This window comes from Gracilinanus agilis, chromosome 2 (genome assembly GCF_016433145.1).
Source record: "Gracilinanus agilis isolate LMUSP501 chromosome 2, AgileGrace, whole genome shotgun sequence".
In the NCBI taxonomy this organism is placed as follows: domain Eukaryota; kingdom Metazoa; phylum Chordata; class Mammalia; order Didelphimorphia; family Didelphidae; genus Gracilinanus; species Gracilinanus agilis.
Window position 1 is genome coordinate 345,723,636 of NC_058131.1, and position 72,089 is coordinate 345,795,724.

At 39.5% G+C, this 72,089-nt stretch overlaps 2 protein-coding genes across 3 annotated transcripts in view; both read right to left on the reverse strand.

Moving 5' to 3' along the window:
• Window positions 1-2,515, reverse strand: part of IFT52 (intraflagellar transport 52) — a 45,931-nt gene extending 43,416 nt beyond the window's left edge. For both annotated transcript variants that reach the window (XM_044664332.1, XM_044664331.1), the window contains exon 1: window positions 2,168-2,515. In XM_044664332.1, coding sequence (XP_044520267.1) covers window positions 2,168-2,188 — 21 coding nt within the window. In that variant the 5' untranslated portion in view covers window positions 2,189-2,515. The remainder of the gene's footprint in view (window positions 1-2,167) is intronic.
• Window positions 2,516-9,499: 6,984 nt separating this feature from the next.
• On the reverse strand, window positions 9,500-59,109 carry SGK2 (serum/glucocorticoid regulated kinase 2). Its single transcript, XM_044664333.1, has 13 exons — window positions 58,933-59,109; window positions 57,904-57,957; window positions 53,594-53,643; window positions 49,678-49,735; window positions 38,672-38,755; window positions 38,100-38,231; window positions 36,631-36,743; window positions 23,259-23,295; window positions 21,706-21,792; window positions 14,970-15,065; window positions 13,049-13,204; window positions 10,799-10,888; window positions 9,500-10,142 (listed from the first exon to the last, which is right to left on the reverse strand). The coding sequence occupies exons 2-13, from the start codon at window positions 57,931-57,933 to the stop codon at window positions 9,987-9,989; spliced, it is 1,089 nt and encodes a 362-aa protein (XP_044520268.1). The 5' UTR covers window positions 57,934-57,957; window positions 58,933-59,109; the 3' UTR covers window positions 9,500-9,986.
• Between the last annotated feature and the right edge of the window lie 12,980 nt (window positions 59,110-72,089).

Consider the following 72,089-nt stretch of genomic DNA (forward strand, 5'->3'; position numbering starts at 1 on the left):
ATCAAGGGTACAAAGACAAAGCAAAACAATCCCTGACCTCAAAGAGCTGGCATTATAATGGGAAAGACAAGAGAACATGTATAGGTATTTATACAAGACAAAGACAAAACATGTAATTTTGTGGGGAACAAAATTGGAGGGGATCTGAAAGATCTCAAGCTAACGATATTACTGGAGCTGAATCTTAGAGGAAACTAGGTATTTAAGGGAGAAGGAAAAGCATTCTACACAAAGGGAACAGCCAGCCCAAAGGCAAAAAGGTGGGAAATAAAGTACCCTGTGTAAGAAACAAGAAGGTTAGTATAGCTGGAACCTGAAGTGCGTTGATTGATGTAAAGGCTGGAATGACAGAGTGAGGCCACATTATGAAGCATTTTAAGTGAAAAATAGAAGTTTATATTTGATTCCAGACATGTTTGAGAATCACTGGAATTTACTGAGAAGGGCAACATGGTTACATGTGCACTTTAAGAAAATTTCTTTAGTAGTCCTGTGAAGAATAGATTCAAGTAAAGGGAGATCTAAAGCAGAGAGATCAATTAGAAAACTATTATAATAGTCCAGAATGAGAAGTGATGAGACTGAAGCAACAATGATGTGAGGGGAGAGAAGAGGATATACTGGAGATATGTAAGGACAGAAACAAGATTTAACAATTGAGTGGGTGACCCTGGGTAAGTCACTTGACCGCCATTGCCCACCCTTACCACTCTTCCACCTAGGAGCCAATACAAAGAAGTTAAGGGTTTAAAAAAATAAAAAAACAACAACATTTGAGTGGATATGTGAAGAGCTGAGGATATAAAACTGAGATTGCAAAACTGGATGATAGAAAATAGGATCGTGAGCTATGAAAGAAATAGGAAAGTTAGGAAGAAAAGTGGGTTTGGAGGGAAAAGATAAAAAGTTGTGTTTTGGTCTTATTGAGTTCAAGGTGGCTTCAGAATATCCAATTAAAATTATCCAGAAGATAACTGATGATGCAGGATTGGAGCCTGGGAAAGAACAAAGGGATGGACATATAGACCTGGAAGTCCTCTGCACAAAGATGGTAACATGGGGGAAGGGCATGGAGAGAAAAGAGAAGAGGGTATATTGGTACAGTCACATGGATGAAGACATAGAAATAGAAAAGTCAAACACGCAGGAGAATCAAGAAAATGAATCCAAATCTAGCATTCTTTTGAAGATCTAATTCCAAATCAAAAGTTCTGATCCATAGCCTCTATATAATACTCCCCCAAAGTGCATAAACACTGTCCAAAGAGGTATTCTACTTTTGAAATGAGAGATCACTGACAGCTGTGGGGGATCTGGAAAAACTTCATAGAAGAAGCAACATGTGACCTAATCAGGGAGATTGAATAATGGGTAAAGATGTGAACTGGGATTGGGGGGGTCTTTTCAGAAGGGTGAAGTCATTCCAAGCACGGATAAAAATGCAGCAAGACTGTAATTGTAATGACAAAGAAGTGTGACCCTGAAGAACTGATAAAATGTACCTCTGTCCATTCTTTATAGAGAGAGTGAACTATGGGTACTTATAGTCAGACTTAGTAGATGCATGGGTTGTATTTACTGAATGTGTTTTGGTGGTTTTTTTTTTTTTTTTTTTTTAGCTTCTTAAAAATATTTTGTCAGCAGGGCAAGCTCACTTGGGTAAGAGAGAGAGTGAGGAGAGATGTATTTGGAAATTAAAGTGATATGAAAACAAAAGACAACTTTTTTTTTAATCAGAAGGAAGGAGATGCAAGATAACAAGAGTAGCTGTAGCTCTATTTGGGAAGCCTACCGTCCAATGTGAGTGAGATAAAGCTGGTCATTTCTGGAGCACAAAAATCAAAATCTAGGAGTCCAAAATCAGCACAGCACCATGGAAAGAGCTCTGGATGTGAAGTCAGAAAACATGGGTTCAAATCTCAGCAAGCCGCCTTGCCTTCCCTGGCCCTCAGTTTCCCCATCTATAAAATAAGAGGATCTCGAAAGTTTTTTCCAGCTCTGAATCCTAACACGAGGTAATCCCGACTCTGCGTGGCTCCGGGCCTAGGGGCGCCCGCCATAAAGGGGAAGGTCCACCCAGGCCCTAAGTGACCCCGCCGGCCGAAGCCAAGGAAGAGGGGGTCTTAATCCGGAAGCCTGCACCGGACCTGGCCGGAAGCCCTCTTACCTGAGGGCCACTGACCACCATGGCCCTGCAGCACCGAGGGGCATCACTAGGGGTGGGTCTCCAGGCGCCGCCGCCGCAGCCTCCGCTCTGCCTAGCAACGGGCAGGCGGCATCGCGCGCAGGCGCACCGACGGGCGACTACGACCAAGATGGCGGGCGTTTTAGTTAACCTCCGGGAGAAATGCAGCGTGATGACGCAATGCGCTGCCGCTTTGCTTCGCCGCTCCGGGTTAGAGGAGAAAAGTTGGGGAAAGCTAGGAGCTGAGCTCCGTGCTGGAGAGGGACGAGTTTGCCTAGAAACCAAGTTTAGTGGACAGAACCATTTTCGTTAATATAACTAAGACAAAGAAGTAATTAGTTTTTTCTTTTGGGGACGCCAATGGTAAACTATTTTTGTTTAAAGCGATAATGATTTAAAACGTAGAAAGATAAGTTTCAATGAAACCATTCCTCTGTTCCCACAAGGAGAATAATGGTTTCTTCCAGATCCTTGCCGTCTATTGGTTGTTCCTCCCCACCTCGTCCCACCTCTCCCCCAGTTTAGAGTTTGGGCGTACTTTTTGAACCGGATGTCGCGAAGTCAATCAAAACTTCCGAGTCTGATGTGCTGTAAAACCCAAATGGCTAAATACTTAAAAGTACCCAGGTGTCCTCAGTTTAGACACGAAATCTTTTAATAAACATTTGTTATGTGCCAACAGGAGGAAGAGCACCTTTAGATTCTAAGAATAATGCAAAATTTAGATGAAGCCTACCCCTGTGGAACATAAGCAGAGGAGACTAGGATATTTTCCTTATTTGTTGTTGTTGTTATTGATATTTAGTCCAGACCTCTAATTTCGTGGGTTTAAGATTTTTTGTGGTAGGAAAGCTCGCCCTCTGGATTCATATATTCCAACCATATCTGTAATTTAGCATGGGACATTGAGAGATTAAATAATTTGGTCACTGTTCACAAAGTTAGAATACTAGAAAACATTTGTACTCCTAATGCCCTGATTAAGGCCCAGCCCTTCTACACTACACCACAGTACCTCTCCTAGGGTTACCAAAATCAAAACAAACATGACAATAATAGAAAACAGTTGTGGTGATAAAATTCCAGCCAAACCAGTCTTGTACCATCTCAGTAACACTCTAGAAAAAGTACCAATACAAATATAATGCAAAAAAAAAAAAAAAAATGTGTGGCAGCAAATGCATCAGAAGTAAAAAAACATAAGTGCTGAAAAGGGAGTAAAGAGAACAAGGTCATTTCCAGCTAGAAGGAGAAGAAAGAGAATTGGGTCTTAAAAGAATTGTAAAAATCAGCAAGAGAAGAAAAAAACATTATAGGCACCCAGGGGTAAACAAATTCATGTTTGCCTTCTCAGATGGTCTTTTTTTTTTTTTTTTAAACCCTTAACTTCTGTGTATTGACTTATAGGTGGAAGATTGGTAAGGATAGGCAATGGGGGTCAAGTAATTTGCCCAGGGTCACACAGCTGGGAAGTGTCTGAGGCCAGATTTGAACCTAGGACCTCCCGTCTCTAGGCCTGGCTCTCAATCCACTGAGCTACCCAGCTGCCCTCAGATGGTCTTTTTGAATTGCTGTGGTGGAGGGAAAGATCACTTGGATACCAACATTACTGCTAGTGATCAGTTTCATTCCCGACTTAATACATTTCCTAGATGATACAAGCCTATCCAACTTGGTAGGGACTGTCAGAATTAGGCTGTATTGTCATTACCTTCTATCCAACTCTAAAGGGCTATAGAGTTGTTGGCATTGCCTTCTAAAATCCAGGGTCACTTCTGTACCAGGATAAGTCATCAAAGGAAGACTTTGGTAAAGGCCTCGAAAACTTTTGAGATTGCATTGAAAGAAGTCTAGGATCCAACAAGAGGGAGGCAATAGTCTCATATTGTGGAAAGAGCAACAAATTTGGAGACAGAAGATCTGGATTCAATACTGATTTTCTTCCTTAAGCTACTATGATGGCCTTGGGTAAGTCATTCACATTTTCTGACCTCAAGTTATCTTTGTAAAATAAAAGAGTTTGACTAGGTGATTTGATAAGTCCCTGACCAACTCTCAGTCATACAATTCCATGTCACTTCTCTGATCAGCTCTTGTAGATTGCTGAGTCCAACTCTAGGAATCCTCACATTTTAGAAAGGGAATTTTTATGTCTAAGTGTGTTCAGAAAAAGGTAGCTAGAATTAGGAGAAGGCTCTATTACTCTATTGGAGAAGTTTGACAACAGGTATCAATAAATATTTGCTGATTGACTGATGCAAGCCCCTTGGCAACGTGATGACTTCTATATCATTTCAGTGGAAGATATCAAGCTCTTTGCCATACTTCCCTGTCCATGTGCATAAGGTTCTTATTCAGACCTCACAAGATCCATTGTCACAAATCTACTTTGTATTACAGTTATCTGTGTATGTTATTCTTCTATTACATTGTAACCTCCATGAAGGCAGGGATTTTACCTTAAATATCTTTGTATCTCATAAGGGTAGGGGTCAAATTCAGTAATTAGTGTTACAAAAGAAAAGAGAAAGAAAAGAGGGTCATTAAAACATTTAAAAGGAAATGCACAAAAGAGAACAGAAGTTTATGTTAATCTTCTCTGTATTGTTGCCATTTTAGGATATGTGCTGCTGAAACAAGCATGAAAACATGTTCAGATGGAGGCAAATAATCAGGACAGAAATTTGAAATTAGCATGTTGAATTTAATATTATGTATATATATATATGTCAAAATATGTTCAATTATCTTTTTTTCACTGGGGATATGGAAATGATGTTTGCAGGTTTAAGTTCAGAATTTTTAAAATTAATAACTTTTTATCTCTCTCAGAACCTAACAGAGGGCACTACAAACAATAAGTGCTTACTTTTTTTTTTTTTTGTAGTGGTCTGGAAATGACTTTGAAGAGAAGTAGTTTCAATCAAGCAGTAGAAGAGAAGCCAGATTGAAAATCATATTGAAAAGTAAGGGGGAGATGAGAAAGTAAAGACAAGGAATATAGATAGCTTTTTCTAGGAGTTTAACTGTAAAAAGGAGAAATATAGGATAACAGATGAACTCATTTAAAAAAACAACTTGTTATCTCCTGTTCTTCCTCCTGCCTCCTTTTATCTATCCCTCTTTATTTCTGTAGAGGGCACCACTGTCCTTCCACTCACCCAGCTTTACAACCTCAGAGTAAACTTGATTTCTCTCTTAAACCCAAACATCCAATAAATTTCAAATCTTATCAGTTTTCCCTCCATTTTTCTCACATTTTTCACCTTCTTTCCACAAGCCTATCCCACCAGGACTATAGTGATGATTTCCTGCCTCACATCTCTCCCTTTTCAAATTGATCCTTTACATGGATCCCTCAGTGATATTTTTAAAGTACAGATCTGATTATGATATTCTCCTGGTCATAAGATCTAGTGACTCTCTAACACCACTAAAATCAAATGTAAACTCCATAGGCACATAAAGCCCTTCACAAAGTGGTTCCAACCCACTTTTCCAGGCACATTATACATTAGTTCCTTTCACACATGTCAACCAAACTGGTCTGCTTACCACTTCTCATATATTACATTTCATCTACTGCCTCCTTTCTGTTCACCATTACTTCCAAAAATCTCTAGCTTCCTTGAAACTCTCCTCAAATGCTGCCTCTTATATGATGGATTTCTAGATCTCCCTAACTGCTAGCACATCCATGCCTTAAGTTACCTTGTATTTTCTTTTCTTTTATAAATAATATTTATGTTTGTAGAAGTTATTTCTCTGATAAAATTTAAGCTCCTTGAGGGCAGAGGCTGTTTCATTTTTTGTCTTTAAATCCTCAACAGAATGTGACACCTAATAAATATTTAATAACTTGCTGGCTTGATGGACACACTTCAGTAACTGAGTGTCTCCACCATCTAATCCAAAGAGAACAAAAGACTATCTCATGGCATTGTTGGGAAAGATGGTCTAGGAAAGTGAGAAAGGCTACTCTCCATGGTATTGGCCATTGCCTGCTGCAGTACTCAGTGCACTGAGAACCAATCCTGGGAGCTTCCTTCACCAGTTGTCACTTACATAGCATTAGTTTTCAAAGAGCTATATTTAATTTTGGCCTTTTTCCCTAATCAGTTTCATCTCTTTTCAGCCTCACCCCACTCCATGAATACATGGAACACTTGTGATACTAACTCTGCATGAGACAAGCTACTTAACCTTTCTGTTAGTTTTTTTTCCTTTTTAAAATGAAGGAATTGCAAAGATATCAGAGAGAGGGGGGAAAGGACCTACTTGTACAGAAATATTTTTAGCAGCTCTTTTTGTGATGGCAAAGAATTGGAAACTAGGGGAGTGTCCTTTAATTGAGGAATGGCTGAACAAGTTGTAGTATATGGTTGTAATAGAATACTATTGAACCATAAGAAATGATGAATGGGATGAATTTTTAAAAAACCTGGAAAACCTTATGTGAACTGATACAAAGTGAAATGAGCAGAACCAGGAGAACAACATATTGTAAAGGTTAAATTTAGTGGTTGGACTTAAATTATGTGAAATAACATGGTCCCCAAAGTTATTATATTTCAAGTCAGAAGTTTATTTACAAAATAGAGGGGAAACAATAAAGTAGAGAAATGTGAGAGAGGTTAGAGAAAATACCTATATTCCTCAGCCAGGAGGGCTGGTAGTGAGTAACTACGAGGCCTCCTCCAAGATGGAAGCTAGTCTCTTCGGAAACTAGGAAACTAGGAAAGTAGTCAGCCCTTTTCACTCATCCAACAAAGTAGTCCAGGAGTCAGAATCCAAGTTAATGCCATGATACAAGCCACAGTCTCCAGTGAAGTTCCCTCAAAGACTATCTCCAGAAGACACTCTAAAGGTTTTAATGTTAACATGAGTTAGCATGTGGGTTGTAGTCTTCCTTTTAGAGGTGCAAACTCCTGTAATAAGAATTTATCTTATTAAAGTTAAGTATGCATGTATTTGCTTTTGTTGATTAATTCAAAAGTAGACAAAGGAGAGTTAATCCTGTCCTCACAATCTAGTGAGGTACTAAGTAGGGGCATTTAAGTTATTCTTTCAGAATAGACAAAGAGAACCAAGAATTTCTTTTCAGAATCCCCCCTGTGATTCTTTGGGAGACTAATCTCCCCAATGAATTAGTTTACGTAACTATCTTGTATCTCTAAAAATCTTCTAGCTAAAGGTGAATGCAATATTCAATAGTTAGAGATAAGAGAGAAATAAAAGAGATAGAGGAAGAGAGAGCAAACCAATGTTTGCTATGCACATTGACAATAAGCCAATTAGGGGGGCAATCCCCTGTGCTATACATTCAAAATACTTGTGTTCAACCTCCCAGAGTTCAATCAGTTATACTCCAAAGTTCATGCTGGATTTTCTGATGCTGTAGAGGTTTTCTTCGGGTATCTTCATAGTGGCTTCTTCAAACAATTCATCTTCTAGATTCAAAGAGTTATCGAGCTCCTTTACCTGAAATGTTTCTTTCTTAAGAGATTTTTTAGCCTTATGACAATTATACAATCCCTATGGTAATTATACAATTCCCCCTGAGGAGGGTGTTGCAATCCCTATGACAATTATACAATATACAATAGCAGAAGTACTCTGATCAACTGTGAAGGATTAAACTATATGAAGACAAAACAAAGTCCCAAAATAACCTAAAGGGACTCATGATTAAAAAGAAAAAAATACTATCCATAGTCAAAGGAGGAATTGTTGGAATCTGATTGCAGATCAAAGTGTGCCATCTTTAACTTGATTTATTCCATGAGTTTAAAAAAATATATTATATTGTAATATGTGTTTTCTATCACAGCATGTGGAATATGGAAATTTGTATTCCATGAAAGCATTGATATTATATCAGACTATTTGCTACCAGGGAGAGGGGAGAGAGAGAGAGAATCTGAATCTCAAAATGTCAGAAATCTTAAAATCTTCCGTCCCTATGAGTAAGAGAAATAGTAGAATAGTAGTTAATTATCTATAAAAAGTTTTCACCCTTTTTGGTGGGGTGACTGTTCTCTGTGAGATGAGGTAGGGTCAGCAAATGATAGAACATGACCTTAAGTTATATTTCTTGCCACTATCATTTCCTGGGGAAACAAGTTCTATTGGATCATTATCTGTCCTGTCATTTATTGTTTGCTTTTGTCTCTTCCAAACTGACTTTTCTCGGATTGTAAAGAACCTACCTTATCCTACTTCTTGAGAATTCAATGAATGAGTTCATGTTCATCCTATGTGTGCTGTTCATTATTTGGTAGAAATTGATCATCTCCCATCTTATCATTCATTTTTCCCTACTAAAGAAATGTAGTTTTGCCATCTGTTCTGAATCTGTTGGGTTCTATTTTTCTTTTCTAGAAATCTTCAAGAATGTAAGCTCCTTGAGGACAGGGTCTGTGGCAATTTTTATTTCTGTATCTTTATAGCCCTCTTGTATCTCTTTGTATCTCTTTATTACAGTGCCTTAATATATGGTGGGGTTCAATAAATGTTTGTTGAATGATCTACACACCATAGTGCAGGAATAAACACAGCATAGTTTTCTGTTTTACATGGTAGAATCATGTTTTTAATGTTTTATTAATGCTTTTCAAAAATTGCATCATTTCCTAAATAGGACCCCCCCTTAACAAAGTAGAGAGGCATAGTGAGTCATGTATTGGCCTCAGTGTCAAGAAGATCTGGATTCAGAATCTGACTCTGAAATGTTCTTAATTATATGATCCCAGGCAATCACTTATCCTCTCTGTGCCTCAGTTTCTTCACCTAGTCTAGATTGAAGATGATACCTGTTGTACCTACCTCAAAGGTTCAAATGAGATTATGTATGGAAAGTGCTTCACAAACTTTAAAGACTATATAAATATTAACTACTCTTATATCATTATAGCTGAGCAAAACAATGGTATATTGACTTTGTGGACAATATAGACCTCATTCCACACCTGTTTCTACCATCTCTCTGCTGAGAGGAGAGAGAGATATTTCATTAGCAGTCCTCTAGAGTCACAATTAGTCTTTTCATTGTTCTCAGGTATGATATTCAGATCTAGCAAAATTCCAAGTGATTTCAATCATTTCACTCATTTAAATTTACTCATTTAAAACTATTATTGGCATGGTATACCTCCTCTTGCATTTTTTTTAAACCCTTACCTTCCATCTTAGAATTGATACTGTGTATTGGTTCCAAAGCAGAAGAGCAGTAATGGCTGGGCAATGAAGGTTAAGTTACTTCCCCAGAGTCACACAGTTAGGAAGTGTCTGAGGCCACACTGAAACTCAGAACCTCCCATCTCTAGGCATGGCTCTCAATCCACTGAGCCACCTAGCCCTCCCCTTTCTAATGTATATTAATAAATTGGTTTTCTGGTCTGCAAATGAGCATCTTATACATCAGTCATCCAGTACTTGACTACTATTAGGGGAAATGACAACAACAAGTTTCTAAAAGAGATGATAAATCATGGTGGTAGCCCATCTATTGACACCATAACTAAGGTAAGGCCAATCCTTAGTAGGCCTTATATACCCCACCTTGTCCTTTTTTCCCCTTCCTTTCTTCCTCTGTTCTTTCCTTCCTTCTGGTTGAATTTTATCCCATCAAATGAATACCATTCTGATGTAGCACCTAAGAGTACTGTATGGTCAGTAGGAGAAAATTGGGACATGTACAGTATACTTATCATATCTTCCATTTTTGGATAGAGCAATTTGACTCAAAAGACAAATAGCATGAGCACTTTGTTCGAGGTGATGCCTGGGCTTAATAGCAGTTTTAAAAATTCTCATCCCCAGGTGCATAAGAAAAGCCTAAAAATGCACTTGAAGCCCCATAGCTGTTGGTTGTTAAGTCTGGTGTTTGTCCAATAGAGCTAGAAATTGCCTCTTTAGTGAACTCTGGATCGAAATGTCTTAAGTCAGCTGGCCCCACCTTTGGAGAAAAAGAGAGGATGGGATATGAAGTTTAGTGTTATAAGATAAATTGAAGCATCCTTTTAATAAAGGTGTTCTTAAGCTAAAGTCTGTGAATAGTTTACTATTTATTTATTTCATTTATGTATGAAAGATTTTGAAAACTTATTTCTAACATGATTAGTTTCCTTTATAATCTTATGTATTTCATTTTATGTACCTAAAAATATTGTTCTGAGAAAGGGTCTATAGGTTTTGTCAGACTGTCAAAATGATCAATGATAGAAAATAAAACGAAGAAACTCTGCTTTAGAACAATCCTAATCCATTACAGCTAGATACCTGACTCACAAAGCTAGAGATATCTATCCTATCCAAGCATCTATGATCCCCCTGTGCACTACCACCTTTCATGACTTTCCTATTACATTCCCATTCGACCCTCACTCACGTCAACCGACAACATGGCTCTCTTTGCTATCACTAAGTCTTCAGAGCAATGGAAAAAGGAGATGGGAAAGAGGAAAGCAAATGAGAAGAAATGAAAACCAAAGTTTATTCTCCTCCAGTTTGGCTTATGAAACAAAGGGGCAGATAGAAAAGCTTGAGTACTTTTGAGTCAAATTAATTATAATGATGAAGAATAAATGAACAAATAATGACATAAGCTCTTACCACATTTGGGTTGAAAGGAGGAGTGAGTCTCTTGTGATATAAATCATCCCAGTTTATTGGACTAAAGAAGACATGATTCTTTATCTCAAGCTGCAAGGGAAAAATACTAAGTTTAGAAAAAAGATCTCCCCTTATACATGATAGCTGCCACTATACCGAGTGTTTGGTTCTACCCAACCACGTTTGGAAATGAGAATATCCACTCTTCAGTATGGTGTCAATGTGGAAGAATAGACAGAGAGTGCTGGTCTTGGAATTGGGAAGATGTAGGTTTGAATCTTGCTTTTGACACTTACTAGCTGTGTGACCCTTGAGAAGTCTCTGAGCCTCTTTCACCTTCAGGTTTCTCCTCTGTAAAATGGGGATAATTCCTGGAAGTTCCACTTACCAAGGTTTTTTGAAGCTCAAGTAAGATGTCTATAAAGCACTTCAGAAATCTTAAAGATTTCTGATATATAAATATGAGCTACTATTATCATAGTCATCTTAAAGCCTTTTAATATTTATTTTGAACTTATGGAATTCAGACATTTCTTTGGTCACAAGGAATGATTAAAAAATAATTGTATTATAGTCAGAATTAATCTCTACCACCTTTAATAGTAATAATTATAATTACTGTTATTATATGCCGCAAGATAGCACAATGGATAGAGCAGTGAGTGGAGTTTGGAGTAAGAATGATCTGAGTTCAAATACTACCTCAGACACTATGTGCAAATCATGTAACCTCTCTTAGTCTTTCCCCTCATCTGTAAAATAGCGATAATAATAGTAACCAACTCTTGGAGTTGTGAGCATAAGATGCTATAATGGATATAAAGTATTTTGCAAATTTTAGAGTGCTCTCTAAAGGAGAGCTATGACTATTAAATGACATTATCTAGCACTCACATAAGTGAGGCACTTATATAGAGCATTTCATCTGATCCCCAACAATCCTTTGAAGTAGGTGCAACAGTGAATATTATCCCCATTTTATAGAAGAAGAAAGAAGCTGTATTTATCACTTCCTCCACTGATAATTTTGGTAATTGGTGGTTTTAAAAGATGTTGAAAAAAATGCAACTAATTGCCCCAAATCTTCCTGCAAGGAAAATGTGTGGCATCTATTCATTAAGAAGAAGGGAGAGGATGAAGAGCCAGACTCATCACAGAGCTTTTAGAAAGCAATTAAATTTGACTCTCAAGTATATATTCAAATTCCCACCTTCAAGACTGATCCTCTTCCCACCCCACCCCCATACCTATCCCTTCAATCAATACTTCAATCAATGTTTCAGTGCTCTGTGTCAATCCTGAGGAAGCTTTCTATCACCATGTAGGATCACAGATCTACAGCTAGAAGGGACTTCTGAGGTCATCTAATCCTATCCACAATTATATTGGTCAAGGAAACTAAATCACAGGGAGATTAACTTGCTCAAGATCACTCAGGTACTAAGTGTCAGAGTCAAGATTTGAATTCGGGCCTGCTGACTCCAGTTCCTACACGCTTCATTTCATCCTGCTGCCTCCAATATGATTGTACCCATGCTACTTTTATTTTTCTACTAGAGTGATTTGTCTGCTTTTTCCAGCTCATTTTGTAGATGAGGAAACAGAGGCAAACAGGATTAAGTGACTTGCCCAAGGTCACATAGTGTTTGAGGTCAGATTTGAACTCATGAAAATGAGTCTTCCTGATTCCAAACCCCATGCGCCATCCACTAGACCACCTAGCTGCCCTTTCTATACTGCTTTATATGATTATAGTTGAATTTCTTGCTCTGAGAACTGTTCCTTACTACTTTAAATAGTTGAGTCTATTAAGAGTAAAATCCAGTCCTTCCCCCTGGAAAACATTAGACCTAACATAAGTAGAAAACTACTTCATATTACTGAAATATATCATTTCATGGCTTTAAAATGACTGGGCTTAGATTATAAGCAGGAGAGTTTAGATTAGATATTAGGAATGACTCTGCAATTAAGGTTGGGATCCTCTCCTCTGTAAGGGAGGGAGGAAGAAGCTGTCATTCAAATGATGTAAGTACAATTCTGACCAGACAGGGAAACAAACCAGATGATCTGTCAAACTCTCATACTTTGATATTAATCATCCTTTGAAACCATACTCTTTGATGAAGTTAGGCCATGTGCATTTAAAAACATGTCTTTTCTTGAGGTTAAGAAATCACTAGAAGCAGAGGGTGTGAGGTAGGGGTGGAGGGCAGGATGGGAGAGAGCCCTTAGAAACCTATCACATACAAAGTCTGCTTTGGCACCCAGCCTTTTCTTCTGATCCTTGTGGAGAAGGCCATGCAGGAGATCACAGGCTGCCACTGTCTTGCCTCCTTGGATCTGGAGAGGCTTGTGAAGGATATTCTCATACATTTCAGAAACATCTCGGCTGTAGAAAGGTGGCTGCCAGATAGAGAAACAAAGAAGAGATCTGTATTATCCATCATAGATTAGGGACTGAAGAAACACAACATTTTTTTCCCCCAGAGAATCTAGGGGAATCTAGAAATTCTTACTTCAGAAAAGAATTGGAGAATGTTAAAAATTGTTTTTATGTTTAATTGGACATATAAACATAAACAAACAAAAAGTTAAAGAAAAGAACAGAATTGGACAATATACCTAGCAGCACAGACCCACAAGTCATATCACAGAAAATAAGAGATTGGATACTTTGTATACTGTTCGGTAGAGAGAACTCTGGACTAAAGTGCTAATGGGGGATAGAATCTCAGGACTGGAATGGGTCTCAAAGGTATCTTGTACAACTTATACCCAAATACGAGCCCCATCTTCAACATGCCTAACAATTGGTTAGCTAACATTGGCTTGAACACGTCTAGTGTCAGGGAACCGGTTACTTCCTAAGGCATACCAGGGAAGTATTTCCTTGTAATAAGTATGGTATCTACCTTTCTGAAATGTCTTCCAATTTCTCCTAGTTCTACCCTGTGGGTTCAAGCAGAATAAGTCTAATGCCTCTTTCACACTGCAGGCTTTATAATACTTATAGATGGTAACCATATTCTCTAGCACCAAGTCATCTTTTTCAGGCTTAACATCTAACCAATCTTTATGACATGACTAAAAGCTTTCACTATCCTGGTTACTCTTCTCAAGATGTTCTCCAAAAATGTAGTGCCCAGAATAAAACACAATTCTGATCGAGACAGAAGATAGTAAACAGATCCACCATTGCCCTAGTCCTGGAATGCCTAGTTTCTCTTACTGTAGCTTAAGATGAAGAGTTCTCACACAACCAAAGAGAAAAAAATTAACTCATTGCCATGTGCCAGAACAGGCATTGCCAACCTACGGTACTTCCAGAGGGTACATCAATGAGTATAACAAATGTCTGGTAACTAGCTATATTATCTATGGAAATTAATCTCCTTGTTTTATTTCTTACGTGCCTTTGCAATGGAAACTCTAGAATTTATTCCTTTCCTATTGAATAGGGAATATTACTGAAATCTAAGGGATGGGGAAGCAGAGGGGACAAAAAAAAATGAGCTAGGAACTAAAAAGAGCTGCATTGGTGGGATGTTTGTGAAAATCCCAAGGAATCTTTATGAAAAAGAAACACCATTCATCAGTTTGTTCCTCTCTTCTGTAGTTCTCTTCTCTCTTCCCATTCCTAATCCTTTCTTATTTATTACCAAGTATTGTGACCTTCTCTACTCAGCACTTCAGTTTCTTGATGCCACACAAAACTTCTTCTTTCTTTCTTTCTTTCTTTCTTTCTTTCTTTCTTTCTTTCTTTCTTTCTTTCTTTCTCTCTTTCCTTCTTTCTTTTTTTCTGTTTAAACTCTTACCTTCCATCTTGGCAGAAGAAGGGTGAGGGCTAGGCAATGGGTGTCAAGTGGTTTCCCCAAGTCACACACCTAAGGAAATATCTGAGACCAGATTTGAACCTAGGACCTCCCATCTCTCGGCCTGACTCTCTATTCACTGAGCTTCTTCCTCCATACAACCTTCTTCCTTTGTGCCTTTACCTTCTTATCCATCTTATGTCTTCTTATGTCTTAGCCTACTATTTCCTAGAAAGGAAGAATGCTTAATTTGGTTAACTAAATTATCCTACAAGTTCTATAACAGTACTAAAAAGCAAATTCATTTAATTATTGAGACTAATATCAGGTAAATATTATAATGTTCTGATACTTACCAAGCCACAGAGCATTTCATAAAGAACAGCTCCCAAACACCACCAATCTACTGTTCGGTCATAAGGTTGTTTTCTCAATACTTCTGGAGCCAAATACTATTGGAAAAATAACATTGAAGAACTCTGATGAATAGTATGACCAACCAGGATTCCAGAAGGCAGATGATGAACTATGCCACCACCCTTCTGACAGAGAGGTGGTGGATTCAAGTTTTTTAATGAATCATATATTTTGGGGTGTATTGGGAATTTGTTTTTCTTGATATGCATATTTGTTAAAAATGATTTTGTTTTTCTTTTATATGCAAGGAGAGAAAACAAATGCTCACTAATTGAAAAATAAAACTTTAAACAAGCATATTGATCACTATGAAGCTGCATGCAAAAAGGATTTTGCCAATGCTGGCCAGCTTTGTGGCCAAGGAAAATCATTTCACTTCTCTTTACATCTTTAAAACGTGAGGGTTGAGGGACAGCTAGGTGGTACAGTGGATAGAATGTCAAGTCTAGAGTTGGGAGGATCTGAGTTCAAATCTGACCTCAGATACTTTCCAGCTGTGTGATCCTGGGCAGTCATTTAATCCCAATTGCCTAGCCCTTGCTACCCTTCTGTCTTAGAATTAATCCTAAGAGAGAAGGTAAGGGCTTTTTAAAAATTATTTTTAATATGAAGGTTGAACAAGAATCAGGTACAAATACCCTAATGAATATTAAGCACCAACTTGGTCCAAGGCTCTGTATCAAGTGCAGGGAATACAAAGATGAAATAAGATGCAGTGCCTGACCTGGAGGAATTTATAGTACAATAAGGAAGAGAATGCAAATAGATTAGTGACTCAAACTTAGAGCAAATGCACAACTTGAGTTTAAGACCATAGACTAAGCTATTCTTTTCTTATTATTCAATTGATAATTTCATGACTGAAGAAATTAAGGCCCAAAGAGAAAAGATATGTCTAGTTGCATAAAGGGTCAGTAGAGAAATGGGACTAGGAGTCAGATGTCCTAACTTCTGACCTTTGACTCTTTGACTAGGCATTTGCCTTTTGCAGCTCTAACAAAGAACACACTGAAGAATATGGATTCTCTCTCTCTTGATCTACTCTGATGGCCTGTGCCCTGACAAATCCACAAAACATTAGTTGCATTACCACCACCACCCCCTTTTAGCAGCTACTACCAGCACAATGATAAGGTAACCAGTTCTTCCCCCAAACTCCCTTCAGGCCCCAATTAACTCTGTCAAAGAGGAATTCTGTTATCAAAGGATTTTTTTAAATGGTAATATCAATATACTTCTTGTATCTATTGTGACAAAATAAGATATGAATGTGATATAATACTATTGTGCTGTGAGAAAGGATAGAGGGGATTTTTTTTTTAACCTTTACCTTCTGTCTTAGAATTGATTCTCAATTCTAAGGCAAAAGAGCTGTAAGGGCTTGGCAGTTGGGGTTAAGTACTTGCCCAGGGTCACACAGCTAGTTAGTGTCCGAGGCCAGATTTTAACCCCAGGACCTCCCAACTTCAAGTCTGGCTCTCTATCTAGTTTTAAAGAAACCTGGAAAAATTCATATGAACTGATGAAAAGTGAAATGAATGGATCTAAAAGAACAATTTATACAATAACAACACTACTGTAAAGACAAATATTTTTGAAAGACTTAGGAACTCTAATCAATGCCATGACCAACTACAATTCCAGAGGATTCATAATGAAGCATGCTACCCACCTTCAGATAAAGAGCTAATTGGCTGAGAATGCAGATTGAGGCATATTTTTAAAATATTTATTAGGAAGGGGAGACAGGAAGAGAGGTAGGAGGGAACAAATGCAGACCTGAAAATAAAGTAAATATGAATTTAAAGAAAACATTGTGACAAAAGATGGAAAACCCTTATTTTACTTCAAATATTTTAAGGCTTATGAAGAAAGATAACTAAAGGGAATCTCAGAACTAGAAAGGACCAGAGAGTTACTTATTTTGTCAAATGCTAGTGCTAAAAAGGAGTGTCAGAAGGCCCATTACTGTCATACTAGGGTTTTAAGGAACACAGTTTTGGAAATATTCATCTAGATCAGTGATTCCCAAAGTGGGTGCTACCACCCCCTGGTGGGTGCTGCAGCGTTCCAGGGAAGTGGTGATGGCCACATTTTTTTTTTTGTATTCATTCTATTCTGAGTTCAATAAATAGTTTCATAATTTCCAGGGGGTGCTACGTAATATTTTTTTCTGGAACAGGGGCGGTAGGCCAAAAAAGTTTGGGAACCACTGATCTAGATGATAACCTTCATTAAACAAAGGAAGAAAAAAAGAGCAGCAGAGGTGAAGAGATTCACCCAAGAAGCACCCAAGATCACATAGCTAAATAAGGGTAGAATGAAACTAGAATTCTGGTATCCTAACTCCCTGGGCTCTTTTCATGTTATTTACCTACTTCGTGATATGAAAGCAATTGTTTTCACTGAATTTGAATAGTCATCTACAACAAAAAGTCAGCATGAAAGTATTATCAAGGACAGTACCTTGAGTCAGGAAGACCTGGGTTCCAAGATGGTCATGACACTTGGTAGCTTTCATTGTCTTGTAGTTCACATACAAATATGTGAACTTACCCTACCTAAGCAAATTACCATCTTTCTGTAACTTGGGAAGTCCTCAGTCTGAGATTCTTCATTTGTATAAACTTTTATTTTTTATATATAGAGAGAGAGATAGAGAGCGAGAGAGACTACACACAGAAACATATATTTATAAATTCTTTTCATTTGTATAATGAAGAATATATATATGTACATATACATATATACATACACATCTCATATATATCTTATCTACAATTTAGGAATTTGAAGAAGGTTCCACACAGTACCATAAGAATGATTAAAGGTCATGAAATAGGATCTAAAGAATAAGATGAAAGGAAATGACATTACTTAATGAAAAGAAGAGAAAACTGGGGAATGATTCAAGAATATGAAGGATCACTAAGATGATGAAAAGCAGTCATTTTTCAACTCCATCATTCATATAAAAATCAATCAATATTTATTTCATCCAAAGCCTCTCTTCTATCTTAGAATTGATACTAAGACAAAAGATAAGGGTTAAAAAAATAACACAAAAATGGAAGCTGGGAAGCCATCTTGATAGATACTACCCTACCACCCTAACCTAGACACGGATTCAGGGAACTAAAGCACCTATTCCCCCTTCTCTGTCCAATTTTACAAGATAACCTTTAATAAATCTCATTTGGACATGTAAGTCTTGTGCATAAGCTTTCTTCTTTCCCCCTATCTAGGATATATGTTGAGTTCTCCTCATTATGCTTTCCCCACTCATTTGGAGAGATCTTTGCTGCCAAATGTGAGGATCAAAACGGACATGAAAAACTGGTCAAGTTTCCATCTTATTTTGGAATTCCTAGTATTATCATAGTATTATTATAGAGTAAGTTCTACAGATTACCACAATGAGTAATTTAACTGCCCCATGTTCTTCAAATATGCCTTCCTTTTCTTACTTGCCCATCTTTATTCATTCCATTCCTTCTCTCTAGCTACCGACATCTTGACTCTAAGTTCCAGCTCAAATGTTCTGCTTTTCAAGTCTTGCCCAGCTCCCTCTTTAAAGCACTATACTACTACACCACTCTTATGCAAATCATCATATACTGTCTCATGGCTTTGTTCCTCATACATGTGTCCTACTTCATCACCTTTGCTACTAGAATATAAGCAAACTGAGAAAAGGAGCTGGCTCTTAGTTATTTTTGTACTTTTTATTTTTTTAATGAAACCTTTACCTGGGGCAGCTAGGTGGCTTAGTGGATAGAGATCCAGGCCTAGAGTTGGGTGGTCCTGGATTCAAATCTAGTCTCAGATAGGTACTAGGTGGAAGACTCTGGGCAAGTCATTTAGCCCCAGGTGCCTAACCCTAGCCTCTCTTCTGTCTTGGAACCAATACTTAGTATTGATTCTAAGATAGAAAGTTAAGGCTTTTTAAAAAAAAACCTTATCTCCTGTCTTAATATCATTTCTAAGTCCAGAATCTGGCTACAACTAAGGTCAGATTGGAACCCAGGTCCTCCCCCAACTCTAGACCTGGCTTCCTATCCACTGTGCTACCTAGCTGCTCCCCTCCCACAACTTCTAGTATAATTCCCTGCACCTATTCCCTTCTATAAATGTCTTTTAAATGAATGATATGTCAGAAGAATCTGAGGATCCTTATAAAGAACACTGTGCACTATATGGGAGACCCAGAATAGCACTACAAGTTAGAGGAATTTGGATGAATCATTTCCTGGTGAACTGGACTGAGCTTCTCAGCATAATTCTTTTCTTCAATCATAGGGGAAAGGGGCTGTTTCTGGTAAGAACAATCTGCTCCTTTAGAAGCAAAGAAAAGCCACTGAGAGGAAAACTAGAGAATAATAACCATCTCCAAACCATTCTGCCACCACTATGATCCTCTTCAACTTCCCACTTTCCTAAGCTTGGACTCATGCCCCTGGGTCCTGATAAGTGAACCTTCACCTTACCTAACTGAGAACCAGGCCATCATACCCTCTCTTGCCAGCTCCAAACCATACCACCATCACTCTGGCACTCCATGTTTCCACCTTCCCCCTTTCTGACTCTAGCTCCTTTGTATTAGTTGTCCTCTCTTAATTAAGGTGTAAGAAGGGCAGCTAGATGGTGCAGTGGAGAGAATGCCAAGTCAGAAAAATGAATCTTCCTAAGTTCAAATCCAGCCTCAGACACATACTAGCTGTGTCAATCCTGGGCAAATCACTTAACCCTGTTAGCCTCAGTTTCCTTATTTGTAAAATGAACTGGAGAAGGAAATGGCAAACCACTCCAATATCTTTGCTGAGAAAACACCAAATTGGATCATGAAGAATCAGACACAATTGACGCAATTGAAAAACAATTCAAATGTAAGTGCAGATTACTTGTATTTCTGTGCTTACCAGTATTTATAGCCCTAATGTGTGGCATAGTGCTTGACACTAGCAAACACTTAATAAATGATTTTTCAATCATTTTAGATCTGGAAAGGATCTTTGAAATCATCACTCTAGGGGGCAGCTAGGTAGCTCAGTGGATTGAGAGCCAGTCCTAGAGTTGGGAGGTCGTGGGTTCGAGTCTGGCCTCAGATACTTCTTAGCTGTGTGACCCTGGGCAAGTCACTTAACCCCCATTGCCTAGCTCTTACACTTCTAAGGATTTGGTGTGTTTTTTTTTTAAGAAAATAAAAAAGAAATCACTCTAACCTTATTTTACAGATGATGAAATTGAGGTTCAGATAGGATAAGTGATTTCTCTAGGGTTTCACAGCTAGTTAACAGCAGATGTAGACCTAGAATTCAGATCAGATTTAGAGCTCAGTGTTCTTTCTGTTATCTCTCTCTCAATTCAAGTTATTAGTACTAAACTTTCTATAAATTTTCTTAAAAGAGATAAATTTAAAAAGAAAGAAAACAAGAAAAACTATCCCCTGTAGGCAATCATCCATTGTTTCCCAAGTAGCAAAATGGCCAGTAGAAGGTCAGAAAAAAATGGGGAACAGTTTCTTCAATGAGCAGCTAAATAGATCTCCCAAAATGACACTGGTGTCTATGGAATAAGCTCATGAATTAGAGATAAACTCCATTTTATGCTAAATCTCAACATGATAGTAATCAAATGTTTTGGGGACTAACCTAAACAATGTGATATGACAAAATAAGGAGAAATAATTTGAAAATGCTATGGTGAATCCACTTTTCCTGTTCTACTCCTGGGAAGGCTCATCCACTAATTTTTTTGGGAGAAGATTCCCTAACCACCAGATAAAATAGGACCACAGTGACTATAATTATGTATATACACAATACAGCAACAGTCCAAATCCTAATGTCAACATAGATCATCTCATTTTACAGACAAATCTAGCTATTGTGAGATGCTAGAAGAACAGAGAGTTTACAATAATGTTAATGATAAATTAGTGCCATTCAAGACCAGCAGTTGTTAACATTTAAAATCTCAGAACTGCAGGAGCGGAAACACAGAAGAAAAACAACTGCTTGAACACATGGGTTGATGCGGATAAGATTGGGGATGTAGACTCTAAATGACCACACCAATGCAACTATCAATAATATGGAAATAGGTCTTGATAGATGACACGTTAAAATCAGTGGAAATGCTTGTTGGCTATGTGGAGTGGGGTCTGGGGTGGGGTGAAGGGGAAAGTAAAAACATGAATCATGTAACCATGGAAAATTTTTTTAAAAAATTAAAAAATTAAAAAAAACATTTAAAATCTCAGGGCAATCAAAGAGAAAATCCTTTCTTGTTTAATGTTCACAAGATTTAGCATCAATCAGGTCTTTCTGGTTAATGTCAATTTTTATCCAGTTAATGTTGACAATCTGCAGTTGAATTTTAGCTATTCATATATACAAGTGATCAGCTACTTATTCCAATAACTTTCTTTTTAAAAAACACTTATCTTCTGTCTTAGAAGCAATACTAAGTATCAGTTCCAAGAGAGAAGAGCAGTAAGGGCTAGATGGTTGGGGTTAAGTGAGTTGCCCAGGGTCACACAGCTAGGATGTGTCTAAAGCCATATTTGAGACCAGCACAACTCCACTGAGCCACCTAGCTGCATCTATTCCAATAATTTTCAGAGTTGGGCCCTTGCAGATGGCTGAGGAGACACAGCAACTACCCATTTTATACCTCTGGGGTGCCACAGAAAGTAGATGTGGTTTCTTCTGGCTCCATTCCTTCTTTACAAAGTCCAAAATCAGTCAACACAACATGGCCCTAATGAGAAACAGACAAGAAGAGACTGGAAAGTTCTACTCAAAATGGATGAATTGTCCTTTGCCAGCCACTACCCTAATCCCATTTCTCAACCTCTTTATACCTTGGTAGACTGTTTTTGAGTGGTTATGGTTCTTTCCTTGTCCTCTCTTCCCACCAAGAAAAATATCATCTTCTGATGACCAGCCCCCTAGTGACGTTCTAAATTTAGCTCAGCTGGTCCTTGAATGATACTCGTTAGACCCATACTCGAAGTCTTTCCATTTTAGGATCATAATTCTAGACCTGGGAGAGCCCTCAGAAGTCTTCTATTCCAGCTGTCTTGTGAGAAAGCTGAGGCCCAGAAAGGTTATGTAACTTGGCCAAAGGTCATGCAGTTAGCTAGTGAGGAAGTCAAGATTTAACCACTGCCTTTCTGACTTTAGAACCTGTGCTTTCCACCAGCCTGCACTGCCTCTGTTCTTTCATAGGTCAAGTTCCCACATCTGGAATACACTCTCCTCCTTACCTCTGTTTCAGAAAATCCTTAGCCTTCTTCAAAGCCCAGCTCAAGATTGACAGCCCCTTTCAAAAGGCCTTTCCTCCTCCCCACATCTAGCTGTAAGTGCCCTCTCCTTCTTGAAATTGCTTTATATCTGCTTTATATCTCCCTATGGAATATACATATCATAGGGTATCTGGGGGCAGGGGCTATTTCAATTTTGTCTTTACATCCCAAATGCCTAGTATGGGGCCTCAAACAAAACATACACTTTAGTAAATGCTTATGGATTTGAATGACATTGCCGGAGCTTGTGTATCCCTGGCATCATCATTATCAAAGCCAACATTTATATAGTGCTTACTGTGTGCCAGGAAGTATGCTAAGCACACAACAACCCTGGGAGGTAGGTGCTATTATTATCCACATTTTACAATTGAGGAAATTGAGGTCGACAAAGTTCAAGTGACTTGTCCAGGGTCATACATCTAAGAAGTGTCTGAGATCAGATTTGAACTTGGGTCTTCCTGACTTCAAGACTAGCTCTCCATCTGCTGAACCATCTAGCTATGTAGTAGACTATCACAAGCAGAGTCTTTAAGAAGGCAAGTCATCTCTCTGCTATGGTGAGCCATCAGAGGAAGTCTTTAGTCTTACATTAATAGGTCCTTAATACAGTTTTTAAGAAATAATTTAAGAAAAGTATTTCGATGATGGTTGGGGGGAGGTAGGAGGAAGTATAAGGAAATGTGAGTATTAACTCTGCCCATTCTGTGACCTCAAGAAAATAAATTCTTTTGGGAAATGTGTCACTGAAAAGCCTTTGGTCTTACTTCCTAAATCCCTATGTTAGCACTGGGAATCTGTCTTCCTTGTCTCCCCGAGTTTTCAGCTAGTCATTCCTCCATCCTAACCCTCTGCCCATCTCATGCCAACCTTCCCCCCACCCCCACCCAATACATAACACACACAGATGTATACGGACCTGGCAATCCAAGAGAATGTTCTCTGGTTTCAAGTCCCTGTGGAAAATGAGAAGGAAAAACATTGGTGTTTTGGTATTCATTAAAGATGCTTAAATTCCTTCTAGACTGAGAGTCCCTGAAGATGAGGGACTCCATCATTTGCTATCTTTGTGTCCTCAGTATCTTTTGAATAAGTTACATTCTAAGTGGTTTTATTTTATTGAATTTAAGAACAGTTGTTGTTGCTACTGTTCAGTAATGCTCAATCATTTTCAGTCATGTCGTGTTCTTCATGACCCCATTTGGGGTTTTTGGCAGAGATACCGGAATGATTTGCCATTTCCTTCTCCAGCTCATTTTATAAATGAGGAAACTGAGGTAAACAGGGGTAAGGGACTTGCCCAAGGTCACACAGCTAGTGTATGAGGCTGAATTTGAATTTAGCAAGATGAGTCTTCCTGACTTTGGTTCTGGCACTCTCTAGTAACAGGGGAAGGAGGTAAAGGGTGACTCATGATTTTGTGACCTTTGGCAAATCACTTAGCCTCCAATTTCAAGTTTCCTCCCTGGTAAAATGTAGAAAATACTACTTTGGAAGCACCTCCCTCCCAGAGGTGTCTGAAAGAGACCATTTTAAAGACCACAAGAGGCTATATAAAAACATCACGAATAAAAGGAAGGAACAAAACAAAGCTTTGATGATATCGGTCATCTTTTACAGCAGGCCAGGAGTGCCTCCTTCTCAGCCCAGTCCACATTGCAGAAGGAGGTGGCAATGGACAGGGAAGCAGAATGCTGCAGGAAGGCAGTGTCCCACAGGGAAAGGAGCCCTAGATTTGGAACTAGATGCCCCAGGTTTGAATCCAATGCTACAATTCTGTGTAATTTTATTAAGTTACTTCATCTGTGGGCCTCAGTTTCCTTGTCTGTAAAATAAGATAGAGATTTAAACTAGATGATTATCAAAGTCCTTCCAACCTTTAATCCATGCTCTTTTACTGCCAAAATGTTATCCAAACATCTCAGGATAATTGTTTCTATTTTAATCACCTGGGGAAATCATGACATTAATAAAAAAAATATCAGGAAATTCCTTCCCAATTTCACATCTATTACCTCAGACAGTCATATAAATATTAACATTTGGTGATGAAGTTGAAAAGAACTATCTCCTTCAAGGCTTGAAAAATGAAGGATAGTCAAGCACAGTAGCACCAGAATAACAAAGAAGACCCCAGACCAGAATAGCCCAGGTCCAAGTGTTCCAAGATCCCAGCACTGTGTCCCAAGGAAAAGTAGAAGACTCTGAAGATCTAGAACTCTAAACTTCAATGGACTCAGGGCTGGATTCAGGAAGATCTGAATTCAAATTTGGCCTCAGATATTACTAGCTGGGTGACTCTGGGGCAAGTCTTAGTTTTTTCCTCTGTAAAATGGGGATAAAAATAGTCTCTGCTTCCCAGATGTGATGAGAATCAAATGAGATTATACAGGTATCTCTTCCACAAGTCAGGGATTAGGGACAATCTAGAAAATCTGGATAAAATGTTTTGGCCTTCTCTTCATAACAGAGAAGAAGTCTGAATTTTTTTCTTTTTCTTTTATGGGATGTTTACAATATCTTATTGTAAAATTTAGGTTATGCATTTGGTCATAGGCTATATAGTTTCTAAGCTTTTTCTGTATCATCTACTGGCCTTTGCATGTCATTTTCAGCTTCCACAAAACTCCCCCCAAATTCCCATTTAATTTCTCATGCTGACCTGCAATATATCAAAACCGTGATGGGAAAAGTTGCAATATGGAAGGGATATCTACATTTGTAAAATGCATTGCAAACCTTAAAGTGCTATATAAATGACAGTTATTATTGTTGGATTTTTTTTTATATTTATCAAGGTGGGGACACTAACCCAAGGAAGTACAAATCAATGAAGAAATTCACAGGGCTCAGGTCAAGACTGAAAGCAGTATTGACTAGCCCTATCCAAAAAGCCAAGATTGGCTCTAGCACAAAACCTCAATTCAGGAGCTAAAGTAGGAAAGATGAGTAAATGAAAGAAAACATTAATTTGTTTTAAAAAAAAGTTAGAGGTCTAGAAAGTCCCCCCAAAAAGGAGCAAGTTACTACATCGAAACCTCAAGCCTTAGCTCAAAGAGAAAAAGATGGATTTTCTGCAAGGACAACATGAAAACCTAAAATATATGAAGCAAGAGTTTAAAATAAAATAAAAGCCCTGGAGGAAGGAAATGAAGGAGAATAAAGAGTTTAGAAATGAAAGTGGTAAACCTACTTTTTTAGGTTTAACTTGTTGGGTTTAATCAAGGTTTAATGGGTATTTGTTGGGTTTAATTTAGCAATCCCTGAAAATTACATTTGATCAAACAAAAAACAATTACTCCATGAAATAGCATATATATGTATGTATACATATGTAGGAACATAATAAAAATATTGAAAAAATAGAGAAAAATATATTTGATATTTTAAAAAATTGACCTAGAAAAGAGGAAAAGGAGAGCATTTAGGAATCATTGGACTTCCTGAAAAACACAACAAATGAAAAAGCATGGATGCTATATGTCAAGAAATCATAAGTAGACACTGTCTAGGTATCTTTGAACTAGAAGGCAAAATGAAGACAGAAAGAATCTAACTAATTACCTTCAGAGAAAAAACCAGAAAGAAAAATTCTCAGGAATGTCAGAACCAAATTCCTGAGCTTAAAAACAACCAAAAAAGTAATGGAAATATATGAAGAAAGAAGCAGTTCAAATATCAAGGAACTATGATGAAAATCACATAAGACCTGGCAGCTTCTACTAATAACTATAACTAATAATCCAGAGGATTATGTTAGAACATAATATTTGTAAAATCCTAAGTGGGAGGGATATATTTTTACTGGAATAGAGGATTTTAAAGCATTTCTGATTAAAAAAGAAAAAAAATACCAGAGCTTTGTAGGAACTTTGAGGTATCAATACCAGAACCAGGATAAATTTAATTGAGCAATTGGAAGGGGTTGTATAACATTCTAAAAGGGAAAGAAGAAACACATGGTTTCCACATGTGGGTCCAGAGAAGTTGGTGGGGGGAGTAGGACTAGGAGAAAGTTCTCCATCCCACCTTGGGCCTGGGATCAGTTTTATGTAGTACCCAACTGAGGCCAAAGCAGAGGGGCCCTCTAATGGGAAAGGGGAAAGCAATGGGGTGCCAGGAAGAGTCTAGGTTTAAATCTGACCTCAGACACTTTCTAGTTGTGTAATTCTGGGCAAGTCACTTAACTCCAATTACCTAGCCTTTACTGTTCTTACCAATACTTAATATCAGTTCTAAGGTTTGTTGTTTTTTTTTTTTAAGAAAGAAAGAAAAGTGAGGGGGTGACTTTCCAGTCTATGTGCTTGGTTCCTATGGGGAGAACCCCACATATTCTGAAAACTCTGTAGATGTTAGCCACCTCCTATTTCAGATGAAGGTTGATTTTCTTTTCCCTTTATTCTGTCTCCTTTCTTTCTTTCCTTCCTTCCTTTCTTTGTTATTATTGTTGTTTTGGGTTAAGGACTTTTATAAGCAATATGGCAGGCAATCATTTATGAAGATTATGTGGAAAAATATCTAGTAGTTAAAATTGCAAAACCATGAATTTGGGAGTAAATATAAATCTCAGGCTCACTGGCTATGATATGCCTATATCCTTGTGGAATAATGCTCATTTCTAGATTGTTTGTGAACTATGCCATAGGGAATTTGCCAAAATGCAACCCAGTTGATTTGCCTGGGATAGCAAATGTTTAACTGGGAGGAAAGTATAAGCAATTCCCCTCTCTCCTCCAGTTCAGTTGTTATAATCATAGAATGTAGTTAGGTATGATAAAGTTTTATTATGCTAACAAAGTCTATGATCCCTTTATGAGGTTCAAACACCTCCCTCTTTGAGTTAAGAAGTGAACAATGACTGTCTGAGCAAGAAAATAATCCATACCACTTAGGGCTTTAAATAGTTAAAGCCTAAACAAATGTTGGGGCAGGTTGGTGGTACAGTTGATGGAGCACAGGCCTGGAGTCAGGAAGATCTGAGCTCAAATCCAACCTAAGATATTTACTAGCTGTGTGAACCTGGGCAAGTCACTTAGAACTGAGTTCAAATGTGACCTTAGACACAAACTGTGTAATCTTGGGCAAGTCACTTAACCCTGTTTTCCTGTTTCCTCATCTATCAGATGAGCTGGAGAAGAAAATGGTAAACCACTCCAGTATCATTGCCAAGAAAACCCCAAATAGGGTCACAAGGAGTTTGGCATGACCAAAATGACTAAGCAACAAGAAGCAGAGAAGAGAATTAAATTATGGAAAGGATCAGACATTGGGAACTCAGCTTAGCAACCCCCCTCCAGTAGAAATAGGATGTGCAGATTCCTTAAGAATAAGGAATTATACAAAATTTTAAAGGCAGGGGTATCAACTATGATCTCAAATGTATTATAATGGAATACTACTACTCTATAAGAAATGGCAAACAAGACGATCATGAAAAAATCTGGAAAGCCTCATATGAACTGATACAAAGTGAAGTGAGAAGAACTAGAACATTGTACCCAGGAACAGCAAAAATATATGATCTTCAACTGTGAATGGCTTGATTATTATCAGCAATGCAAGGATCCAGGACAATCCCAAGGGACTCATAACAAAAAAGACTATCCACTGCCATAGAAGGAACTGATGCCATCTGAATTGTGTGATAATGAGATTAAATCTACCCTGCCCATCTTTAGATTTAATCACCAAAAGTGAAAACATCTCCATTTAACTCACAATTTGGGTGGTCTGTAAACCATTCATGCTAGAGTGAGTGAAAAATAAGAATTTACTGACTGCCTCCTGGGCAGTCCTAAGAAAAGCGTTTATTATGATTGAACATGTAAACTAAGAGGAAGGCACAGGAAGTGATGCAAAAGAAGTGCTTTTAAAAGGGAGTGACAACTTCCTGTAGGACACTTCTTGTTTGTTTCTTGGAGCTGGAGTTTGAGATAAAGACACTTCTTTGCCTTGAACTGGACCTGGAGGAGCTCTGGCTCAGGACCTTGGACTGCTTTATATTTCTCCTTAGAAATACATGTGGGTGAGTGAAGGCTGATTCCCTTAGCTTCCCTGGAGGTACCAACCTCTGGAGGAGCCCTTGACTAGGAAGAGCCGTCATGGCTAAAACTCTTGTTAATTGGCTTTTAGGCTCTCTAGCTGGGGCCTCTGGAGCCCTGCCAGAGTAAAGCCAAGACTTGAATACATAATCTAGTTTGATAAGCTAGATCTCTTACTCTACCCTCTTCTCATTTCTCTACTTTCACTCTCTCCTATATTTTATAAATAAGTTGCTAAAATTCATTTTAGAATTGATATTTATTCAATTCTTGGTGACCAGCCCTTTTAATATTCAGTCCAACAAACCTAATTTACCCCCTTTACATTTCCATTGTGCTTTTTAGGTTTGACCCCATCTGATGGATGCTGATGGATATGATATGATTCTTGTAGGACAGTGTGCCCCAGGCTTAAAGAGAAAAGAATTAATCACTGTTCTAATACCACTTGAATAAATAGCTTTACTAAGAGTTAATGTTGTCCCCTGATTGTTTGTTTTATGTATGTTTATTTTTAAACTCTTACCTTCTGCCTTAATATAACTTCTGTCTTAGAAGGGCAAGGAAACTGGAGTTAAGTGACTTTGCCCAGGGTCACATGGTTAGGAAGTATCTGAGGCCAGATTTGAATTCAGATATTCCCGACTTCAGACCTGGCTCTCTATCCACTACTTACTTAGCTGCCCCTCCATGGCTATTTGTTAATAGGACGCTCATAAGCTATATATAGTTTCAGAAGCATAGATCCACAGGGAGAGCCCTAGAACAAATAGGTAGTAATTGCCCCCTGGAGACCCAATCCAAAGTACAAATAGGGAGAGTAGAAAAGAGGAGGTGCTACATATCAAAACCATATTTTTTAAACTCACATGTGGAATAGTTTTATGTGAAGTTAGGGGTTAGTAACAAAATTGGAAGGAAGGTCAAACCCACAAAATTGTTGCCAGAGAGAAAGGTGATTTTGACTGAACAAAGGCTTATTGAATTCAGGCCAGCACTAAATATGGCTTGGGACCTCACCATATTGTCATTTTCTTAGCATTAATGGAGCTTCTAAATAGAGTTTCTGCTTGGTGTAATAAGGGGGGTGTTTTAAGAGAAGGGAGGATGAATCTGGGAACAAGCTGGAGCAGAATAGATGTCTCATCCTCCCTCACAGTAGCTCCTTATTACTGGGAGACTAATTCTGAATCCTTCTAGGAAATGGGGGATCCTGGGAGGGCATTCCGCCCTCGGGGATCTGAAGGAATTGTACCCCCTTGAGGAGAAGCATTTGGAGACCTGGTTCAGAGTTGGTGCATGCAAGCAAGGTTCACATAAACTTCCCCCTTCCTTCATAGCAGGTAGTCAGGCTTAAGATAGAGATCAGCCTGACTCAACTGCTGCACTCCCACCCAACCTAGTCTCCCTCAATGGAACTAACACGATCTGATCTTTTGATATTTATTAGATCCAACAAGGGGTGTGGAATGGATATAGGGTATCAGAGGAAGGTGGGTGCAGGAAACCCTAAGAAAATTATTCCTCCTAACAGGTCCCTCACTCAGGAGAGTGACCCTGACTCAATCCCAAAGGAGAGTCTGGATCTCCCTCAATCCTGAGCTTCATCTGTCCTTCCCACTAAATATAATTGCCTATAAATTAATATGTCTAAATGGTCTAAGGTGGGACATTGTTTGTAAAGTCCAAGGCAAGAGAGATTTAGAGAACTGCTCCCCAAAGGAGTCCAGCAACCCTAAACCCAGCTGAGCACTGCTAAAGATCAAGGAGATGACAGGATGCCAAGATGTCTCTGGTGCAGGTCTTCTTCCTTGGTGAGGAAAACCAAAGATGTCCTCAGGGGATCTCAGAGCCCAGATCCATATCTTCCTGCTCGAGCTTGAACCCCAGAAAGACCCCCTCCTCAGTTCTCCACTCCCAGAAGTCTCTGCTGTTCCAACTGTCACTTGGACTCTCATCCTCCCAACATTCCATGATTCTTTTCAAGATGTCAGTGCCTTGACTCATTCTTACAGTATCCCGCTTTTGTGTTGTGGGATCTTTTGCTAAAAATCCCACCTGCATTATACCTATTCTTATCTATTCTTATCACATCTTATGTCCCTTTCCCCCCAAAATAATAAATGCCTATCTTACTCTGTCTAGCTACAAACTATCTCTAAGACGGGGTTAGGCAAGTTTTGGGGTAAGGGTATAAGGTTTTGCAAGGTTTTTTACAATGTTGCAATAAAACTTCCTTCTGAACAATTCTAAAGTCTATCAGCTATTGCATTAAACAATCTTATTGGAATTAACTGGTTCTAAGGTTATTATTTCTAACTACTCATAGTTTTAAAACAATATTAACTCACACCATTAAACCCATTTCCCTTTGTTAATGTGTTAGTACTTTACCTTATTCTATTTCTTTCTCTCATGTTATCTAGCTAGGATTTCAAACTTCCCTATACCCTCTCTACACTCTCCCTGCATTTATGCTAACTAATTCTATGGTGTTAGTCTTTGTTAATATATTTACAAGCCTAGGGTAACTAGTTTGAACTTATGCTACATTATGAACTTATGTTACAATTATTTATAAGATTTGCATTATGCCATATGATACACTTTGTACAAATGTTGCATGCAGTTCTGCATTCCGGCATTAGCCAGATAAGAAAGCCTTGCACTTTTATATTTGGCTAAGACCTTCATGGAACTTGCTAAATATTTACATCTTGTGTACATATATGCAATATATATATTTTCATTTTCATTGATGTTATCTTCAAACCATGGTTTATTTACATGAAGTCTTGGCTAGATATCAGTTTTGTGTTGTGTTTTGTGTACTGTGCATGCAACATACCAATGTTGATAGTAGAAATTTCTCTCTTCTCAAGTTGACTGTAGATTCTCTTCTGTCTTTATGCTATGTATTGTGAATGCATTTTCCCTATAGTATGATGTTAATTTGTGTTTTCTTGTGTTTACGCCACACTAGTCATACATAACCCGTTTCCTTTTGTCTTCTTGCTGCAATTATCCATTTTGCAAAGTTCACAGTTCAAAGGTTTTCAAAGTGTTCATTTTGCTGTACAGTTGATCTTGCTTTGTAGGTTTGATGATTCTTTTCTTCTGTTGTTTCCTTCTTCTGGCTCTTTTGTTGTCACATACTTGACTGTAGTCTAAAATGTCAGAGGGGTCTCTCCTCATTGTGTAATACAGTGATTCCCAAAGTGGGTGCCACCGCCCCCTAGTGGGTGCTTCCATGATCCAGGGGAGTGGTGATGGCCACATTTTTTGTGTGTGTTTACATTCTATTCTGAGTTCAATAAATAGTTTCATAATTTCCAGGGGGTGCTAAGTAATATTTTTTCTGGAAAGGGGGCAGTAGGCCAAAAAAGTTTGGGAACCACTGGTGTAATGGAACTGTTGTGATTGTGTTGTGTTATCAGTTGTGTAGTAGTTTTTGTTATCTGCAGTTTTTCTTATGTTTGTGTTTCATGGTCATTATTTTGGTCTGTTTGTTCTAGGTATTCTATGTTTGGTTTCTGTTTCTTCACATGCAATGCATGGTACCAATAATCTCTGTCTTGGACTTTGATTGCAGTTGGGGAAGTGAGCAGGATCTGATATGGTCCCATCCATTGGCCATCCAGTGCTGACTTTCTGTCAAAGTTCTTAATATATACAGTATCTCCAGGTTTTATGTCGTGGATTTAAAAGTCCATGGGCACTCTCTGTTGCAAGAGTCCCAGTTCACACAACTCTGTCAGTCTTTGCTATAATACTGTTATATATTTGTGCAATTGACAATATGCTCCTAACATCAAGGTATATGCTGGTTTAAAAGATTTTCCTGTCCATATTGCATAGCCATAGAGCATTTTGAAGGGTGAGATGTGCAAATCTGTACTTGGTTTAGTTCTTACGTAATACAACACAATTGGTAAAGCATCTGTCCATTTGAGGTGAGTTTCTGAATAGACCTTTCCAATGAGTGACTTGATATCTCTGTTAAATCTTTCCACTTGCCCTGTACTTTCTGAATGGTAAACGGTGTGGTAAGATCCTTGTATTCCCAAATTTTTATATACTTCTTGCAAGATTTTGTAGGTGAAATGAGAACCTTTGTCCAAATCTATTTTAGATGGAATTGAATATCTTGGGATGATTTCTTTCAACACGGTCTTTATGACAAACGCAGCATTGTTTTTCTTGGCAAGATAAACCTCTGGCCATCTAGTTAACCGATCTATTATGACCAGACAGTATTTGTAAACTTTGTCACATGGCATGTTTATATAGTCTATCTGCAAATATTCAGAGTATATGCTAATGGTCTGCCCCCAAGACCCTTGGTTTTGAAACTCCTTTGATAGAACTGCATGCAGATCTTGCATTTATGACAGATTCTCATGGCACAAGAGATGATTTCTGGAGCAATCCAAAATTTCCTAATAGAGTCAATAATGACCTGTGTATCATAGTGCTCTTTTCACACACTGGGTAGTATAGAGTTTTTGGCACTTGTTTGGCTCCTAGATTTCGTTCTCATTGCTGAACTTCCCTGTGATTGTATACTCGTTTTAAAATGTCTTCACCCATTAGGGTGAAGTTCAGAATACAGGTGGGCCTGAATCTAGCTCCAAACTTCATTGTAATGTCCGCTTTGTGGTTCCCTAATGAGGTTTTGTCTGACCCAAGCATGTGGCCTTGGCAATGCATGACTACCACTTCTCTAGGAAAATGTACTGCTTTGAGAAGTTTCAGAATGATGTCACCATATGCTATTGCCTTTCCTCCAGATGTTATGAAACCCTTGTGCCTCCATATTTGTCCAGTGGCGTGAAGGACTGGGAATGCATATCTGCTATCTCTGAAGATGTTAATTCTCTTGTCCTTTCCTATTTGCAGAGCTCTTAAAAGACTTATAGACTCTGTCCCTTGAGCATGCATACCACAAAGTCTCTGTGTGTCACTACTGCAGCTCCTACAAACTTTTCCCCTTGGTGCATGTATGCTGAGCCATTGGTGTGGAGTTCAATGTCTGGATTTGAAAGTGGTGTATCTTTCAAATCTTCTCTTGTCTTTAGTATTATTTCTAAAGTGTCTTTGCAATCATGCACTGGCTCTCCTGTCATTCTAAGCCACTTTTAAATAAGGGGGTGGGGGTTAAGAGGATGGGAATGTAGCTGAGAACAAGCAGGAGCAGAATAGATGTCCCTTCCTCTTTCCCCATTGCCCGTATTACTTTGAGACTATTGGGGATCCCTTTGGAAAACAAGGGACCCCAGGAGGGGCCTCCTGATGTGTTGGAGGTTGAGTTCATTTAAATCTTGGAAACTGAGGACATTTTTCCTAGCTTCCACCAGCCTATCTAAATATGTGCTAGGATGCCCTCTCCCCCCACCCCCCTGCCTCCTGTTTAATCTTGTCAAATTTTCCATGAATCGGGTCTTTTCGCATGTATTTTCATCACTTTGACCAAATCTTCTCTACATCTTTTCAAGAATGACAAGCAAATCTATATTGATTAATATTAATATATATGCATTAATTAAGCATCAGCTTTGTACAAGATGATGAACATAGACCCAGCTCTCACCAAGACCCAGAAATTGAATTACTATCTTCCAGACCCTTACCACTATTACCATCCTAATAGCTTTCAGAGGTAAAGATAAGTAAATATTGTTGATGTCTTTGTATTCTTGATGGAAATCAGAGCCCTGAAACCTTAAAGAATATTGTGAACTATGCAAAAGATTAGAGACCAAAAACAAAAAACAGACTATTTTCCCAGTTTCCTTCAGTTTAATTTAATTCAGCAAACATTCTTAAATATCTTCTCTCTAAATCCCTACTCTAAATACTTAAATACCTACTTAACTTCTTAAATACCTACTCTATGGAAAACACTGAGAATTCAAAGTTAAAACCCAAATAGTCCTTGCCTTCCAGAGACTTGCATTCTACTGGGGTGTAAAACATGTACACTGATAAATAAATATAATTTGAAGGTGATAACATGAATAAGTGGGAGGTGATCAGTTAAAAGGATCAGGATTTTAAAAGGAAGACTTGAAGAGTGAATGAATGCCTGGTCGTGGGGAGATAGTTAGAAATGCAGTGTCGAGCTTAGAAATAGCTAGGAAGTCATTTTGGTTTGAAAATAGAATACACAGAGAAGGGGGGAAATACCTCTTCTTCATTCTAACAACACTGGGTAAGTGTAGCCAAAACTCAGAGAATTTACTAAAACAAAGTACTGCAAAAACTGACCTGAGAAAGGAAAGACTGCCTCAAGGCAGGTATGACAGGAAGCAGAGTGGCTACAGTGGTCAGATAAAGCCAGTTTTCTATAAAAAGGTCAAAGTCACAAAGATTGTTCTGAAACTAGAATGTATTGGGCCCAAATGCTGACCATTTAAATATAAGCATTCTGAACTGTGAGGAGAAAAGATGGCAAGTGACCAAGTAAATCATTACTAAGTCACATCTTTTTCTGTTTTCTAATAAAAACAATTAAAATGTTGATACTAGGACATTTATATTTCTTGATCCTATATTTACTGTTTAGGGAGGAAAAAGCCTTGAGTAAACCAAACCATATGATATGAAGCTTTTCCTGTGTAGAAAGGGCTAATGGATGTTTGTAAATGTGGCTAAGTATGGAATTTTGATTACATACAGAATCAGATTTGAATATAATTCACGCAGATGTCTGGACTCAACATTTTTTGTCATTCAGAATGCCCAGTTGAAGACTGGCAAACTGGGGAGTGGGGAAAAGAGATTATCAATTATCCAAGATCCAAGATCAAGATAAGGACATCTTATAGAATAGCCCAAATTAGCTTCAAGTCCTACTCCAGACTCTTCAACCAGTCCCATTTGAGAGTTCACCAAGTTTCAAGTCTTTCTTTCAGAATCAAATCACTCTGAGTGCTTATGGTTTCCAGCTTTGAAATGGAAGATGGCAAAGGCCAACCCCACTTCAGATTGCTGAAGGAAAAGACTCTGGGAAAATATGAGAGGAATGGATAGTCTCTATCATGTTCCCATTCCCAGCTGCTTGCTACACTAGAGACCTTGGAGGGCAAACCTAAGTTTGCCCTTAGGTGAAATGTAGGACTCTGTCTCTTGGTTGAACTGAGATATCTCACCCCAAAGGAAGAACCCCTTCATCCTGGGCTTTCAGTAAACTTTGTGTGTTTACCAGTGCCTAGCACAGTGCTATACATAATAAATACTAGATACTTATTGCAAAATTGATTAAACTTGCATCACTGCTGCTTTTTCTCTGTAAAGGGCATCCTTATTGTCTGGCTAAGGTCTCATTGGATAAGTAACCATGATAACTATTTAAGCACTGTTTCTTGGCTCTATGAGAGAGCCAAGGAGGAAGTATGTGGGGGGAAATCTAAGTGATATCAAGATAATAGATGTCAATAAAATATATTTTTAAAAAGATAATGGAGGATAGAAGAGGTGCTACAGGAAGCAGTTAAGGGAAAATATTTCAATTTTCAAAAAGGGAAAAGAATTGGGGATAGCTAAATGGTTCAGTGGATTGGGAGCCAGGCCTAGAGATGGTAGGTCCTGGGTTCAAATTCGACCTCAGACACTTTCTAGCTGGATGACCCTGGGCAAGTCACTTAACCCCCATTGACCAGCCCTAACTTCTCTTCTGCCATGGAACCAATATACAGCATTGATTCTAAGATGAGAAGATTAAGGGTTTTTAAAAAAAGGAAGAGAATGTAGTCTACACACTTTAAGTCAATGAACTTGACTGGCATGCCTAGTAAACAGTTAAAATGTATTAAAAGGGATGGTTAGCAAACATTTGGAAAACTAGTCCTCAGACTGCTTTGGTCCCAGAACCTCTTTAAACTCTTAAAAATAGCTAATGATCCCCCCCCCCAAAGAATTATTTATGTAAGTTATAGCTATTGGTATTTAAATTTCAAAAATCAAAACATCTTCATACTGTTATAAAAACAGTTTTGACTTCACCCATCCACTGAAAAGGTCTTGGGGACTCCCAGGGTTTCCCAGACCATATTTTGAGAATTGCTCATCTAGACAAAGAATAAATCAGGAATGGGAAACAAAAAATAGAGCATTTCCATTAATTATCTTGTTAAATTTAATTCCCACTTAAACTCTAGATGACTCTTAAAAGCACCACCGTAGCTAAGTCTATGAGATATTCAAAGTATTCTGATAGTGCTCATTTTCACATACTTAGAGAAAGCTTACCTGTAGATGATGTTCAGAGAATGCAAGTAGCCGATAGCACTGGCCACCTCAGCAGCATAGAATCGAGCTCGAGGTTCTAGGAAACAGTGTTCCCTTTGCAAGTGGAAGAAGAGCTGAAGGAAAGAATAGTTTGTAAGCAAGGGTCTCCTTGCATGAAGTGGAAACCATTTGTATTAATCATCTTTAATATTCCTTGGCTAATACTAATCACATACTATGTAACAGGAAATGTATAAGAGATTATAGATAGGGGCAGCTAGGTAATTCAATGGATAGAGCATCAGGCCTGAAGTCTGGAAGACCTGGACTCAAATCTGACCTCTGAAATTTCCTAGCTGTGTGACTCTGGGCAAGTCACTTAACCCCATTTGCCTAGCCCTTGCCCTTTTGTCTTGGAGTTGTTAATAAGACAGAAAGTAAAGCTTTAAATTTTTTTTAATTAAAAAAAAAAGTTTGAGGAGCTAACAAGACCAAGATTATGTGGGCAATTTTGCTTTGACTTTTTCTTTAATAAAGGAAAACTTTCTCCTCATCCTACCTACCTCTCAAGATTATGAAAGAGTATTTAGTTGTTGTACAATCATTTTTCAGTCACAACTCTTTGTGACCACATTTGGGATTTTCTTGGCAAAGAGTGGCTTGCCCTTTCCTTCTTGAGATCATTTTACAAGTAAGGAAACTGAGGCAAATATGGTTAAGTGACTTGCCCAGAGTCACACAGCTAGGAAGTACCCGAGGCTAAATTTCAACTCAGTAAGATGATTCCTCCTGACTCCGGGCTCTGTACTCTATTCACTATGCCACCTCATTCATAGGGTACAGAAACCTATCCTAAATTCCTCCTACTAGGATCATTCATTCAAATAAATTCCAAAACACTAAATTAAGGTTTTGTGTCTACAAAAGCCAAAATTCACATTCTTTTAATAACGTAACCTACCTATTTTCCAAGGATCAAAATGAAGTTTTCTGGTCTAAAATTTATATCCTCCATTCTTTTCCCCTTTTGAAAATTAGAAAACTTTCCCCTTATCTAATCCTATGATATCTATTTCATTCATTAATATCTTTATCTTTTAAAAAATGATTTTTATTGATAACTTCTATTTTTGCATTGCCTAGATTTCCTCTATGTCCTTGCCAGCATTCAGATCTATTACCCCATCAACAAGAAAGTTCAGAGCATATGGATGGTCTGAAATAAGCCCAGAACAGTAGAAAACCCACTTTTCCAAAGTACATTGGAAAGAGTTTGGAACTTGGAGTCAGAAAATCAAAGGTAAAATTTCAGTTCTGTCATTTGCTATCTATTTGGCATTGGGCCAATTCCTTTCCCTTTGGGCCACATTCTCCTCATCTGTAAAGGGGCTTGAGCTAAGTAATGTTTAAGCTCCCTTCCAGCTCTACAGCTGTGATCTTGTGATTTTCAGTTGGCCTGATGTGGCCATAGAATGGTGCTGATCACCCACCTCTCCTCCATTGACGTAGTCTAGGACAAAGTAGAGCTTCTCCGAAGTCTGAAAGGAGTAGCGGAGGCCCACCAGGAAAGGGTGCGTCACATTCTTTAGGAGCACATTACGTTCTGCCATGATGTGATTTTGCTGGCAGGATTCAGACCCAAGAGGGGAGAAAAAAATCAACGTTATAGTGTTTCCTGCCCCAACACGCAGACGGGGGGACATGTAGACCTTCCCACCCTCCTTCATAGGCAGCTGCTTCCAGCCTTCCCTGAATGGTGGTGTCTATCCAGGGGAAGCAAACATAGTTCTCAAAGAGGAATAGCAGGCTCTGTCTGCATGCTCCAGCTGTCTGGTGTCAGGCCTTTGTGGATGGATGAGAAGAGCCCGTCCTAACCTAGGAGGAGGCCAAGCCAGAGCCAGCTAAACACAAACACTCACTCGTGCAACCTCAAAGCCCAGGAGGCTGGTTCTGGCCTGTTATGTCCAGAGCATAAAAATGTATATTAATAACTTTCTAAGGACTTCATTTGTGGGGCAGGGATAAGAAATTTCTCCAGTTCTTACCATTCAAGCTCTATTACCTCTTTCTTTTTCAAGATGGATTTTTTCTGTAAGACTTTAACAGCATAAAATTTTCCATCAGACTTCCGTTTGGCCAAGAGAACCTGCAGCAGAAACACAAAAGGGTTAGCAGTAAGTGAGGGCTGCCTGGTCTCCAAGTAGCTAAAAAACTTCTAGAAGGAAGAAGGATTTGACTGGCTCCATTTGGACCAGAAGGTAGAACTTGGAGCAATGGGTAGAAAATGCAAAGTGGAAAATTTAGGCCTGAAGTTGGGGGAAAAAACTTCCTAACAATTAGAGCTATCCAAAGGTCAAAGGATTGGGCTCCCTCCAGAGGTGGTGAGGGTCCCCCCAAGATGTCCTTTTCCCCCTCACTGGAGGTCTTCAAGCCCAGGCTAGACCACCACTTGTAGAGAATGTGGAACTGGGGGTTCGTTTTAGGCTGAGTTTGGATTGGATCAGGGGTTCCTAACCTGGGATGCACACACCCTCAGTGGGAATGACAAACTCATCAAAAGTATGGGGAATATTTTGATTTAATTGTTAAAATTGATTTCTAACCAATAGTTACATATTCAGTGTACCCTTAGAGAAACATATCTCATGCTTACTACATGTGCTCACAAGACTTGAATTTAATTATTTTATTTCTCATGTTCATTTTCAGTGTTCAATCTAGACTTTATTTCTTTTCCTATTGAATAGATTAGCTTCCCCATGAAGGCCAAGAGGTATGAGAACCAAAAAGGCATGGAGATCCCCTGGACTAGCTAAGGGGCACCTCCTCAAACCACTCAAATTCTGCACAATATAGGGCCAAGTGCCTGGCCCTCAGAGACCTTAGAGCTACGTGACCCAGCTCAAGTCATTTCACCTGACCAAGCCTGAATCTCCTCAACTGTCAGTCAGGAGAATAATTTCTGCACTATCCTTCTGGAAGGATTGTGGGCAGAAAAGGGTTTCATAACCCTCAAAGCACTGGAGAAATCCAAATTGTTATTGTTGCTATATTCCAGCTTGAAAACCCAGGAGAGAGAGGATCCCACTGAGTGGGATCCTTGGTTTCATTCCTGAAATATATATGTATCTGGGTATATAAGTACACACATATGTTACAGCTGAGTGGCTCAGTAGGTAGAATGCTGGACCTGGAGTCAGGAAGACCTGAGTGCAAATGTGACCTTAGATACTTCCTAGCTGTGTGATCCTGGACAAGTCAGTTAACATCTGTTTGCCTTAATCCCCTGGAAAAGGAAATGGCAAACCCCATTTCTTTGCCCCAATATCTTTGCCAAGAAAACCCCAAATAGGGTCATAAATTGTCAGACATGACTAAAAAATGACTGAACACATATGTGCATGTGCATACACGTGTATTTGTGTGTGAATAGATGTACATAAACTGTTATGTCCAAATGCTATCTTTTAAAAATTTGAAGCTAATAAACACCAAATAAAATTAGCATTTCTATATACAAAGAACAGAAAACGCAGCTTGCCTAGGCAGCCACAAATCAGCACCATGTACTTGCTTGCTTGTTTCTCCATTCAAGTGTACAACAAATCAAACATGCTGTTTTCAAAGCTCTCCCACTTGTCTGGATTTCTCTCTGTCATCTTTTTTTTTTAATCCTTACCTTCTGTCTTAGAATCAATAGTATATATTGAGTCTAAAGCAGAAGTGGGGGACTAAGTGACTTGCCCAGGGTCACCCAGCTAGGAAGTGTCTGAGGTCAGATTTGAACCCAAGACCTCCCGTCTCTGGACCTGACTCTCAATCCACTGAGCCAACCATGCTCCTCATCTATTTTTTTTAATGCTACAGTAGCCTTCTTTTCTTATTTGTATTCCTTTAAAAGTTTTTTTAAAAATCGACTATTAGCCTACTTCTCTTTCTGCTGGAAAAAAAATATTAAAGACACAAAATCTCCCCAGGAAGCCTCAACCATTCAGAATTGGTGATGAGCATTGTTTTCCCAAGAAGGCAGAAGCACTTTGGGTTTGGCTTTAGGAAGAAGCAAAGTCTCTGTCATCAGTGGGGAAGAGGTGGTTTGTAGGAAGTGTGCTCTCCAAAACTCACAGCCCAAAATGAAAAGAATGGAGAGGGGTCAAGTTATCTGGAGTTAAACTAGCAAAAGACACTGGAATGGGCAGGATCACATGCCAACGTTGATAACAAAATGAGACAGAACCCCTCTGGGCCCTATCTCTGAACAATCCTTCTGGCAGTGATCCACTCTGGAAATTCGCACTGAGCTTCCCAGCCATACTGCTGGCAGCAAATGATGGTACCTGGTTTCCCTTTTGTTTGCAATTCTCGTGATAGCATTGACCTGAACTTTGGTGTTTGAACCTCAGTTTCCCTTGTCTTGTACACACTTAGCCAAGGTGGTGGTCATAGGATCATAGGATTCAGTTCTGATTAGGACATAGGAAATGATCAAGTCTAATTTCCTAATTTCACAGATAAGGGAAACTGAGTCCCAAAGGAGGAAAGTAATTTGCCAAAGCCACACAGCTAGTCAGCAACAAAGCTTATGTTCTTTTTTTTTCCCCATGAGAAAGCAAAAGGAACTGATGAGAAGCAAAATATGTCTCAATAAAATACTTTTAAAAGAACATATTTTAAATTAACCAAAATCTATTTTCTCTTCCTCCTTCATCCATTCCCCAGTTGGGAGAAAAGTGAGAAAACCAAAACCCTGACTATGCAAATGTGCATAGTCAAGCGAAACAAATTCCCATACTGGCTATGTCCCAAAACAACTGTTTCATTCTGCATCCAGAATCTATTACTTCTCCCAGGAGGTGAGCAATATGTTTCACCATCAGTTCTCCAGAATTGTGGTTGGTTATATTGATCAAAGTTGTTTTTTTTAAACCCTTATCTTCCATCTTAGAAAGAATACTGTGTTATTGGTTCCAAGGCAGAAGAGTGGTAAAGGCTAGGCAATGGGGGTTAAGTTACTTGGCCAGGGTCATACAGCTAGGGAATGTCTGAGGCAAAATTTGAACCCAGAACTCCCATCTCCAGGGCTGGCTCCACTGAGCAACCCAGCTGCCTTCTTGATCAAAGTTCTTAAGCCTATCTTTACAGTACTGTTGTTATATAAATTGTTCTCCCGGTTTTGCTCACTTCACTCTTCATTGCTTATTCAAGTCTTCCCAAGTTTCACTGAAACCATCCTTTTTATCATTTCTTCTTATGACAAAATAGCATTCCATTGCATTCCTATATCAGAATTTGTTCAGACATTTCCCAGTTGATGGGCACCCCCTTAGTTTCCAGGTCTTTGATATCATAAGAAATGGTAGAAATATTTTTGTACATATGAGTCCTTCTCTTTTCTTGATCTTTTCTGGGTAGAGCCTGATAGTTGTATTACTGGGTCAAAAGAGTACACACAAATTAGTGCCTTTGGGGGCTTAGTTCAAACTGCTTTGTAGAAAGCCTGAGCCAGTTCATGCCTCTACAAATAAGGCATTACTGTGGCTGTCTTCCTTCAGTCCCCCCAACATTTGTCATTTTCCTTTCTTGTCAACTTTGCTAATCCAATGGTTATTACACGGAACTTCAGAGTTGCTTTAATGTGCATTTATCTAATTATTACTGATCTAGAGCATTGTTTCATATGGCTATTGATAGCTTATATTTCTTCCTTTGAAAATTGCCTTTTCATCTCAACTTGTGCAAAGTGAGGTGAACAGAACCAGAGGAACCATCTCCATAGTAATTGAAATATTATAAAGATAATCAACTGAGGGCAGCTAGGTGGCTCAATGGATAGAGTACCAGGCCTGAAGACAAGAGGTCCTGGGTTCCAATATGACCCCCAGACTTCCTAGCTGTGTTACCCTAGACAAGACACTTAACCCCAATTGCGTACCAGTGATGGGAAAACTACAGCCCATGGACCAGATGCTGCCTCCTGAAATGTTCTATCTGGCTGCACGACATTATTCTTAATCTGAGGAATACAATGAGTAGGATACATACAATACAGTGAAACTTCGAAAGAGTTGCCTTAGAAACAGCCTGACAGATGAGCATTTCCTTTCCTTTGGCCCCCTCTTTAAAAAGTTTGCCCATCACTGGCCTAGACTTTACTATTCTTCTACCTTGGAACCAAAACTTAATATTGATTCTAAGACAGAAAGTAAGGATTTAAAAAAAAAAAAGAGAGAGAATCACCTGGGAAAGGCTTGGTAATGCTGATCATCACAATGAACCACCGCATACCACCTCACACTTATCAGATTGGCCAATATTGTGACAGTAAAGGAAAATGATAAATGTTGGAGGGGATGTGGCAAAATTGGGACACTACTGCATTGCTGGAGGAGTCGTGAACTTTTCCAACCATTCTATAGGGAGATTTGGAACTATACCTAAAAGGCTATAAAACTGTACATACCCTTTGATCCAGTAATACAACTACTAGGTCTGTATCCCAAAAAGATTTTTTTAAAAAGGTGAGAAAGGACCTACTTGTACAAAAATACTCATAGCAGCTCTTTTTGTGGTGGTAAAGAATTAGAAACTGAGGGGATACCCGTCAATTGGCTGATCAAATTGTGGTATATGATGGCGATGCCATACTCTTGTGTTCTATGGTGAACAGGATGATTTCAGAAAAAGCTAGAAAGACCTTCATGGATTGATGCAGAGAAAAATAAGGAGAAAATAAGGAAGAACATTGTACACAGTAACTGAAATATTTGGGAATGATCAAATGTGATAGAACTGAGTTATTCTCAGCAATACAGTGATCCAGGACAGTTCTGAGGGACCTGAGACAAAGAATGCTCTCCACCTCCAGAGAAAGAACTGTTGGGGTCAGAATGCAGATCAAAGCATACAGTTTTTCAATTGTTTGAGTTTCTGATTTTATAGGATTATTCTCTTACAACAGCGAACAATATGGAAATAGGTTTTGCATGATAATACATGTATAATCCAGATCAAATTGTTTACCATCTGCAAGAGTGGGGAGGGAAGGGAGGGAAGGGAGGGAAGGAGATCATTTAGATCATATAACTTCAGGAATCTTATGCGGAAAATTATGTAATTGGGAAAATAAAATATCTTTAAAAAACAAACAATGACCCACATAGTTCAAAGGTTTCAGGATGAGGAAATGCTGTCCAGCTCTAGAAAGAGAACTGATAGACTCAGAGTGCAAATCAGAGCGTTTTTTTTTTCTTTTTCTTCCCCTTATCTATCCCAGAACATGACTAATTGGGAAATGTGTTTTGTGTGGTCTTTGTTGTTGTTGTTGTTATATGGTTCTTGCCTTCTCAATAGGTAGGGAAAGGACTGAGATAGGAAGGGAATCCAAAACTGAAAAAAATTTTAAATTACTTTACATTAAATTTTAAGTTAAAACAATTTCTGCTTCTTCACATCCTTTAATTATTGATCCATTGAGGAATAAGAGCCTGGGCTTGGAACAAAGGATCTCTGACTTCAATACAATGCTTTCTTGAAGAACCCAAGCCAGAGATTGTGGTAGCCAAAGTCCATGGCACTAACTGCACCGAAAACCTAATGTGCTCCAGGAGAGCAGGACAGAGCATGTCTTCTGTCTATTTGCAATGCAAAATGGAGAAGGGAAGGGAACAAGCATTTATTAAGTGCCTACTACGTGCTAAGCACATCATCAGTATTACTTCATTAATCTTCACAACAGCCTTGAGAGTAGATACTATTATTATCCCCATGTTGCAGTTGAGGAAACTGAGGCAAAGAGCAGTTAAATGACTTGGCCAGGGTCACCAGGCCCAGCACACTATGTGTCCACCTACCTATGCCCAGCCTATGAATTGAAACTATGACAAGAAGACTATGATGAATTCAGAGATTGTGAGAGAATTTATATAAAAATATTCAAAACAGAGTGAGCAGAACCAGGAAAACAATATTTACAACAACTGTAATGGAAAGAGAAAGAGCAAGAAAACATAACTAAATTCTATGCAATTATTTTTTTCTAAACCCTTACTTTCTTAGTAACAACTCTAAAACAGAAGGGCTAGGGCTAGGCAATTGGGGTTAGGTGACTTGCCTAGGGTCACACAGCTAGGAAGTGTCTGAAGCTAGAGTGGAACCCAGATCCTCTGGATTACAGACCTGGCTCTCTATCCAGTGAGCCACCTAGCTGCCCCATGCTATACAATTATAATGACTGAGATGGTCCTGGAGAATAGCCTCTCCTCTCTATGGAGGCTGGAGCTCGGGGAATAGAATGCTGTATATACATTGTCAGATATGTTTGATATGTTAGTTGGTTTTGCTGAATTGTTCCTTTTCTTTTTTTATATGTTGCTACAATTGGGGTTGACTGGGTAGGGGAGCAAGGAGAGATATAGTTGGAAATGTAAAAATAAAAGCTACCAAGATGAATTTTTAAAATAGAAAATAATATAAGAAAATCACTCAAACATATTTAGTTGAGTTAGAGGAGGAATTATTTATTACAGTGGCTTCTATCATGCTGAAGGACTCTAGGTGTTTAATTTTTGTGTCCTTGATTTCATTGCCCTGGAAGCAAAGATGCTCTACCCTAAACTACAGTTTTGAATGTCAAAAAACTTGGCAGACAGAGGATGCTAGCTAGTTTGAGGAGCTAGATGACTCAGTGGATAGAGCACTAGCCCTTATGTTATGGGAAATTTGGGGGTCTTTGAACTACATTTCCCATGAGCCCCCGGCTTCCTGTCATTACATGCTGACATAGACAGGAGAATAAAATTGAGGGGCTGGAGTTCCCAGTCCTCTTTCCTTCCTATGGTAGCATGGTGGAGCTGGGAACAGCGGGCTGTTTGAACAGCCTAAGCTAGCATGGCACATGGTTTCATTTTCTAGAGATTACCAATAAATCTTACAAAAACCATAATATTTTAAAAGTTATTATTATATATTATTTATATAATATAAAATAATAATATTTAAAGTTATTATTATATATTATATATTCATTTTGGGTTTTTTTGGCAAATATACTGGTGTGGTTTGCCATTTCCTTCTCCAATTCATTTGATAGACGAGGAAATTGAGGCAAACAGAGTGATGTGACTTGCCCAGGGTAACACACCTGGAAGAATTTGGAGGCCAGATTTGAATTCAGAAAGATGAGCTTTTCTGATTTCAGGCCCAGCACTCCATACACTGAATCATCCCACAGTAAGGAAGACTAGAGTTCAAATCTAGTCTCAGATACTTACTAGCTATGTGTCCTTAGGCAAGTCATTTAACTTAGTTTCCTCAATTATAAAATAAACAAAAATAGCATCTACTTCCCAGGGTCGTGGTCAGGATCAAATGAGATAGTATTTGCAAAATACTATGTTTCTCAATCCCCCACACTAGGACTCTGACACAGCCAAAGACAGAAAGATAGTCTATGGGACTCTCCCAGGAAGGTTTGCCAGTACAGTTTTTCAATTGACGTTTATAAGTGAGTCACTTTCCTACAGCACTCTCAGACTTGTACATGGGACCAATGCAAAGTCATTTCTTGGCATCAGATACTATCAGGTATCCTGAAAAAGGAAATGGCAGGGCAGCAAGGTGGTAGGTGCACTGGGCATGGAGTCAGGAAGATCTGAGTAAAAATCTGGTCTCAGATACTTAATAGCTGTATGACCTTGGGCAAGTCACTTAACCTTGTTTGCCTCCCCTCACCAAAAAAAGGGAAGAAGGAAATGCAAAACCACTCTAGTATCTCTACCAAGAAAACCCGAAATGGGGTCACAAAGATTCCAGTGGGCCTAAGACAGCTGAATACCACCATGAGTGGGTATTGAAAAAGGAACATGGGGAGTAGAAACAAAATGATTGAGAATTTCAAGTATGAGCTTCCTTAAGCTCTCCAACCAGTTTCACTATAGCGTGTCTAATCATTAAAATGTACTCTGTCCCTGGGCACCTAGGGCATGCCCTGCACCCAGCGAGAGCTTAAGATAGTTGATGAGTGGCTCACGGCTCTCCTCTGTCACAAACAACAGACAAGCTACCAGAGCCAGAATCTGACTCGACAATTTGGGAGTCAGATCAGTTTTATCAACTTCCAAGAAAGAAAATCAGAACCCCCAAATGACAGTCTTTTGCCCAGAGCAAGGGTTCCCAATTTTGATAAGAAATGCAGATGAGGGGCATGGACTCTACAAAAGAGTCTGAAGAAGTTCTTATTCCTTTTTGTATTATTGGTAGTCTGATGAAGCCTTGGATCCCTTCTCAGAATAGTATGTTTTTCAAACCCTCACCTTCCATCTTAGAATCAATTCCAAGTATTGGTTCTAAGGCAGAAGAGCGGTAAGGGTTAGGCCATGGATTAAATGACTTGCCCAGGGTCACACAGCTAGGAAGTGTCTGAGGTCAAATTTGAACCCAGGACCTCCTGACTCTATGCCTGGCTCTCTATCCACTGAGTCACCCAGCTGCCCTTCTTTTTTTTTTAATATATAGTTAAAGGAAGTAATAAATGTACAAAATATTAAAATATATTAAAAATAAAAATATTAATATTAATTAATTTGATTAATTAAAGTATATAAATATTAATTAAAAATAAAAGTACAAAAAATTAAAGATGCAATTTTTTTCATTCAAGGTAATCCCCCTGAAATTTCTCCAAGAACCCTTTAGATTCCCTAGTCAAACAGATCACCTAGAAAGGATCACAGAGAGTTGAGTCCATTCTGGTAAGTTACTTATCTGAACCAAGTTTGAGGCAGGCAGGAAGTCACAGGGCCACCAGACTCTCTCCCTGCCCTCTTCTCTCTCATATATGGGTTGGGGAGAGATAAAAGCATCCAAGGCCAGGGTGGAAGAAATGGACTGAAACTCAAAAGTCTGAATAGCCACAAGGCAACTGCTAGCTATGGAGAGGCCACTGAAATCAGAGTTAAGAGAACCAGGGTTCAAAGCCTGATTCTTCCCCTCTTTGCACCTTAACTTTCTTCTTTGTATAGGGTGTTATTGAACTAGCTGATCTCTAAATAGTGTCTCTTCCAGCTCAGAATACTTTGCTGCCTGAAGTAAGTGGAATCTTTCTATATGGAGAATGTTTCAAGTTATAGCAGTAGTAAAATCTAAAAAAAAGCAGGGAGAACAAAGTGGACCAAGGTACTTTTTGGTTATAACTATACCTTTCTGACTTCAAATCTGGCCTCAGACACTTCCTAGCTATGTGACCCCATGGAAAGTCACTTAACTCTGTTGGCCTCAGTTTCCTCATCTGTCAAATGTGCTGGAGAAGGAAATGGCAAAACATTCCAGTATCTTAAAAAAAAACCAAACCAACCCCCCCCAAAAAAGCACCCAAATGGGGTCATGAAGAGTCAGAATGGATTGAAATGACTATACAATTCTTACCAAAAAAAATGGACTCAGTATCTACCTTAGTTTTTAAGATTTGCCTCTTGTTTAAGAGAAGAACAATATCCAATTATGAGAGCAGAGGACTCTAATGAACAGTAGACACAAGTCAGCTTATTAGCATATTCTCTTGCTTTTATAACACAGATAATAATCCTTAAATAAGAAAATTCTCAATATGAAAGGGTGTCTTTATAGTGAGGGCCTGAGGTGATTAGAGTTGGGGAAAGAGATCTAGAAAGACTAACTTAAAGTCTTTTTCCTTTAGTTTTTTCTTCTCTTGAAAGCTGAAAGGTTCAACAGGCTTTTAAACTATGGGGCTAAATTAAATTATTCTTCCCATTTCCCCTCCATTCAGCCTTGAAGACCAAGGTCAAGTTTCACCTCCTCCAGGAAGCCACCAGTAACTATTCTACTAGGTCTGTCTCCTCCAAATTCCTGCAACAATTGTGACTGTGTGAAGGTATGGGAGGGGTGGGGCTTTGAGAAATACTTATAGGGAAATTCAATTAATCAAATGAAAAGTATTGTATTGACAATATGAATATAGACATCAATGGTATGAATATCCATTTTGTGAATCTTGACATAAAAAAGGGACAATTAATAGGCTAGGACAGGGGGCTGGTTCTAATAAGAATGAATTTTCTATTGATGCATATAAAGTCTAATGCTTAAGCTTTTTAAAAAATCAACTTCACAAGTACAAAACGGAGATGACATAGCTGACTGTCAGTATGGCTGAAGAAATTTGGAGTGGGGTGAGGTACCTTGGATCTGGCCAATATCATCTTAGGCTTCATTCACAGGAACTTAAGTGTCTGGGACAAGGGAATGGATTCTGTGGCCAGATCATAATTCCCAATTATTTTACAAAAAGACATTAAAAGGCTGGAAAGCATCAACAAGTAGCCAGCTAGGATGGTGAAGTCCCTGGTGATGATGCCATATGAAAATCATTTGAAAGAAATGGGAATTTTGGAATGGAGAAGACTTAGCTGGAGACATGATAGCTGTCTTCAAGTATTCAAAGGGCTGACAAATGGAAGAAGGATTAGACTGTTTCTGCTTGGCTCTAGGGAACAAAGCTATAAACAGGGTGGAAGAGGTCAAGTCAACAAGCATTCTTAGTACTAGGTGCAAGTACTTGGCTAAGTTCTAGGAATATAGATGAGAGCAAAAAGAATAATTATTCCTGCCTTGAAGGAGCTCACCTTCTAATGGGGGGAAGATAACACATAAAAAGGAAGCTGACCAGAAAGGGTAGGGGTGGGGAGGTGGGGAAGAGGGCAATGGTAGAGAAACCTAGAGAGTCAGGAATGGATATAGAAGCTGGTTTAGACTCGATATAACGGAAGACTTCCTAACCATTATATCTAAGCTAAATCTGAGTTAATGGTTAATCATTGATTAGGAGATTTTATTTAACCAAGACTCCTCAGGATATATTTTGAGTATGACCAGTTTGCCTAGCATGGAGCCCACTGCAGTCCCTTACTACGTGGATAGGGGCAACCCACTTTGATTGGCTGTTTGCTTCTTTAAAACTGGGGAGCCTGAGAAGGGTTACACTTAGTATCCTGAGACTACAGAGAAGAACGTTTGGGAATAGGAAGGGAGAGATTCATGGCCCCAAGTATCACTTACTTTTCCATAGCTCCCCTTTCCAATCACTTTCAGAAAATCAAAGTCTGTTGGTCTTGCACTGTTGGAAGAGAAGAAGAATGTATTACTGATAAATATCTTGTTCTAACTAATGGCATGTGAAGAAACCACCTAAGAGCTCTTCAGAGGGGAGAGAGAGAGAGAGCCAGGCTTGGAAATAGGAGATCCTGCATTCAGATTGGGTCTTTGACATTTCCTAGCTGTGTGACCTTGGGCAAGTCATTTAATTTCAGTTGCCTAATCTTTACAGCTCTTCTGCATTGGAACCAATATTTAGTACTGATTCTAAGATATAAGGTAGTTTTTTAAGCCACCTGGATTTTCCCAATAGAAGAATAATTACAATCATTAAGGGAGGAAACTCTCTCTTGCCAAGTTTTCAGCTCATTTACGTGATATTGGAACATGTTCCAGACTCAAAGCAAATGGGCTTTTCTCTAGTACTTGAAATATGTGTTAGATTACAGAGGAAGGAAGGAGAAGAGAAAGGAAAGGAAAGAAGAAACCAGAAAAAGAGAGGAGGAACAGAAAGAGTGCTGGCCCTCAAACAGAAGAACCTGGGTTTAAATCCCAATTTAGACATTCATTGTCTATGACCTTGGGTGGACAAGTAGCTTAACCTCCTTAGGTCTTGGTTTTTTATATCTATAAAAGAAGTATGTGGTTTGGACTATATGGCCCTGGTTTCTCTTCCAGTATAGACCACTGAGCCTTAACCAAATTACCGTAAATCTTGAAATCCTGAAGTGAAGAAGGCTGCCATGTTAGCATTTGAAATGGACAGGAAAAGAAAAGGACATTCCTTACTAAAGACAACAAAAATAAGAAGAAAGAAAGAAAAGACAGGGAAGTACTGCTTGGAAAAAGAGAAAAGTGTCACCATAAACAATGAAAATGGGAAGAAAAAACTGGGAAGGACAATACAGTTCTTTGTTAGGGCTGAGGACAATTCTTTCAGCATTAACTCACCTCCCATAAATAAAGCATCTCATTCATTCAACAAATATCTCATTCAGCACCCACTCAGTGAAAGTCTCAGTGCTAGGGGAAGGAGAAGGAAACAAGGAGGACTCAATCCCTGTGCTTGTACATAAAGTCGAACAGATTAGACTGTGCATGCATGATCTTTAAGGTTCAACCATCCTATATTCTCAGTTGCTTTCAGCTTAGCAAGTTTAAAAAAGGCATGTAAAAAATAACTGCATGACATGTCAGGATGTGACCAGTACTGAAGGACTAAAAGGTTCGGGGTGCAGTGTGAACACAGATGAGGACGGAAAGTTTACTTCTCTCTGAGGCATTAGGAAAGATTTCCTGAAGGAGACTTCATGTGAATTGAGCCTTGAAAGATGGAATTTTAAGAGGCAGGATGAAGAGAGAGAAGGGAAAACATGGTAGGAAGAAGGAATAGCATGATCAAATTTGCAAAATCAGGAAAGCACAGGGCACATTTGGGGAATGGTCAATTATTCACTTTAGCTGGAGCAATAAGATTAGGGGAGGATAAAAGTTGTAAAAGTAGATTGCAAATGCTGGATCCTTGAGGTGATATAGGTGTACAGGCTTCCCCTAGACACTCTAACACCCCAGATTGTGTGCCAGGTCAGAGTGTACATAAAAGATTCATTTTTCCTTGCATTCCTGCAGCACTAGGGAAGGTAACTTTGAACCCCTCTGGCCTCTCTTTTCATTCTTGATGAGCACAGATAGGCACATCCCAGCTTGCTCCTGATAAGCATCTATTTTATATTCCAGATATCTGATTATCCTCTAAACTGGACAGTTTATGCCCTTTTGACTTTGAAGCATAGGACATAACCACATGACCCATCTCGGGTTCCAGAGACCCAGTAACATGCCATCATCATCCTATCTCTGGTCACGTAGGCCCTGTTTTCAACAGGGTATAAAAAGCCCAGAACGTTTCTCCTCTAAGAAGCACCTGCACACTGTCTCCCAGCCTTTCAACATGATTTCCAAATTAATAAATCTCTCTTTTTATTTTTAAGCTAAGTTTTGGAGTCTTGCATTCTTGCAAAGGGTAATCTGTCCTGAACCCGAGGTTTCACCTCAAAGCTCTCCCACAACAGAGAAACTTGAATATCAGGGTAAGAAGTTTGGTCTTTGTTCACTAAGCCAAAGGTCTCCAAAATGGGGGCTGTGCCTTGACCCCAAAGGACTTGAAATCGACCAATAAAGGAATGGAAAAATGGGTCACATCTCATTGCCAGTCCTGGACTTGTCTCTAGTAAACTGCCTTCACCCCCAACATCATTAGTGACCAACTCTCCCCTACTCTACTCTGCCCTCTTTCATCACTGGCCTTCCAATTTTGGCACTGACCCTTCAGGGCAGTTATAATTTAACCCTGCAACTGAAGTAGCTGGTAGCATAGGCAAAATTCCCTGCCTCATTTGTTGTTCACCCATCTTCTCCAACTCCATCACATCCCAAAGTCTTTGTTTCAGGGAAATGACCAATGAGAAAGAGCCCTACTTTTCAAACATATATATATATGATGGAAATACAATTAAGATTTAGCTATTGATTGGGCATATTTAAAGATATACATATATCATTATATATAGATATATTCCCCTATATCTAATCAGTAGCCTCATCTTATTTGTCTTTCTACAATATCTCTCTTCTTCTCTTTACTCACGTGGCTATCCATCACTCTAGCTCACGGACTTCATCACCTCTTGCAAGATTTTTTAATAGCTTAGTCCAGTGAAGGGCAAATTATTCTCCGTTGGCTAGAACCAGGCCATAGTTTGCCCATCGCCGCTTTAAGCAATTCCCTAATCACCACATCTGGATGTGGGGGCCTGGATCTGGCCCAAGGGAAGTAGTTTGTCCATCACTGGGTCAGTCTCAGGGCCTTTCCCTTCTCAAAGCCATTGATTCACAGAGATTTTCCTAGAGTGAAAGTATAACCATGTCACTCCCCCATTCAATAAACTCCAGTGGCTTCCCATTAACTATTAAATCATATTTGATTGAGGATCAAATATTACTTCACCTTCATCTCACCCTTTTTATTAATCTATTTTATAAAAGTTGTATAATGGACCTCATTATTCTAATAGTAGTAATACAATAGTATTAAAATAGTAGTACAATTAAAAAAGTAATACAAATTACAAGTATATAATTTGCAAGAAAGTAAATATATGCATATACCCAACATTTTTCATTTACATGGAAGTTTAAAGATCACTGAGCTAGGCAATGGGGAGCTAAGTGAAGAATTTGGGCGGGGGAAAAGATGTGCTTTAGGAAGATTGAAATCTGATAATTGCTAGTATGCAAATGGATTGTAAAAGGGAGCCTAGAAACAGGGGATCACAAAATCCATTGAGCAAAGTATTTTCTCCCAACCAGGAGTCTTCTTGAGCAGCTAGGTAGTACAGTGGATAAAGTACCAAGCCTGAAATCAGGAAGACCTGAATTCAAATTTGGCCCCAGACACTAGTTATATGACCCTGGGCAAGTCATTTGGCCCTGTTTGCCCCAGTTTCCTCAATGAACTGAGAAGGATATAGCAAACCACTCCAGTATCTTTAACAAGAAAACCCCAAATGAGGTGATGAAGAGTCACAGTTATCATGAGCAACAATAAATGAAAGGGATCTTCTCAAGGAAACCTCAGTTTTTTAAAATTATATTTTTATTTTTACTTTTGATATTTCCCCATAGTTACATGTTTCATGTTCTTTCCCTCTCCCCCAAACCCCCCCCCCATAGCTGACGCACAATTCCACTGGGTTTTACATGTATCAAGACCTAATTCCATATTATTGATAGTTGGACTAGAGTTATCATTTAGTGTCTACATCCCCAATAATATCCCCTTCGGCCCATGTATTGAAACCTCAGTTCTTTAAAAACTTACTTTGGATTTGCTGAAGGTCCCAAGTTGATATTTCCATTGGGTGTTGAAGTCTAAAAAAAATTTAAACAAAATAAAAATTATTTAAAATCACTTTTATTCCTTTGATATTTTCTTTCTCAGAAGTCACAAACAAGCCTATGAAGATTTCTTTATTATCCTGTCTGTGAAGTAGGAAAGGATCAAGTATTGCCTTCATTCAAAGATGAAGAAAAAGTGATTTTTTTCCCAAGTTACTTAAAGAATAGTGGCAGGACAAATAGTTCTGAACCCCTTGACTTCAGAATCCAGCTTTCTGCCCATTCACTGGGCCTACAGTTTGCAATTTGAAAACCAAATATTTAGAAACTAAAAGTGGGCTATTGCTGTTGTTTGTCCTTCATTTTCAAAGAGGACCAGTGACATCACAGTGATGGCATGAGTGTATGTGAATTGGATTTAAATGAGACAGAACTGATAGGTTGTGCAGAAAGGGACATAATAAATAATAGAAGTGACAAATTCAGGAGGGTTCAGGCATAACGCTGCTTATGGTGCCTAGCAGCACTATCACTAATTTTGTCTATGAGGCAAGAATGTAAAATTAGTTCCCTCCCTCCCATCCTAATAATCTGAGGCTCTTGGGAGAGCTGAGGTATACTTTATATACTTTTCTGTGCCCCTTAGCTTTGTACTCAGAGGCAGGCACTTGCCTTTCCCTGCAGCCCTGCTGCTGAGGGGTAGGAAGACAATGGGCAAAACTTCCAAGAAGCATAATTATTCAGCTTCCCAAGATCACTATGGATGAGGGATACATAAAAAATCCAATCTTCATTGAGTTTATATAAGAGTAGGACAATTTCTTCCCTTCTCTCATTTTGTGAGTGCTAGGGAGAAAACCTAAAAATGTGATAGAACCAAAAGATGACCAAGATGTAGTCCCTGTCCTCAAGTTTCCTCATCTATGAAGTAGGCAATTGGAATCAATGGTTTCCAGGGTTTTATCACCTTATGATGTCCTATCAGTAAGTTTGAAAGGAGGTCAGATACTAGAGAAGAGAAATTCTTAGAGGAAGACCCTCAGATTTCAATTTCTTAAAAATTGACTAGTAACACATTTTATAGCTGATGAGTAAATGAATAAAGCATTTATTGAGCACTTACTGTATGCAAAGCCCTTCTGTCAAAGCCTACCAGAGTTAGAGAATGGAAGCGAAGTCATCCCTTCCTGATCTTAAGGTCACCCACCAAGTTAGCCATAGAGCTGGAACTAGAACCAAGATCTCTTGACTCCAAATTTAGTACTCTGTTCCTCATAACTCTCTGACTCCAATCAACAAACTCCTAAGGCTCCCTATTACCTCTAGGATCAAAATTCCTGCTGTCAAAGAACTAACATTCTTCTTTTTTTTTTTTAATCTTACCATCCATCCATCTTAGAATCAGTACTATGTATTGGTTCCAAAGCAGCAGAGTAGTAAGGGCTAGGTAAAGGGGGTTCAGGGTCTTGCCCAGGGTCACACAGCTAGGAAGTGTCTGAGGTCAAATTTGAACCCAGGTCCTCCCATCTCTAGGCCTAGCTCTCAATCCGTTGAGCCACCCAGCTGCTCCCAAGAGTTCTTCTAAAGGAGGAAGACAACAAATATGGCAGGTTTCAGCTGCAAGTCAAGAAGCAACTGGGTGACCCATTGGATAGAGTGCTGGGCCTGTAATAGAAAGACTCGTCTTCCTAATTTTTAAATCCAACCTCAGTTACTTACTAGCTGTGGGACCTTGAGCATGCCACTTAAACCTGTTGACCTCAGTTTCCACATCTGTAAAATGAGTTGAAGAGTAAATGGCAAACCACTTCAGTATCTTTGCCAAGACAAGCCCCAGCTTGGGTCATAAAAAGTCGATCCTACTGAAAAACAACTCAACAACAAATCAGGTGGAAGTCTCATAGTCATTAGGGTGAATTGATCCAACAGTTGGCAGTGCCTCTTAAGAATTCTTAAATGTCATTCCCACTTAAATTGATGTCTGATAATGCAGCATTTGGGTTCTTCTATCCTAGTCTCTGCTTCTTTACCAGGAGTTCATAACCTGGAATCTCAGATTTTTTTTTCTTTTAGAAATATCATCATATCTATATTCTAATATAATTGATTTCCTTTATAATCTCATGTATTTTACTTTGTACATTTAAAACATGATTCTGGGGCAGCTGGGAAGCTCAGTGGATTGAGAGCCAGGCCTAGAGACAGGAGGTCCTAGGTTCAAATCCAGCCTCAGACACTTCCCAGGTGTGTGACCCTGGGCAAGTCACTTGACCCCCATTCCCTTAAAATATAATAAAACAAAATAAGATAAGATAAGATAAGACAAGACAAGATAAAATAAAATAAAATAAAACATGATTCTGAGGAGTCCATAGCTTCACCAGACTATCAGAGGGATAACAAGCAGTTAGAACTTCTCTAGACTTTATATATATAGACCAAATCTAATTCAATTTACCATGTGGAGCAGATGTTTCTCCTTCCCAGATTTCTTGGACTCTGGATATATAGACCTAGTGGTAATAAATGTGACCCTATGCTTACCCAGGGAGCCCTTTATGTTTGGAGAATAGACTCATCTTGTGACAAGAAGGAGGAAGAGGTAGAGAAAGGAGGAGAGGTCATCCTTTCCTGATTCCTAAGGTCACCCACCAAGTTAGCCATAGAGCTGGAACTAGAACCAAAGTCTCTTGACTCCAAATTTAGCACTTTGTTCCACATAACATCCCCCCATTCCCTGCCCCACAGCCCCGATCAGTAAACTCCAGAGGCTCCCCATTACTTCCAGGATCAATACAACATTCTGTGTTTGGCTTTCAAAGCCCTTCAGAATCCAGTTCTTTCCTACCTCTCTAGTCTTCCTACATTTTCCTCTCCTCCATGACTCCCAGGAACAATATACTCTTGTCTCCTAACCTGCATTTTCATTGACTGTCCTCCAACCCTGGAATGTCCTCCCTCCTCACCGTAAGCTCGTGGCTTCCCTAGCTTCCTTTAAGACCTAACTAAAATCCCACCTTCTGCAAGAACTCCTTCCCATGGCCCCTGAGTGCTCATGCTTCCCCAAGATCATCTTCATCTTGTATATATTGGGTTTATCTGTAATAATGGCCAGCCTTTTATAGCACTTTAAGGTTGACAATTAGGGACAGTAAGATGGCTCAGAGGATAGAAAGCTAGACCTGGAGTGAAGAAGACCCGAGTTTAAAACTGATCTCAGATGCTTACTAGCTGTGTGACCCTGGGCAAGCCACTTAACCACATTCCCAAGCCCTTTCCACTCTTCTGCCTTAAAACCAACACACAGTATTGCTTCTAAGACAGAAAGTAAGAGTTAAAAAAAAAAGCATGACCCCAACCCCATCCCTCTTGGATGGACCTTCCAATGTATCCCCTTCCCCCTTTCATGCCTCCTTTTTTTGTATTATCTTCCCCTTTAAGTTATAAGGGTTTTGAGGGCAGCGATTGTCTTTCTTTTCATTAAGTGTATCTACAGAGCTTAGCACAGTGCCTGGCACATAGTAGGTGCTTGATAAATGTTTACTGGATTGGATCCCTCTCACTCCAAAACAAAACCAATTTCAACTCATCTGAAGGACTTGCAGAAGAAACCAATGTAAAACAGCCAATCTCTTAGCCCTACAGACAATGGAAAGATTCCAACCAAGTCCTTCTAGTTGGCCTTCCTCTCTCCAAACCGAAACCACTGACACCCTCCCCCTTTTCGGAACATCTGCCCCAGCCCAAAGAATTCTCAGTCCCAAGCCTCTCCACCTCTGGGACAGGCAACAACAGCCCATAGACCAGAGAACTTGACAGCAGGAAGGGACCCCAGACATTTTCAAACTCAGGCCCCCAGAAGAGGAAACAATTCCAGAGAGAGGAAAAAGTTTGCTACCGATGATACTGGGTTAGAGACAGGGCCTGGACTAGAACCTGAGTTTCCTAACTCCTAATCCAGGACTGCTAAAAGCAGATCAAAGCAGGAGTCCCACCCTCATTTTTAGCAGCAGTAATTTAGAAGTGCTTCTTCCCAATGGCCACTTCTTATAAGCAGAAGGTGAGACTGCTGTACCTAAAAAAAAAATGTGTATATATACACATATATACTTTTTTTTTTAATAAGTAAGAAAAATTTCTTACTGTATTTGAAAACAAATACACTGACTTTGGAAGTATGTAAAAATACAATCAGGTAGTTGCCTTCCAGCAGTCCCAAAGGACTTCGGCCTTGCCTGCCAGGACCCTAAAATGTGAAGGTATTATACAGTGGCAATGCCAACTTCAGCTCACCTGGTGGTTAGGACTTGCAGAAGGATCCATTGTAAAACAGCAAATCTCTCAGCACTGCAGACAAGAGAAGAGGGAGAAAAGAGGCTGGGATTTAAAACCCTCCTCCATGCCTTTCCCATCCTTTTCCCTCTCCCCCTTCACCAGGACTCGGGACACTTCAATAATCAAAGGAGAGACCCTGGATGTTATAAACCATGATACTTCAGTGTTCAGCCTGCACAGCCCAGCCTCCTGCATCAGTGAGGACCACTCTGATCCTTCTCCAGCCCAGTGGCTGGTCTCTTTTGCCCTCTCTACATCTTAAAGCCAATAATGTGGTTCAGTAACTCATTCATGAGCTCCATCCCCACCACCTCCTGGGTTTTTTTCCTTCAAACTAAAGTTATTCCCTTTCATCCTCACCATCAGACAGCCCTCCTGGTTCTCCTACAATCGAATATTCAGAGGCACAGAAGGGGGGCTGGAGGAATAGAAGCTTACAGGAATATAAACCTCAGACAAGGAGCCAGCAGTCAAAAGACCTTCGTTTTCTCAAGGGTTTGCAGGGAGAGGGAAGAAGAAAAGGCCAGGACTCCTACTCAGGTCTTTTTATTTTGGCCTCCCTCTCTCCACACCAAAACCATCACCCAGTCTCAGAACTGACACCCTCCCCCTTTTCAGAACACCTTTCCCAGCCCACAGAACTCTCAGTCCCAAGCTTCTCCACACCCTGGGACAGGCAGCAGCAGCCCGTAGACCTAGAGAACTTGACAACCAGAAGGGACCCTAGATATTATCAAACTCAGGCCTCCAGAGGAGGAAACTGGGGTCCAAAGAGAGGGAAAAGTTTGCCAGAGGTCGTACTGTTTTAGTCACAGGGCCTGGACTAGAGTCTGAATTTCCTAACTCCTAGTCCAGGACTGCTAAAAGCATCCCAGAGCAGGGGTCCCACCCTGAAGCCCCCACCCTCATTTTTAACGTCTTTAACAGATTTGGGAGGCCGTCTTCCCAACGGCTGATCATTCTAAACAGAGGGTGAGACTGTGGTACCTCAAAATCCTCGGAATCTTCTGCCTGCCCTTCTCCAGCCCCCTTGAGCTGTCCGTTCTGCAGACCCAAGGAATGTCCTTAACTGGCAGTCAGCAGAGACCTATTATATACTCTTCTAAGTTTTCCCCAAGAACTTAGCATTGAAGAGCAATGGAAAATGATGAGCTCAAATCAGCTTTCAGCCAGTCCTGGAGGAAGGATTGGCCTCAGATTACACCAGAAGCCAGTAATCAGTGAACCTGTAAGCTGGGGCAGCAATGGAGAAGTTTCTTTTCTGTGGAACAAACAGCCAGCAGAGGCCCAGGGAGTGACCAGCTGGGCCCACAGCTCAAGTCACCTTTGCCTCCTTTCCCCAGCTGTTACAACACACCCATCCCCAGCCCACTTGCCCCAGAGGGGCGGACCTGCCATTGGAAGTTCAGTCATGACAGGCTCAGGGAAGGCGGGGAGGGAGGAAGAAGTCTTTCTGCTTGCTCAGGCAGAGGTTTCGGTCTAGCACCCTGATTCTCATTTTGCAAACAGGGTTTGGCCTGACGAGAAGCCCTGAAGACCAGAACTACTCTTAGACGCAGCTGGTAGCTGTGAGGAATCCAAGCCCCAAAGGGGAAGCCGAGACTTAGAGCTGGAAAGGGACATTAGTCATCTTCTCATCCAACTCCCTTCCCAAGAGTGGCTTGTCCATATAACCCAGATCAAATTGCTTGCTGTCACAGAAAGGGGGAAGGAGAGAGAGGAAGGGAGAGAATTTAGAATTCAGAATTTTAGAGAAAATGAATGTTGGGAATTTTTTTTACATATATATGAGGAAAATTAAAATATTATATTTTAAAAAGAAAGAGGGGGCAGCAGGGAGGCTCAGTGGATTGAGAGCCAGACCCAGAGATGGGAGGTCCTGGATTCAAGTCTGACCTCAGACACTTCCTAGTTATATGACCCTGGGCATGTCACTTAACCCCATTGCCTAGCCCTTACTGTTCTTCTGCCTTGGAACCAATACATCATAGTATTAGTTACATAGAAGGTAAAGGTTTAAAAAAAAAAGAATAACTTGTTCAAGGACATATGACCAATAAAAGATAAATCTGGGATTTGAATCTGGATCCTCTGGAGCTGAATCCAGCACTTTGGCACCATATGTCATTTAATGTCAGAGCTGAAAGAATCCTTTGAACCCAGAATGTCAGAGCTAAGAGGGACCCCATGATACAGAATGTTGGAAGGGTCCTTAGAGAACAGAATGTTAATTAAGACCTAGAAAGATCTTTAAAATAAAATAGAATGCTGGAGCTGGAGGGAACTGTTCACCTCGTCTAGTCTTCTCATTTGACAGATAAGGAAACTGAGGGCTAGAACATATCCAGGGTTATACCAACCAGTCAGCAATAGGCCATTTACACAATACCACTCTGTGTTTCCCATGGTCCTGGTTTGCCCTTAATGACTAAATACACACACACACACACACACACACACACACACACACACACACACACACACACAAATGCAACTTTGCCCCAACCTGAGAGAAAAGAAAGAACAAATACACCCTCTCAGTAAAAGCAAGGGAATGAAAGTCTGTCCAGGAACTCAGAATCCTGTTCTTCCTTCCCACCCCCACCTTCTCAGGCTTAGTGCCAAGACCGGAGAAAACTTTGCTTTCATTAAAAGTCTTATTTATGCCCTCTTGGTCCCCTTCGCAGTTCTATTGTCAGCATTAGCCAGAAAGCACTGGTGTGTTATATTTGCCAATTTAGAGAAAGTCAAACAGAGAAACAAGAAAGGAATCCAGAGATTTATTGGCCTCAAATTCCAAATCCTAAATTATTGACAATGTGCAGGACTGGGCACCCTTTCCCTCGGATTCAGTGGGGTGGAACCACTGGTCAGACTATATCCAGAATCGAGCCAAGAGGCTGAGCCCAAGGACAATCAATAAAAAATGCTTTTATTTGGTGTTAAACCCCACAAGTGGAATTGGCCAATGGGAAGGCAGAACCTGAAACTGTCAGATTTAGCCAACAATCTACCTGTTCTAGAAGACGAGTTCTGCCTGTCTCTCTTTCCTCCATCATCAGAGGAACTTTGAAGGTCAGATGGCTTAATGGAACCAGCAGGTGAGAAATACTCAAAAGCTGAGAGATGGAACTGATCTGTCACCCTTTCCAGTGGCCAGCTGGACCCTGAGGAGCTCCAGGGCCATTCCTTCCTGAGTTGACTCTGGGGAATTTTCCCAGGCTGGGCTGAACAATCTGGTAAAGGCACTTCGATTTGTAATATGGCTTGAAATCCATAGAATTTTCAGAGATGTATCTTAGAGGCCACAGTCATTAGGGCTGAGCGTAAGATCCTGTATTTTTAAAGCCCAGATTTCAGGCACAGATGGAAACACTGCTGAGTGCAGAAACAAAACATAAAAACCCTGGGGATCCCCTACTACAAAGAGCTACTGTCCTTCCAAAGTTTTTGTCTACTTAGGAAGCCATTCCTCTTCCTAACACAATGTCAACTCTGAGGGCAGAGATGGCTTCATTCTTGGGTTGCATCTCCAGGGCCTAACATAATGCTTTGCACAGAGTAAGTGCTTAAATATTTGTTGAACTGAAAAAAAAAACCAAATAGTTACAAAGTGCCTAATCTGTGCTGGGTACTTGGGTACCATGCTAGCGACCCATCACTCTCAAAAATAAAAAAAGCTTAGATAAGATAGAGGCCCAGCCTTAATGGACTTTACGATTTACAAAGTGCGTAACATGGGTAGCTGGAATATAAATTATATGATAAGTGCATTAGAAGGAACAAAACAAAGCTTCTGTAAGGTCTGAGGGAGAAGGTTGCTAATGTGGCACCTATCTCATGAATATAGCAGGAGGCTCAAATGAGATAATTATAGGAAGCATGCATTTAATAAATTCTGAAGTGCCATAGAAAGAGCACTTATTATTACTATTATTGGTCACAGGGAATCAGAGTAGGCTTCCTGAAAGAGATAGCATTCAGGCTAGACTTTAAAGGATGGCTAAGAATTTAATTAGATGGCTCAGTGGATAGGAACTGAGTTCAAATTCAACCTCAGACATTTATTTACTGTGTGATCCTGGACAAGTCGTTTCATCTTTTCCCCTTAATCCACTGGAGAAGGAAATGTCAAATTACTCCAGTATCTTTGCCAAGAAAACCTCAAGGACAGTATAGTCCACAGGGTCTCAAAGAGTCAGAAATGACTAAATGACTGAACAACAGGAATTCAAAAAGTGGAGAGAGGAAAGGAGCTCATTCCAGCTGGGGGTGGGGAGTAGTGTCTGAGCAAAGACACAGCAGAGGTGGGAGGGCATACCTGTAAATGTTTGGGAGGAGGGGAGAGGCCATAGAAAGTTGTCCAGTGTGTCTGGAGCATAGAATACGGGAAGGAGTATAATATGAGAAAAGGCTAAAAAGGTGGGGCTGTGTCAGATTGTAGAGATCTGTGACTCAGACAAAGGAACAAATCCAAACTTTACCCGGGAAGCAATAAGGAACCCTGAAGATTTCTGAGCACCTGATCAAATCTATGTATATAAAACAGATTCTTCCATTAGCAGGAAAGATAGATTGGAAAAGAAAGAGCTGGCAGAAATTCCTATAAGCAATTGTGCAGCCAGGTAATAAGTTAAGCTGGTTCTATGGTGGTGGTGGTGTTCATTCATTTCAGTCATGGCCAACACTCCATGACCCTATTTGGGGTTTTCTTGGTAAAGATAGTGGATATTACAAAGTTAGCTCATTTTACAAATGGATAAACTGAGGCAAACAAGTTAAGTGACTTGCCCAGGGTCACATAGCTAAGAAGTGTCTGAGGTCAAATTTAAACTCAAGTTTTCCCAACTCTAAGTCCAGCGCTCTACCCACTGCACTATCCAGTGCCCAACCAGGGTAATAGCATATTGGGAGCAGTTTTTAATGGAGGGAACGGGTGAGAAGCATGTTGGCAAGGTAGAATCTGGATACTTTTTTCCTTCCTTTGGCTGGTCTGACTCTGTTATCGACTAGCTCTCCTCCTACTTTTCTCTCTGGTTGATTTATCATAGTCTTTTTGTCCTTCAGTATAGATGCCCTTCAAGGTTCACCCTTGGAAGAAAGACAAGAAGGAAACAAGAATTTATTAAGCACTTACCGTGTGCTAGGAACTGTGCTAAGTCCTCAGGATACAAATATAGTCAGTTCCTGCCATCTGCAGCTGTAATGCTCTATAAAGTAGCCACAAACACTGAATTAGCAAATACTGAACCATTGCTTGTAGGGGAAATACAGGGTTAGGTTCCTGAGAGTCTCTGGTCACCATTTTTATCAATTAATCACTACATAACCTTTTTTATGTGTATCTGCTTCAAGACTCCTTCCTTAATACATATTTCTCACACATGTGAATTTCCTCTTCCTTTTTCTGAATGTGCAATATTGCTGATTCATTAACATTGAACTCACAGCAAACAGCCCTATAACTTATGCATTATAAAACACTCACATTTTCTTCATAAGGCATCTTCTTACAGTTGGGCAACACTAGAGAGCATTTTAGCACTATGCTCAGGGGTCATTTTAAAGAGCTAAATCACCAACGAAAAGCACAAAAATGCAAAAAAAAATGGGGTACTAACTAGATGGTGAAAAGGACACATGTTTACGGTATGAGATCTGAAACAAGAAGGTAGAGCAATGGCTTGTTCAACTTCAACTGGACACTTAAACATAGGGTGACTCAAATTTTTTGCCACTTTTCACATGTCCAAAAATGGCCATAAAAGTATCTCCAGTATTGGTTTTGGAGTTAAAAATAAATTTTAGTGCCTAGACGATTCACAAACATAGAATCCATGAATAATGAGGACTGACTGTATAAGCAAAAAAGAAAGACAATCCTTGACCTCAAGAATTCTAAAGGGGGGAGACAATACACAAAAGGAAGTGAAAAAGTTGGAGGCAGGACATTATTTTGAAGTCAAGAAAGTTAGGAACAGGAGAGCAGAATGAAGGCAAGCTGACCTAAGCTCTTGTAGGTAGATATTTCAGTGGTGGTAACTAGTTATTCCAAGACAAGGAAGCTCCAGATACTGAAGGAAGCTCAAAAAGAGACAGTAGTAGAAGTAATTATAATTATGAAATTTAGAAAGTTAGAAATAAGGCCAGGAGGTATTATTCTTCTGTATATTTCCCCTGCCTGGATTACCTCATAAGCTTCCATTATTTAGGCAGGTGATACCCAAATCTATCTATCTAAGCATCATCTTTCCTCTGAATTCTGAATTCATCCTTTTCAATGTGTGCTAGACCTTTCTACTTGGATATCCCATTGGTACCCCAAATTCCACACATCCCAAATGAAACTCATTATCTCTATGACCTCTCACTCCCCCAAATTTTTTCCTCATTCCAGCTTCTCTGTCTCTGTTGAGGGAACCATTGTCTTCCTAGTCACTCAACTTCATAACATCAGAGTCAGCCTTGACTGCCTCCTTCCCTACAATCCCTGCATCCAATCACTGCCAAATCTCATAAATCATATCTTTACAATGGCTCTTATATCTATCCCACTTTCTCCCCTCACATCACAGTTTGGGCCTTCATCATGTTTCACTTAGACAATTAAAATAATCTTCTCATTGGTCTCCCTACCACTAATCTCTTCCTTCCCTACTTCATCCTTCAAACTACCAAAATCATCTTTCCAAGTCATAGGTTTAGCCTGGACAGCTCCCTGCTCAAAACCTTTGGGTGGCTCAAGAGATATTTTGTTGTCTGTAGTGTATAATTAGAACCCAAGAACTCTCTTTCCCAGCTTCCCGTGTTCCTTCTCACATTACGTGCTAATGCAGAGAGGATATAAGTTTTGTGTAGCTCCGCTCTCTCGTTTTCTTCTCTCAGAAACGTAGCTGTGGAGGTGGGGTAAGGTGAGGGGCAGGAGAATTTTACTCAGGTATTTTTTACTCAGGCTTTTACTTTTGTTCTTTTTATTTCTTCTATTTGAAGTGATTATTAATAAATCTTATAAAATATAATACTTGGAGTTATTGGATTTTAAGTTAAATCTTACAGTAGAATGAAGTATTCCTTAGCCAGCTTTCAAGGTCCTCTCCACTATGACTCTAATTTTCCTCTCCATTCTTATATCACAATATTTTCTTTCATGAATGCTGGGTCCTAGCCAAACTGTATTATTACTAGTTGTTCGCTGTTCTTGGTGTGTCATCATCTTTTGCCTCCATCCATTCATTTGCAGAAACCAGAAACCATTCCTTCTACCTGAAATGGATTCCCTCTTCATCCTGGCCTTTCAGAATCTGATTTCTTTCAAAGCTCAGCATAGGCATCACCTACCCTGTGAGACTTTTCCCCTGATTCTTTTAGCTATTAGTGGTCTCTCCTTCCTCACTGGATCATAGATTTAGATCTGGGAGGGACCTAGAGCCAATAGAGTCCAATGCTTTCATTTTGCAGATGAGGAAACAGAGGCACATCTAGGTTAAATGATCTGTGCAAAGTCATACAGCTAATAAATGTCTGAAATAGGATTTGAACCCAGTTCTTCCTGACTCCAAATATAGTGCCCTGTTCACAGTACCATGCTACCTAGGACTTTGATTTCTCCTCTACCTTTTTCATTCCCTATACATTAAAATACTTATCTGTGTTCATGTTTTATCCCCTTAGAAAAATATAAGCTTCTCGAGGGTAGGCAGCAGGGACTTTTTTGTTCTTTCTATTACTAGCACCTTCTCCATAGTAGTAATTTAATATTTGTTACTGATAGGACTTGGTAACTGGTATGAGAGGAGAGGGCAGCTAGGTGACATTGTAGAGAAAGTGCCAGGACAGGAGTCAGGAAGACTTGAATTCAAATCTGGCCTCAAACACTGTGTGACCCCAGGCAAGTCACTTAACTATGTTTGCCTCAATTTCCTCATCTGAAAAATGAGCTGGAGAAGGAAATGGCAGATACTTTAGTATCTTTGCCAAGAAAACCTCAGATGAGGTCATGGAGAGTCGGACATGACTGAACAACAACAAACCCGAATATCATGGGTGATGAAAATTGGCTATATTTCTTCCTTTTTTTCTTTTTTTAAACCCTTCTTAGAATCAATACTGTATGATGATTTTGTTTTATGGAACCCCAAAATGTACCTTTGTCTCTTGGGAACTTACCTTTGGAGAAATCCCACACTGACCTTTGCCTCAGACTGAACGATAAACTTTAAAGAACCCAATGATCTCAGTCTAGATAGAATTAATAGAAATAAACAAATTTTTTTTTAAAACCCTTACCTTCCACCTTAGAGTCAGCATTGTGTATTGGCTCCAAGGCAGAAAAGTGGTAAGGGCTAGGCAATGGGGGTTAAATGACTTGTCCAGGGTCACACAGCTAGGAAGTGTCTGAGGCCAAATTTGAACCCAGGACCTCCCATCTCTAGATCTGGCTCTCAATCCACTGAGCCACTCAGCTACCCCCAAATCTTAAATACTCTTTTGTCTTAGAAATTTCTCCTAGGGAGTAATGAATATTGGAGGGGATGTGGCAAAATTGGGACATTAATGCATTGCTGGTGGAGTTGTAAACTAATCCAACCATTCTGGATGGCAATTTAGAACTATGCCCAAAGAGTTCTAAGACTGCCTGCCCTTCTATCCAGCCATACCATTGCTGAGTTTGTACTCCAAAGAGATCATAGGTGGAAAAGACTTGTACAAAAATATTTATAGCTGCACTCTTTGTGATGGCAAAAAAAACTGGAAAACGAGGGGATGCCCTTCAGTTGGGGAATGGCTGAACAAATTGTGGTATCTGCTGGTGATGGAATACTATTGTGCTCAAAGGAATAATGAACTGGAGGAATTCCATGTGAACTGGAAAGACCTCCAGGAATTGATGTAGAGTAAAAGAAGCTGAGCCAGAAGAACATTGTACACAGAGACCGATACACTGTGGTAAAATAGAATGTAATGGACTTCTGTACTAGCAGCAATGCAATGACCCAGGACAACTCTGAGGGATTTATTGAAAAGAACGATATCCACATTCAGAGGAAGAACTACAGGAGTGGAAACACAGAAGAAAACAACTGCTTGAACACATGGGTTGATGAGGACACGATTTAGGATATAGACTCTAAACAACCACCCTAGTGCAATTATCAATAATATAGAAATAGGTCTTGATCGATGACACATGAAGAAACCAGTAGAAATGTGTGTCGGCTATGGAGAGAGGAGTTGGGGGGGGGGTTGTGGAGGAGAGAGTAAGAACATGAATCATGAAACCATGGAAAATTTTTTTCTAAAAAATAAAATTTTAAAAAATAATAATAATAAATTTCTCGCAGGAAGTCCATCCCCTGGCTGGAATCCTCCTTTCCTTGTCTCCATCAATTGTCCTTCATTTCCTTTATTCTCCAAAAGATATAAAAAACCCCAAGTTCTTCATTTCATTGGAAAAATCCCCTTACAAGGTGCATTTTCCTAGAGATAGTGTTCCCAGAACCCCAGAGCTTGTCTCTGTGTGGTATTTTGCCCATGACTGTGTGGAGGCTATTAGAGCACTATCTCCTTTGTCCTGACTAAAGACTTGTTTTTCTAACTACTTTGGTGGTTCTTTGTTTTTCAAGATTGACATATATATTGGTTCCAAGACAGAAGAATGGTAAATTAGGCAATGGGGGTTAAGTGACTCATTCAGGGTTCCACAGCTAGGAAGTGTCTAAGGTCAGATTTGAACCTGGGACCTCCCATATCTAAGCCTAGTGCTCTATCCACTGAGCTGCCCCTTATTTCTAATTTTATGATAGAAAAAGAATAAGTAATGACACTGAGAAGTTATGAGAAATAGAAAAGAGCTCATGACAGATGGCCTTAGTCTTCTTAGTGAAATAGGAGGCTAGACCTTGGGGATTTGGATACATGAAGATCTGAATCAATTGATATTTGTAGAATCCTTTTTTTTGATGCCAGGCTCTAAGGATTATGCTTCATACACAGCACAGTAGGCAACTGGTTGTACTGGTAATGAAATGATCTATGTAAATTACCAAATATTCTCTTTTAAAAACACAAATGTTCCAATGTTTGTGTTGACAACCTTGTTTTAAGAAACCCCCAATTTACCCTTGTCCCATAGGAACTTTCCTTCAAGGAACCCCCAGACTGCCCCTCGTCCCAGACTGAACCAACAAGCACCATTGAGCCCCCTGGATAGGAGTGGGATGTAATCAAATCTCAAGTTCTCTTTTTGCCCCCCTTAGTTTCTCTTACTGTATTTAGGCCTCTCCCAAGTACTCCAGCCTTGGGCTACAACCTCTCTCTCAAACCTCTATATTACCAGTCAATTGTTCTCCTTGGTTATATTCCATAAAGTATAGCTACAACCCCAGGTTCTTTATTTCAATGGAAATTCCCATTTTTTGTGTTTTTCCCAGAGACAGTGTTCCCTGAGCCTCAGCGCTGGTTGGCTCCATGGCATGGCCATGTGAGCATTGTCTTCCTTGCCCTGATTAAAGACATGTTCTCTTTTTTCAGCTTGGCAGTGTAAAGTCAAGATGACCATAGTGGTGACTCCACATTAGAAACTATCTTCTGTTAACCCTGAAGTGAGAGATTGTATGTCTTGTCTTCTCAACTGCTTAATCTTTTCCCTTGCTTCAGCAATTGTAAGACAGCCCAATTTCAGCAAACTTGACTCTGACACCTCACCCTGTGTACAAAATTATCTTCTATTGGCCCTCTAGCATAACCTTTTTCACAGTAGTTGGTAGTTTAAAGTCTGATTTAACACAAGTAAAAGCAATTTACTCCTTTTCTTTCCTCCTCAATCAAGCACTTGGATTCAGGGTCTTGATAATCCACTGAGCTGCTCTCTCAACAATGACTTTACTATTTTTTGGAGGAAATATTGTAAGTAATCTCTACATCATAAAATAGTATGATTTGTTGTGCATCAAGAGCCCTCCTAGCTCCTTGACCTTGTAGACCAAAACTTCCAGGGGCTATATGTGCTTTGTTTTGTAAGGGGTGAAAAGAGATTTTGATTGGGTGAATATTAAAAGGTTTGGTCTCCAGGGAATTGAATAATTATCAATCCCCAATTAAGGAATAACCTCAAATCAAATTGACTTATATAGAAATTTAATTACAAGTGAAAAGAGGAAGAGGAAATAAGAAAATGAGAGAGGATAAGATAAGTAATCTAACATGATAGGTAATTTGCTCCAATCCCCTAGTTTAACCCAGGCAGATCAAATTAGCCCTCAGTCAAGAGAGGCTCAGCCTTCAGCCCAAGGCCAAGGGCTAAAAGGCCCTGGAATTCCAGGAAGATTTAGTCTTTATACTCACCACGTGTAATTCTAAGGGAAAGATTTAAGAACAGTCTCACTAAGGTCCAGGCCCAGAACAAGAGCTTCTTCAGATCCAAGACTTGAGCCAGAAGAGTTGAAGCTGAACTCACTGAACTCTCTTTTAAAAGGACTTCTTTTGCATCACTTCCTCCTAGTTACGTGTCTAATCACAACAGACACTTTTCTTAGGACTGCCCAGGAAGCAGTCAGTAAATTCTGATTCATCACTCTCTCTAGCACACATGGGTCACAGACCTCCCAACTTGTGAGTTAAGTGGAGTTGTTTACACTTTTGGTGATTAGATTTGAGAATGGGCAAGGTAGAATTAATCTCATTATCACAGTTTCCTTATGCCATGTCAGGATCTGGCCCTTAAATCCTTTTTGCATCTGCTTGTCAGTCCCTCATGCTTTATGTAAGTTTTTTATGATCTGAACATTGATCCAACTGGTGCCAAGTAAACTTTTTGGTTTTCTTTCTGACTCCCTGCCTTGTCAAGGTGGAAAATGTAGCAGCCATTCATGGACCTGATCCCACTGTTGAATGACATGGAAGCTCTAATCCTCTCCATTTCCTTCCTTCCTCCACTATCAAAAATCATTGTGACAACTATCAAAAATAATTTCAAATCTGACTCTATAGTACCAGGAAGCAGAGAGATTATGGGAGGAAATGGGTTTTCTATAAGGACTATATGAAAACAAAAGAGATGAACCAAGAAATAAAAACTTAAATAAAAGTTCTCGAGGATTGGAAGGAGAATAAGTAGCTCCAAAAAGAAAGAGGTAAATCTCTTTTTTAAAAAAACCCTTATCTTCCAAATTAGAATGGATCCCAAGTATTGATTCCAAGGCAGAAGAACAGTAGGAGCTAGGCAATGGAGGTTTAAGAGACTTGCTCAGGGCCACACAGCTAGGAAGCATCTGAGGCTGGATCTGAATTCATGAAGATGAGTCTTCCTAACTCCAGGCTGGGTGTTCTATCCACCGTGCCACCTAACTGCCCAAAGGTCACTAATACATTCCCAGACTTTTCACAGGCTCTCATTATACTAAATGATTTCCAAGGTCCCTTCAAGTTCTAGGTCTGTCATCTTTTTCTTCCCAGAACCAAGAACTCAGGCTAGTAGGGCTAGTAGTCCACCTGTTTATTTTCATACTTTAGAAGATTTAGGATTTTGTAATGGAGAAAGAGAAAATCCCTGAAATGACAGAGATCACAATCCCAATGAGACACAGATGGTCTTTGTGGGCTTCCATGGCCAAAAAAATTCATCCAGTAAGTAACCTTTTGGTCAACCTGGGTAGCTGGTATTTTGCCAGACTTGATAAACTCAGATTAAAAGCCTTTCCATTTCAGAAAGCGCTCTCCAAGCTTGCGTTCTGCTGGCCTAATTTATGAGAGCCCAGGGTCACCTTCATGCTACATTAGGCATTTGAGGGAACCTTAGAGGAGAAGTTCACCTGCATCACGGGTTAAACAGGCTTTTGCGGTCTGTCCTGGGAACCTATTTACCATTTATAAGATCGTTTCCTTGGAAAAGTGCCAAACAACTGATTTACAAATTAACTTTCAAAACATAACCCATTAGTAATCTGGGGACAGGCTGTACCCAGATCTCCTGCCAAAGATTATCTAGACGTCTCTCCCATGAAAGACAGAAACCAGGCCTAGAGGGATAATGAGGCTGACCAAGGGAATCACCACTAATATTCTGATGTGAAAATATTTATATTAGCTCCAGCACTTAACGTGTTACCTTTGGCAAGTCACCAAAACTCACTGGACTTCTGTAAATGAAGATGATAACTTGTTTTACCTTCCTCTTAGAGGTGGTTATGAAGAAAGAGCTTTGTAAATCTTGAAGCTCTATAGGAAGGCTAGCTATTATTTTTCTTACTAATAAAACACTTTCTAAATGTGAGTTATTTTTATTATTGTAGCTGGTGCTCCTGAATCTCTATTTTCATCTTTGTGGAGGCCTTGGGATATCTTTCACAGAGGGAGATGGATGGAGCAGACTTTGTGAGACATCACTGGGCTGTAAAACTGCCTGATTCTCTAAGACAAAGAAAAGAGATGTTAAGCTGCCGTGCCTGAAGTGTTTTTTGGGGCAAGAAGCCATGCAGCAATAGGGGGATATTATCTGTATTCTGCAGCATACTCTTTTTGCTTGAGGTCTTCCTTCTGCTGCTTTGTATTTGGGATTTTTTTTTTAAACCCTTACCTTCCATCTTGGAGTCAATACTGTGTATTGGCTCCAAGGCAGAAGAGTGGTAAGGGCTGGGCAATGAGGGTTAAGTGACTTGCCCAGGGTCACATAGCTGGGAAGTGTCTGAGGCCAGATTTGAACCTAGGACCTCCCATCTCTAGGCCTGACTCTCAATCCACCGAGCCACCCAGCTGCCCCCTGTATTTGGGGTTTTCTGAGAGGAGTAGCTGGTGACACAAGGAGAGGTATATTGTGACCAGCACAGGTCAGAAGCCAGCACATGACACTGAGAGGGCAATGAAATTGGGAGTCAGCCCCAAAGAGCAAAGATCCATAGTTACTGAGACTATTGGCTCCTGTAAATCCCACTGGACTCATGAGGTAGAGAACATTTCTCTCTCAGTCGCTGAGTCTGATGAGTGAATGGAAAGCCCTTCTTCCACTCCTCTTCCATGAGTCATCAGAGAGGGGTTCCCCATAGCTTTATCCTCAGATCTTGGAGAGCAACAGGAAGGAAGTTTAGAGATGAGAAGCAAATGTCTCTAAAGGTTGCATTTGGATTCTTATATACATGTACACATACATA

What these genes read in the sequence shown, in the direction of transcription:
- SGK2 (XM_044664333.1), bottom strand. Translation starts at nt 57,933, where the DNA reads ATGGATCCTTCTGCAAGTCCTAACCACCAG. An exon ending in ACATTCTCTTGGATTGCCAG is followed by an intron (nt 21,793 to 23,258) that starts GTCCGTATACAT and finishes GTTTCTCATTAG; the next exon opens with GGCCATGTTGTGTTGACTGA. An exon ending in CTTTCTGTGGCACCCCAGAG is followed by an intron (nt 15,066 to 21,705) that starts GTATAAAATGGG and finishes TTTTTCCAATAG; the next exon opens with TATTTGGCTCCAGAAGTATT.